At 46.0% G+C, this 71,412-nt stretch overlaps 5 protein-coding genes across 5 annotated transcripts; all 5 read left to right on the top strand.

The window, feature by feature from the left end:
• Positions 1-29,534: 29,534 nt before the first annotated feature.
• LOC147974516 (uncharacterized) lies at positions 29,535-30,468 on the top strand. Its single transcript, XM_087519491.1, has 5 exons — positions 29,535-29,615; positions 29,686-29,814; positions 29,881-30,122; positions 30,206-30,278; positions 30,355-30,468. Exons 1-5 carry the CDS (start codon positions 29,535-29,537, stop codon positions 30,466-30,468), a joined length of 639 nt encoding a protein of 212 aa, XP_087375617.1.
• A 9,235-nt stretch (positions 30,469-39,703) lies between these two features.
• Positions 39,704-41,782, top strand: LOC147974515 (uncharacterized). The gene is made up of 2 exons (XM_087520064.1): positions 39,704-40,733; positions 40,929-41,782. Exons 1-2 carry the CDS (start codon positions 39,704-39,706, stop codon positions 41,780-41,782), a joined length of 1,884 nt encoding a protein of 627 aa, XP_087376190.1.
• A 210-nt stretch (positions 41,783-41,992) lies between these two features.
• On the top strand, positions 41,993-42,923 carry LOC147974514 (uncharacterized). The gene is made up of 2 exons (XM_087520063.1): positions 41,993-42,712; positions 42,852-42,923. Exons 1-2 carry the CDS (start codon positions 42,008-42,010, stop codon positions 42,921-42,923), a joined length of 777 nt encoding a protein of 258 aa, XP_087376189.1. The 5' UTR covers positions 41,993-42,007.
• A 2,420-nt stretch (positions 42,924-45,343) lies between these two features.
• LOC147974513 (uncharacterized) lies at positions 45,344-50,386 on the top strand. Its single transcript, XM_087517550.1, has 9 exons — positions 45,344-45,887; positions 46,306-46,392; positions 46,493-46,879; positions 46,994-47,129; positions 47,262-47,424; positions 48,406-48,534; positions 49,274-49,468; positions 49,615-49,737; positions 49,839-50,386. Exons 1-9 carry the CDS (start codon positions 45,644-45,646, stop codon positions 49,938-49,940), a joined length of 1,566 nt encoding a protein of 521 aa, XP_087373676.1. The 5' UTR covers positions 45,344-45,643; the 3' UTR covers positions 49,941-50,386.
• Positions 50,387-50,541: 155 nt separating this feature from the next.
• Positions 50,542-53,398, top strand: LOC147974512 (uncharacterized). The gene is made up of 2 exons (XM_087517551.1): positions 50,542-51,713; positions 52,674-53,398. Exons 1-2 carry the CDS (start codon positions 51,694-51,696, stop codon positions 53,245-53,247), a joined length of 594 nt encoding a protein of 197 aa, XP_087373677.1. The 5' UTR covers positions 50,542-51,693; the 3' UTR covers positions 53,248-53,398.
• Positions 53,399-71,412: the final 18,014 nt, after the last annotated feature.

Here is a 71,412-nt window from a genome sequence, read left to right as displayed (position 1 = left end):
TCGTAAGATCTTCCTACCTGATCCTTATTACACTGCAGCTATTTGTCATTGTGCCTTCACTCTATTGAATACTTGACCATGGCTTGCCTAGTGTAATCTAACTTCCGCTGCATTGTAATAGGCATATCTCTACTGTTTGTCTTCATAACTTCCACGTTTTGAAGACTTTTATAAAAATCGCCTATTCACCCCCCCTCTAGTCGATATAACACACTTTCACTATCCTACATCCACGTTGATGGAGACTTCAACCCACGAAGGGTAACGGTTGCGCGAGTCCACGGAGGGCTCCACCCACGAAGGGTCCACGAAGAAGCAACCTTGTCTATCCCACCATGGCCATCGCCCACGAAGGACTTGCCTCACTAGCGGTAGATCTTCACGAAGTAGGCGATCTCCTTGCCCTTACAAACTCCTTGGTTCAACTCCACAATCTTGTCGGAGGCTCCCAAGTGACACCTAGCCAATCTAGGAGACACCACTCTCCAAGAAGTAACAAATGGTGTGTTGATGATGAACTCCTTGCTCTTGTGCTTCAAATGATAGTCTCCCCAACACTCAATTCTCTCTCACAGGATTTGGATTTGGTGGAAAGAAGATTTGAGTGGAAAGCAACTTGGGGAAGGCTAGAGATCAAGATTCATGTGGTAGGAATGGAATATCTTGGCCTCAACACATGAGTAGGTGGTTCTCTCTCAGAACATATGAGTTGGAAGTGTAGATGTGTTCTGATGGTTCTCTCCATGAGTGAAGAGGAGGTGGTGTTGGGGAACGTAGTGATTTCAAAAATTTTCCTACGCACATGCAAGATCATGGTGATGCATAGCAACGAGAGGGGAGAGTGTGATCTACGTACCCTTGTAGATCGACAACAGAAGCGTTTGGTTGATGTAGTTGTACGTCTCCACGGCCCGACCGATCAAGCACCGAAACTACGGCACCTCCGAGTTTTAGCACACTTTCAACTCGATGACGATCCCCGGACTCCGATCCAGCAAAGTGTCGAGGAAGAGTTCCGTCAGCACGATGGCGTGATGACGATCTTGATGTACTACTGTCGCAGGCCTTCGCCTAAGCACTGCTACAATATTACCGAGGACTATGGTGGCAGGGGGCGCCGCACACGGCTAAGAATATGATCACGTGGATCAACTTGTGTTCCTCTGAGGTGCCCTTGCCTCCGTATATAAAGGATCAAGGGGGGTGCGGCCGGCCTAGGAGAGGCGCGCCAGGAGGAGTCCTACTCCCTCTGGGAGTAGGATCCCCCCCCCAATCCTAGTTGGAATAGGATTCGCGGAGGGGGGGAAAGAGAGAGGAGGGCCGGCCCCCTCTCCTTGTCATATTTGGACCAAGGGAGGGGAGGGGCGCGTGGGCCATCTTGGGCTGCCCCTTCTCTTTTCCACTAAGGCCCACTAAGGCCCATATAGCTCCCGGGGGGTTCCGGTAACCTCCCGGTACTCCGGTAAAATCCCGATTTCACCCGGAACACTTCCGATATCCAAACATAGGCTTCCAATATATCAGTCTTTATGTCTCGACCATTTCGAGACTCCTCATCATGTCCGTGATAACATCTGGGACTCCGAACAACCTTCGGTACATCAAAACGTATAAACTCATAATATAACTGTCATCGAAACCTTAAGCGTGCGGACCCTACGGGTTCGAGAACAATGTAGACATGACCGAGACATGTCTCCGGTCAATAACCAATAGCGGGACCTGGATGCCCATATTGGTTCCTACATATTCTACGAAGATCTTTATCGGTCAGACCGCATAACAACATATGTTGTTCCCTTTGTCATCGGTATGTTACTTGCCCGAGATTCGATCATCGGTATCCAATACCTAGTTCAATCTCGTTACCGGCAAGTCTCTTTACTCGTTCGGTAATACATCATCTCACAACTAACTCATTAGTTACATTACTTGCAAGGCTTAAGTGATGTGCATTACCGAGAGGGCCCAGAGATACCTCTCCGACGATCGGAGTGACAAATCCTAATCTCGAAATACATCAACTCAACATGTACCTTTGGAGACACCTGTAGAGCACCTTTATAATCACCCAATTATGTTGTGACATTTGGTAGCACACAAAGTGTTCCTCCGGCACACGGGAGTTACATAATCTCATAGTCATAGGAACATGTATAAGTCATGAAGAAAGCAATAGCAACATACTAAACGATCGGGTGCTAAGCTAATGGAATGGGTCATGTCAATCAGATCATTCAACTAATGATGTGATCCCGTTTAATCAAATGACAACTCTTTGTCTATGGTTAGGAAACATAACCATCTTTGATTAACGAGCTAGTCAAGTAGAGGCATACTAGTGACACTTAGTTTGTCTATGTATTCACACATGTATTATGTTTCCGGTTAATACAATTCTAGCATGAATAATAAACTTTTATCATGATATAAGGAAATAAATAATAACTTTATTATTGCCTCTAGGGCATATTTCCTTCAGTCTCCCACTTGCACTAGAGTCAATAATCTAGATTACACAGTAGTGATTCTAACACCCATGGAGCTTTGGTGCTGATCATGTTTTGCTCGTGGAAGAGGCTTAGTCAACGGGTCTGCTATATTCAGCTCCGTATGTATCTTGCAAATCTCTATGTCTCCCACCTGGACTAGATCCCGGATGGAATTGAAGCGTCTCTTGATGTGTTTGGTCCTCTTGTGAAATCTGGATTCCTTTGCCAAGGCAATTGCACCAGTATTGTCACAAAAGATTTTCATTGGACCCGATGCACTAGCTATGACACCTAGATCGGATATGAACTCCTTCATCTAGACTCCTTCGTTTGCTGCTTCCGAAGCAGCTATGTACTCCGCTTCACATGTAGATCCCGCCATGATGCTTTGTTTAGAACTGCACCAACTAACAGCTCCACCGTTTAATGTAAACACGTATCTAGTTTGCGATTTAGAATCGTTCGGATCAGTGTCAAAGCTTGCATCAACGTAACCGTTTACGATGAGCTCTTTGTCACCTCCATATACGAGAAACATATCCTTAGTCCTTTTCAGGTATTTCAGGATGTTCTTGACCGCTGTCCAGTGATCCACTCCTGGATTACTTTGGTACCTCCCTGCTAAACTTATAGCAAGGCACACATCAGGTCTGGTACACAGCATTGCATACATGATAGAGCCTATGGCTGAAGCATAGGGTGTTGGAAATATGCCCTAGAGGCAATAATAAAAGCATTATTATTATATTTCCTTGTTCATGATAATTGTCTTTATTCATGCTATAATTGTGTTATCCAGAAATCGTAATACATGTGTGAATAATAGACACCAACATGTCCCTAGTAAGCCTCTAGTTGACTAGCTCGTTGATCAACAGATAGTCATGGTTTCCTGACTATGGACATTGGATGTCATTGATAACGAGATCACATCATTAGGAGAATGATGTGATGGACAAGACCCAATCCTAAACATAGCATAAAGATCATATAGTTCGTTTGCTAGAGTTTTTCCAATGTCAAGTATCCTTTCCTTAGACCATGAGATTGTGTAACTCCCGGATACCGGAGGAGTGCTTTGGGTGTACCAAGCGTCACAACGTAACTGGGTGACCATAAAGGTATACTACGGGTACCTCCGAAAGTGTCTGTTGGGTTGACACGGATCAAGACTGGGATTTGTCACTCCGTATGACGGAGAGGTATCACTGGGCCCACTCGGTAATGCATCATCATTATGAGCTCAAAGTGACCAAGTGTCTGGTCACGGGATCATGCATTACGGTACGAGTAAAGTGACTTGCCGGTAACGAGATTGAACAAGGTATTGGGATACCGACGATCGAATCTCGGGCAAGTAACATACCGATTGACAAAGGGAATTGTATACGGGGTTGCTTGAATCCTCGACGTCGTGGTTCATCCGATGAGATCATCGAGGAGCATGTGGGAGCCAACATGTGTATCCAGATCCCGCTGTTGGTTATTGACCGGAGAGTCGTCTCGGTCATGTCTACATGTCTCCCGAACCCGTAGGGTCTACACACTTAAGGTTCGGTGACGCTAGGGTTTTGAAGATATGTATATGTAGTAACCCGAATGTTGTTCGGAGTCCCGGATGAGATCCCGGACGTCACGAGGAGTTTCGGAATAGTCCGGAGGTAAAGAATTATATATAGGAAGTGCTGTTTCGGCCATCGGGACAAGTTTCGGGGTCACCGGTATTGTACCGGGACTACCGGAAGGGTCCCGGGGGTCCACCGGGTGGGGCCACCCATCCCGGAGGGCCCCATGGGCCAAAGTGGGGAGGGGAACCAGCCCATAGTGGTCTTGTGCGCCCCCCTAGGCCCACCCCATGCGCCTAGGGTTGAAACCCTAGGGTTGGGGGGGCGCCCCACCTTGCCTTGGGGGCCACTCCAGCCCTGGCCGCCGCCCCCCTAGGAGATCTCATCTCCTAGGGCCGGCGCCCCCCCTAGGGGAGCCTATATATATGAGGGGGGAGGGGGCAGCCGTACCTTGAGTCTTGGCGCCTCTCTCTCCCCTGCTACACCTCTTCTTCTCGTAGTATACGACGAAGCCCTGCTGCTGTGACGCCCTGCATCCACCACCACGCCGTAGTGCTGCTGGATCATCTTCAACCTCTCCTTCCCCTTGCTGGATCAAGAAGGAGGAGACGTCAAGCTGATCGTACGTGTGTTGAACGCGGAGGTGCCGTCCGTTCGGCGCTAGGATCTCCGGTGATTTGGATCACGTCGTGTACGACTACCTCATCCCCGTTCTTTGAACGCTTCCGCTCGCGATCTACAAAGGTATGTAGATGCATCCGATCACTCGTTGCTAGATGAACTCATAGATGGATCTTGGTGAAACCGTAGGAAATTTTTTGTTTTCTGCAACGTTCCCCATCAGTGGCATCATGAACTAGGTTTATGCGTAGTTCTTCTTGCGCGAGTAGAACACAATTTGTTGTGGGCGTAGATGTTGTCACTTTCTTGCCGCTACTAGTCTTATCTTGCTTCAGCGGTATTGTGGGATGAAGCGGCCCAGACCAACCTTACACGTACGCTTACATGAGACCGGTTCCACCGACTAACATGCACTAGTTGCATAAGGTGGCTGGCGGGTGTCTGTCTCTCCCACTTTAGTTGGAGCGGATTCGATGAAAAGGGTCCTTATGAAGGGTAAATAGAAGTTGACAAATCATGTTGTGGCTTTCACGTAGGTAAGAAAACGTTCTTGCTAGAACCCTATTTCAGCCACATAAAACTTGCAACAACAATTAGAGGACGTCTAACTTGTTTTTGCAGCAAGTGCTTTGTGATATGATATGGCCAAAGTTGTGATGAATGATGAATGATATATATGTGATGTATGAGATGTTCATGCTATTGTAATAGGAATCACGACTTGCATGTCGATGAGTATGACAACCGGCAGGAGCCATAGGAGTTGTCTTTATTTTTTGAATGACCTGCGTGTCATTGAGAAACGCCATGTAAATTACTTTACTTTATTGCTAAACGCGTTAGCCATAATAGTAGAAGTAATAGTTGGCGAGCAACTTCATGGAGACACGATGATGGAGATCATGGTGTCAAGCCGGTGACAAAATGATCATGGAGCCCCAAGATGGAGATCAAAGGAGCTATGTGATATTGGCCATATCATGTCACTATTATTATTTGATTGCATGTGATGTTTATCATGTTTTGCATCTTGTTTACTTAGAACGACGGTAGTAAATAAGATGATCCCTCATAATAATTTCAAGAAAGTGTTCCCCCTAACTGTGCACCGTTGCGACAGTTCGTTGTTTCGAAGCACCACGTGATGATCGGGTGTGATAGATTCTAACGTTCACATACAACGGGTGTAAGACAGATTTACACATGCAAACACTTAGGTTGACTTGACGAGCCTAGCATGTACAGACATGGCCTCGGAACACAGAAGACCGAAAGGTCGAGCATGAGTCGTATAGAAGATACGATCAACATGAAGATGTTCACCAACGTTGATTAGTCCGTCTCACGTGATGATCGGACACGGCCTAGTTGACTCGGATCATGTTATACTTAGATGACTAGAAGAGGGATGTCTATCTAAGTGGGAGTTCATTGAATAATTTGATTAGATGAACTTAATTATCATGAACTTAGTCTAAAATCTTTGCAATATGTCTTGTAGATCAAATGGCCAACGTTGTCCTCAACTTCAACGCGCTCCTAGAGAAAACCAAGCTGAAAGACGATGGCAGCAACTATACGGACTGGGTCCGGAACCTGAGGATCATCCTCATAGCTGCCAAGAAAGATTATGTCCTACTAGCACCGCTAGGTGACCCACCTGTCCCACAGAACCAAGACGTTATGAACGCTTGGCAGACACGTGCTGATGACTACTCCCTCGTTTAGTGCGGCATGCTTTACAGCTTAGAGCCGGGGCTCCAAAAGCGTTTTGAGAGACATGGAGCATATGAGATGTTCTAAGAGCTGAAAATGGTTTTCCAAGCTCATGCCCGGGTCGAGAGATATGAGGTCTCCGACAAGTTCTTCAGCTGTAAGATGGAGGAAAACAGTTCTGTCAGTGAGCACATACTCACTATGTCTGGGTTGCATAACCGCTTGACTCAGCTGGGAGTTAATCTCCCGGATGACGCGGTCATTGACAGAATCCTTCAGTCGCTTCCACCGAGCTACAAGAGCTTTGTGATGAACTTCAATATGCAGGGGATGGAAAAGACCATTCCTGAAGTATTTGCTATGCTGAAATCAGCAGAGGTAGAAGTAAAAAAGGAGCATCAAGTGTTGATGGTGAATAAAACCACTAAGTTCAAGAAAGGCAAGGGTAAGAAAACCTTCAAGAAGGACGGCAAGGGAGTTGCCGCGCCCGGCAAGCAAGCTGCCGGAAAGAAGCCAAAGAATGGACCCAAGCCCGAGACTGAGTGCTTTTATTGCAAGGGAAGTGGTCACTGGAAGCGGAACTGCCCCAAATACTTAGCGGACAAGAAGGCCGACAAAACAAAAGGTATATGTGATATACATGTAATTGATGTGTACCTTACTAGTACTCGTAGTAGCTCCTGGGTATTTGATACCAGTGCAGTTGCTCACATTTGTAACTCAAAGCATGAGCTGCGGAATAAACGGAGACTGGCGAAGGACGAGGTGACGATGCGCATCGAGAATGGTTCCAAGGTCGATGTGATCGCCGTCGGCACGCTACCTCTGCATTTACCCACGGGATTAGTTTTAAACCTCAATAATTGTTATTTAGTACCATCTTTGAGCATGAACATTGTATCGGGATCTCGTTTAATTCGAGATGGCTACTCATTTAAATCCGAGAATAATGGTTGTTCTATTTATCTGAGAGATATGTTTTATGGTCATGCTCCGATGGTGAATGGTTTATTCTTAATGAATCTCGAGCGTAATGCTACACATGTTCATAGTGTGGATACCAAAAGATGTAAGGTTGATAATGATAGTCCCACATACTTGTGGCACTGCCGCCTTGGTCACATAGGTGTCAAACGCATGAAGAAGCTCCATGCAGATGGACTTTTAGAGTCTCTTGATTATGAATCATTTGACACGTGCGAACCATGCCTCATGGGTAAAATGACCAAGACTCCGTTCTCAGGAACAATGGAGCGAGCAACCAACTTATTGGAAATCATACATACTGATGTGTGCGGTCCAATGAGTGTTGAGGCTCGCGGTGGCTATCGTTATGTTCTCACCCTCACTGATGACTTGAGTAGATATGGGTATATCTACTTAATGAAACACAAGTCTGAGACCTTTGAAAAGTTCAAGGAATTTCAGAGTGAGGTTGAAAATCAACGTGACAGAAAAATCAAGTTTTTGCGATCAGATCGTGGAGGAGAATACTTGAGTCACGAATTTGGCACACACTTAAGAAAATGTGGAATAGTTTCACAACTCACGCCGCCTGGAACACCTCAGCGTAATGGTGTGTCCGGACGTCGTAATCGCGCTCTATTAGATATGGTGCGATCTATGATGTCTCTTACCGATTTACCGCTATCTTTTTGGGGCTATGCTTTAGAGACTGCCGCATTCACTTTAAATAGGGCTCCGTCGAAATCCGTTGAGACGACACCGTATGAATTATGGTTTGGGAAGAAACCTAAGCTGTCATTTCTAAAAGTTTGGGGATGCGATGCTTATGTCAAGAAACTTCAACCTGAAAAGCTCGAATCCAAGTCGGAAAAATGCGTCTTCATAGGATACCCTAAAGAAACTATTGGGTATACCTTCTACCTCAGATCCGAAGGCAAGATCTTTGTTGCCAAGAATGGATCCTTTCTAGAGAAGGAGTTTCTCTCGAAAGAAGTAAGTGGGAGGAAAGTAGAACTTGATGAAGTGTTACCTCTTGAACCGGAAAATGGCGCAACTCAAGAAAATGTTCCTGAGGTGCCTGCACCGACTAGAGAGGAAGTTAATGATGATGATCATGAAACTTCAGATCAAGTTGCTACTGAACTTCGAAGGTCCACAAGGACACGTTCCGCACCAGAGTGGTACGCAACCCTGTCTTGGAAATCATGTTGTTAGACAACGGTGAACCTTCAAACTATGAAGAAGCAATGGCGGGCCCGGATTCCGACAAATGGCTAGAAGCCATGAAATCCGAGATAGGATCCATGTATGAAAATGAAGTATGGACTTTGACTGACTTGCCCGATGATCGGCGAGCCATAGAAAATAAATGGATCTTTAAGAAGAAGACAGACGCGGATGGTAATGCGACCATCCATAAAGCTCGGCTTGTCGCTAAGGGTTATCGACAAGTTCAAGGGGTTGACTACGATGAGACTTTCTCACCAGTAGCAAAGCTGAAGTCTGTCCGAATTATGTTAGCAGTTGCCGCAAACTATGATTATGAGATATGGCAAATGGACGTCAAAACGGCATTCCTTAATGGTTTCCTTAAGGAAGAATTGTATATGATGCAGCCAGAAGGTTTTGTCGATCCTAAGAATGCTGACAAGGTGTGCAAGCTCCAACGCTCGATTTATGGGCTGGTGCAAGCATCTCGGAGTTGGAACATTCGCTTTGATGAGATGATCAAAGCATTTGGGTTTACGCAGACTTATGGAGAAGCCTGCGTTTACAAGAAAGTGAGTGGGAGCTCTGTAGCATTTCTCATATTATATGTAGATGACATACTTTTGATGGGAAATGATATAGAACTCTTGGACAGCATTAAGGCCTACTTGAATAAGAGTTTTTCAATGAAGGACCTTGGAGAAGCTGCTTATATATTAGGCATCAAGATCTATAGAGATAGATCAAGACGCCTCATAGGTCTTTCACAAAGCACATACCTTGATAAGATATTGAAGAAGTTCAATATGGATCAGTCTAAGAAGGGGTTCTTACCTGTGTTACAAGGTGTGAAATTGAGCTCAGCTCAATGTCCGACCACGGTAGAAGATATAGAAGAGATGAGTGTCATCCCCTATGCCTCAGCCATAGGTTCTATTATGTATGCCATCCTGTGTACCAGACCTGATGTAAACCTTGCCGTAAGATTGGTAGGAAGGTACCAAAGTAATCCCGACAAGGAACACTGGACAGCGGTCAAGAATATCCTGAAGTACCTGAAAAGGACTAAGGAAATGTTTCTCGTTTATTGAGGTGACGAAGAGCTCGTCGTAAAGGGTTACGTCGACGCTAGCTTCGACACAGATCTGGATGACTCTAAGTCACAAACCGGATACGTGTATATTTTGAATGGTGGGGCAGTAAGCTGGTGCAATTGCAAGCAGAGCGTCGTGGCAGGATCTACATGTGAAGCGGAGTACATGGCAGCCTCGGAGGCAGAACATGAAGCAATTTGGGTGAAGGAGTTCATCACCGACCTAGGAGTCATACCCAATGCGTCGGGGCCAATCAGACTCTTCTGTGACAACACTGGAGCTATTGCACTTGCCAAGGAGCCCAAGTTTCACAAGAAGACAAGGCACATCAAGCGTCGCTTCAACTCCATTCGTGAAAATGTTCAAGATGGAGACATAGATATTTGTAAAGTACATACGGACCTGAATGTAGCAGATCCGTTGACTAAACCTCTCCCTAGAGCAAAACATGATCAACACCAGAATTCCATGGGTGTTCGATTTATCACAATGTAACTAGATTATTGACTCTAGTGCAAGTGGGAGACTGTTGGAAATATGCCCTAGAGGCAATAATAAAAGCATTATTATTATATTTCCTTGTTCATGATAATTGTCTTTATTCATGCTATAATTGTGTTATACGGAAATCGTAATACATGTGTGAATAATAGACACCAACATGTCCCTAGTAAGCCTCTAGTTGACTAGCTCGTTGATCAACAGATAGTCATGGTTTCCTGACTGTGGACATTGGATGTCATTGATAACGAGATCACATCATTAGGAGAATGATGTGATGGACAAGACCCAATCCTAAACATAGCATAAAGATCGTATAGTTCGTTTGCTAGAGTTTTTCCAATGTCAAGTATCCTTTCCTTAGACCATGAGATCGTGTAACTCCCGGATACCGTAGGAGTGCTTTGGGTGTACCAAACATCACAACGTAACTGGGTGACCATAAAGGTATACTACGGGTATCTCCGAAAGTGTCTGTTGGGTTGACACGGATCAAGACTGGGATTTGTCACTCCGTATGACGGAGAGGTATCACTGGGCCCACTCGGTAATGCATCATCATTATGAGCTCAAAGTGACCAAGTGTCTGGTCACGGGATCATGCATTACGGTATGAGTAAAGTGACTTGCCGCTAACGAGATTGAACAAGATATTGGGATACCGACGATCGAATCTCGGGCAAGTAACATACCGATTGACAAAGGGAATTGTATACGGGGTTGCTTGAATCCTCGACGTCGTGGTTCATCCGATGAGATCATCGAGGAGCATGTGGGAGCCAACATGGGCATCGAGATTCCACTGTTGGTTATTGACCGGAGAGTCGTCTTGGTCATGTCTACATGTCTCCCGAACCCGTAGGGTCTACACACTTAAGGTTCGGTGACGCTAGGGTTGTGAAGATATGTATATGCAGTAACCCGAATGTTGTTCGGAGTCCCGGATGAGATCCCGGACGTCACGAGGAGTTTCGGAATAGTCCGGAGGTAAAGAATTATATATAGGAAGTGCTGTTTCGGCCATCAGGACAAGTTTCGGGGTCACCGGTATTGTACCGGGACCACCGGAAGGGTCCCGGGGGTCCACCGGGTGGGGCCACCCATCCCGGAGGGCCCCATGGGCCAAAGTGGGGAGGGGAACCAGCCCATAGTGGGCTTGTGCGCCCCCCGAGGCCCACCCCATGCGCCTAGGGTTGAAACCCTAGGGTTGGGGGGGCGCCCCACCTTGCCTTGGGGGCCACTCCAGCCCTGGCCGCCGCCCCCCTAGGAGATCTCATCTCCTAGGGCCGGCGCCCCCCCTAGGGGAGCCTATATATATGAGGGGGGAGGGGGCAGCCGTACCTTGAGTCTTGGCGCCTCTCTCTCCCCTGCTACACCTCTTCCTCTCGTAGTATACGGCGAAGCCCTGCTGCTGTGACGCCCTGCATCCACCACCACGCCGTCGTGCTGCTGGATCATCTTCAACCTCTCCTTCCCCCTTGCTTGATCAAGAAGGAGGAGACGTCACGCTGACCGTACGTGTGTTGAACGCGGAGGTGCTGTCCGTTCGGCGCTAGGATCTCCGGTGATTTGGATCACGTCGTGTACAACTACCTCATCCCTGTTCTTTGAACGCTTCCGCTCGCGATCTACAAAGGTATGTAGATGCATCCGATCACTCGTTGCTAGATGAACTCATAGATGGATCTTGGTGAAACCGTAGGAAATTTTTTGTTTTCTGCAACGTTCCCCATCATAGGGAACACCTTTCATTTTCTCTCTATCTTCTGCAGTGGTCGGGCATTGAGTCTGACTCAACTTCACACCTTGTAACACAGGCAAGAACCCTTTCTTTGCTTGATCCATTTTGAACTTCTTCAAAATCTTGTCAAGGTATGTGCTTTGTGAAAGTCCAATTAAGCGTCTTGATCTATCTCTATAGATCTTTATGCCTAATATGTAAGCAGCTTCACCGAGGTCTTTCATTGAAAAACTCTTATTCAAGTATCCCTTTATGCTATCCAGAAATTCTATATCATTTTCAATCAGTAATATGTCATCCACATATAATATCAGAAATGCTACAGAGCTCCCACTCACTTTCTTGTAAATACAGGCTTCTCCAAAAGTCTGTATAAAACCAAATACTTTGATCACACTATCAAAGCGTTTATTCCAACTCCGAGAGGCTTGCACCAGTCCATAAATGGATCGCTGGAGCTTGCACACTTTGTTAGCTCCCTTTGGATCGACAAAACCTTCCGGTTGCATCATATACAACTCTTCTTCCAGAAATCCATTCAGGAATGCAGTTTTGACATCCATCTGCCAAATTTCATAATCATAAAATGCTCCAATTGCTAACATGATTCGGACAGACTTAAGCATCGCTACGGGTGAGAAGGTCTCATCGTAGTCAACCCCTTGAACTTGTCGAAAACCTTTTGCGACAAGTCGAGCTTTGTAGACAGTAATATTACCGTCAGCGTCAGTCTTCTTCTTGAAGATCCATTTATTCTCAATTGCTTGCCGATCATCGGGCAAGTCAACCAAAGTCCATACTTTGTTCTCATACATGGATCCCATCTCAGATTTCATGGCTTCAAGCCATTTTGCGGAATCTGGGCTCACCATCGCTTCTTCATAGTTCGTAGGTTCATCATGATCTAGCAGCATGATTTCCAGAACAGGATCACCGTACCACTCTGGCGCGGATCTTACTCTGGTTGATCTACGAGGTTCGGTAGTATCTTGTTCTGAAGTTTCATGATCATTATCATTAGCTTCCTCACTAATTGGTGTAGGTGTCGCAGAAACAGTTTTCTGTGATGTACTACTTTCCAATAAGGGAGCAGGTACAGTACCTCGTCAAGTTCTACTTTCCTCCCACTCACTTATTTCGAGAGAAACTCCTTCTCTAGAAAGGATCCATTCTTGGCAACGAATGTCTTGCCTTCGGATCTGTGATAGAAGGTGTACCCAATAGTCTCCTTTGGGTATCCTATGAAGACACATTTCTCCGATTTGGGTTCGAGCTTATCAGGTTGAAGCTTTTTCACATAAGCATCGCAGCCCCAAATTTTAAGAAACGACAACTTTGGTTTCTTGCCAAACCATAGTTCATAAGGCGTCGTTTCAACGGATTTTGATGGTGCCCTATTTAACGTGAATGCGGCCGTCTCTAAAGCATAACCCCAAAACGATAGCGGTAAATCAGTAAGAGACATCATAGATCGTACCATATCTAGTAAAGTACGATTACGACGTTCGGACACACCATTACGCTGTGGTGTTCCGGGTGGCGTGAGTTGCGAAACTATTCCGCATTGCTTCAAATGTACACCAAACTCGTAACTCAAATATTCTCCTCCACGATCAGATCGTAGAAACTTTATTTTCTTGTTACGATGATTTTCAACTTCACTCTGAAATTCTTTGAACTTTTCAAATGTTTCAGACTTATGTTTTATTAAGTAGATATACCCATATCTGCTTAAGTCATCTGTGAAGGTGAGAAAATAACGATATCCGCCACGAGCCTCAATATTCATCGGACCACATACATCTGTATGTATGATTTCCAACAAATCTGTTGCTCTCTCCATAGTGCCGGAGAACGGTGTTTTAGTCATCTTGCCCATGAGGCATGGTTCACAAGTACCAAGTGATTCATAATCAAGTGGTTCCAAAAGCCCATCAGTATGGAGTTTCTTCATGCGCTTTATACCGATATGACCTAAACGGCAGTGCCACAAATAAGTTGCACTATCATTATCAACTCTGCATCTTTTGGCCTCAACATTATGAATATGTGTGTTACTATTATCGAGATTCATCAAAAATAGACCACTCTTTAAAGGTGCATGACCAAAAAAGATATTACTCATATAAGTAGAACAACCATTATTCTCTGATTTAAATGAATAACCGTCTCACATTAAACAAGATCCAGATATAATGTTCATGCTCAACGCTGGCACCAAATAACAATTATTTAGGTCTAATATTAATCCCGAAGGTAGATGTAGAGGTAGCGTGCCGACCGCAATCACATCGACTTTGGAACCGTTTCCCACGCGCATCGTCACCTCGTCCTTTGCCAGTGTTCGCTTAATCCGTAGTCCCTGTTTCGAGTTGCAAATATTAGCAACAGAACCAGTATCAAATACCCAGGTGCTACTGCGAGCTCTAGTAAGGTACACATCAATAACATGTATATCACATATACCTTTGTTCACCTTGCCATCCTTCTTATCCGCCAAATACTTGGGGCAGTTCCGCTTCCAGTGACCAGTCTGCTTGCAGTAGAAGCACTCAGTTTCAGGCTTAGGTCCAGACTTGGGTTTCTTCTCTTGAGCAGCAACTTGCTTGCTGTTCTTCTTGAAGTTCCCCTTCTTCTTCCCTTTGCCCTTTTTCTTGAAACTAGTGGTCTTGTTGACCATCAACACTTGATGCTCCTTTTTGATTTCTACCTCCGCAGCTTTCAGCATTGCGAAGAGCTCGAGAATAGTCTTATTCATCCCTTGCATATTATAGTTCATCACGAAGCTCTTGTAGCTTGGTGGTAGTGATTGGAGAATTCTGTCAATGACGCAATCATCTGGAAGATTAACTCCCATCTGAATCAAGTGATTATTATACCCAGACATTTTGAGTATATGCTCACTGACAGAACTGTTCTCCTCCATCTTGCAGCTATAGAACTTATTGGAGACTTCATATCTCTCAATTCGGGCATTTGCTTGAAATATTAACTTCAACTCCTGGAACATCTCATATGCTCCATGACGTTCAAAACGTCGTTGAAGTCCCGATTCTAAGCCGTAGAGCATGGCACACTGAACTATCGAGTAGTCATCAGCTTTGCTCTGCCAGACGTTCATAACATCTAGTGTTGCTCCAGCAGCAGGCCTGGCACCCAGCGGTGCTTCCAGGACGTAATTCTTCTGTGCAGCAATGAGGATAATCCTCAAGTTACGGACCCAGTCCGTGTAATTGCTACCATCATCTTTCAACTTTGCTTTCTCAAGGAACGCATTAAAATTCAACGGAACAACAACACGGGCCATCTATCTACAATCAAACATACATAAGCAAGATACTATCAGGTACTAAGTTCATGATAAATTTAAGTTCAATTAATCATATTACTTAAGAACTCCCACTTAGATAGACATCCCTCTAATCTTCTAAGTGATCACGTGATCCAAATCAACTAAACCATAACCGATCATCACGTGAAATGGAGTAGTTTTCAATGGTGAACATCACTATGTTGATCATATCTACTATATGACTCACGCTCGATCTTTCGATCTCAGTGTTCCGAGGCCATATCTGCATATGCTAGGCTCGTCAAGTTTAACCTGAGTATTATGAGTGTGCAAAACTGGCTTGCACCCGTTGTAGATGGACGTAGAGCTTATCACACCTGATTATCACGTGGTGTCTGGGCACGACGAACTTTGGCAACGGTGCATACTCAGGGAGAACACTTTTATCTTGATAATTTAGTGAGAGATCATCTTATAATGCTACCGTCAATCAAAGCAAGATAAGATGCATAAAAGATAAACATCACATGCAATCAATATAAGTGATATGATATGGCCATCATCATCTTGTGCTTGTGATCTCCATCTCCGAAGCACCGTCATGATCACCATCGTCACCGGCGCGACACCTTGATCTCCATCGTAGCATCGTTGTCGTCTCGCCAATCTTATGCTTCCACGACTATCGCTACCGCTTAGTGATAAAGTAAAGCATTACCGCGCGATTGCATTGCATACAATAAAGCGACAACCATATGGATCCTGCCAGTTGCCGATAACTCGGTTACAAAACATGATCATCTCATACAATAAAATTTAGCATCATGTCTTGACCATATCACATCACAACATGCCCTGCAAAAACAAGTTAGACGTCCTCTACTTTGTTGTTGCAAGTTTTACGTGGCTGCTACGGGCTTAAGCAAGAACCAATCTTACCTACGCATCAAAACCACAACGATAGTTTGTCAAGTTGGTGCTGTTTTAACCTTTGCAAGGACCGGGCGTAGCCACACTCGGTTCAACTAAAGTTGGAGAAACTGTCACCCGCAAGCCACCTATGTGCAAAGCACGTCGGGAGAACCGGCCTCGCATAAGCGTACGCGTAATGTCGGTCCGGGCCTCTTCGTCCAACAATACCGCCGTACCAAAGTATGACATGCTGGTAAGCAGTATGACTTATATCGCCCACAACTCACTTGTGTTCTACTCGTGCATATGACACCAACACATAAAACCTAGGCTCGGATGCCACGCAAGATCATGGTGATGCATAGCAACGAGAGGGGAGAGTGTGATCTACGTACCCTTGTAGATCGACAACGGAAGCGTTTGGTTGATGTAGTCGTACGTCTCCACGGCCTGACTGATCAAGCACCGAAACTATGGCACCTCCGAGTTTTAGCACACGTTCAGCTCGATGACGATCCCCGGACTCCGATCCAGCAAAGTGTCGAGGAAGAGTTCCGTCAGCACGACGGCGTGGTGACGATCTTGATGTACTACTGTCGCAGGGCTTCGCCTAAGCACTGCTACAATATTATCGAGGACTATGGTGGCAGGGGGCGCCGAACACGGCTAAGAATATGATCACGTGGATCAACTTGTGTTCCCCTAGGGTGCCCTTGCCTCCGTATATAAAGGATCAAGGGGGGGTGCGGCCGGCCTAGGAGAGGCGCGCCAGGAGGAGTCCTACTCCCTCTGGGAGTAGGATTCCCCCCCCCCCCCCCCCAATCCTAGTTGGAATAGGATTCGCGGAGGGGGGAAAAGAGAGAGGGGGGCCGGCCCCCTCTCCTTGTCCTATTCGGACCAAGGGAAAGGAGGGGCGCGCGGCCCATCTTGGGCTGCCCCTTCTCTTTTCCACTAAGGCCCACTAAGGCCCATATAGCTCCCGGGGGGTTCCGGTAACCTCCCGGTACTGCGGTAAAATCCCGATTTCACCCGGAACACTTCCGATATCCAAACATAGGCTTCCAATATATCAGTCTTTATGTCTCGACCATTTCGAGACTCCTCATCATGTCCGTGATAACATCTGGGACTCCGAACAACCTTCGGTACATCAAAACGTATAAACTCATAATATAACTGTCATCGAAACCTTAAGCGTGCGGACCCTACGGGTTCGAGAACAATGTAGACATGACCGAGACATGTCTCCGGTCAATAACCAATAGCGGGACCTGGATGCCCATATTGGTTCCTACATATTCTACGAAGATCTTTATCGGCCAGACCGCATAACAACATATGTTGTTCCCTTTGTCATCGGTATGTTACTTGCCCGAGATTCGATCATCGGTATCCAATACCTAGTTCAATCTCGTTACCGGCAAGTCTCTTTACTCGTTCGGTAATACATCATCTCGCAACTAACTCATTAGTTACATTACTTGCAAGGCTTAAGTGATGTGCATTACCGAGAGGGCCCAGAGATACCTCTCCGATGATCGGAGTGAAAAATCCTAATCTCGAAATACATCAACTCAACATGTACCTTTGGAGACACCTGTAGAGCACCTTTATAATCACCCAGTTATGTTGTGACGTTTGGTAGCACACAAAGTGTTCCTCCGGCACACGGGAGTTACATAATCTCATAGTCATAGGAACATGTATAAGTCATGAAGAAAGCAATAGCAACATACTAAACGATCGGGTGCTAAGCTAATGGAATGGGTCATGTCAATCAGATCATTCAACTAATGATGTGATCCCGTTTAATCAAATGACAACTCTTTGTCTATGGTTAGGAAACATAACCATCTTTGATTAACGAGCTAGTCAAGTAGAGGCATACTAGTGACACTTAGTTTGTCTATGTATTCACACATGTATTATGTTTCCGGTTAATACAATTCTAGCATGAATAATAAACTTTTATCATGATATAAGGAAATAAATAATAACTTTATTATTGCCTCTAGGGCATATTTCCTTCAGGTGGAGGGGTCTATATAGCCTCCACACAAAATCCAACCGTTACACATAATTTACCAATCTCGGTGGGACCGAATCAACAAACTCGGTCGGACCGAAATAATAAACCTAGTGACCGTTAGAGATTTTCGGTGGGACTAACATGCAACTCGGTAGGACCGATATGGTTAGGGTTAGGGCATAACGTAATCTCGGTGAGACCGATTACACAAACTCGGTGAGACCGATTTGGTAATAAGCTAACCAGAGGGTTGGTCAGGCAAACTCGGTGGGACCGATTCGCTCTTCTCGGTGAGACCGAAATGTTACGAAAAGGAAACAGTGAGTTTACATTGCAATCTCAGTCGGACCGATCCACTCTTTCGGTGAGACCGAAAAGTTACGAAAAGGAAACAGAGAAATTGCAATCCCATCTCGGTGAGACCGAGATCCCTATCGGTAGAACCGATTTGCTTAGGGTTTGGCAATGGCTATGACAAGTGAAACTCGGTGGCGCCGGGTTGAAAGAATCGGTAGGGCCGAGTTTGGCTTTGGGTTTAGGTCAAATGTGGATATGGGAAAGTAGCTGAGGATTTTGGAGCATATCATTAAGCACATGAAGCAAGAGGCTCATTAAGCAACACCTCATCCCTCCTTGATAGTATTGGCTTTTCCTATGGACTCAATGTGATCTTGGACCACTAAAATGTAAAATGAAGAGTCTTGAGCATATGAGCTAGAGCCAATCCTTTGTCCTTAGCATTTTGAGGGTTCCACTTTCACCATCCATGCCATGCCAATCATTGAGCTTTCCTGAAATGATCATCTTGGAATAGCATTAGCTCAATGAGCTATATGTTGTTATGAATTACCAAAACCACCTAGGGATAGTTGCACTTTCAATCTCCCCTTTTTGGTAATTGATGACAACATATAGATCAAAGCTTCGACAAATAATAATAAGAATGAAATACATCGTTGCTTTGAGAAGTATGTGATAAGTAAGAGCTCCCCCTAAATTTGTGCATATTTAAAATTTGCTTTGGACTGCAAATGCACAAAGAGTTAGAGTCATGGGTTACTCTTCCATGTCACATACATCTTGGTGGAGCGCTCAAAAAGATAAGAATGAAATACATGCACTCATCACCAAAGAAAGTGAATGATCACATAAGATAGATAAGATATATCAAGCATGCATAAGTGTAGCTTATGATCAAACACATGATCATCAATGTCTCACAAGCATATCAAAGTATCTCAACCAAAAGCAAAAAAAGTTTGAAAAAACCACCAAATAAAGCAAGAGAGAATAAAGGCAACACTCTCTCTCTCTCTCGAAGCCTATGATCTATACATTTTTCTCCCCCTTTGGCAACAAGTTACCAAAAAGTTCCTAGAAAATGCATTGTGCTAGATCGACTCTCAGGCTTGATCTTCTGGTGGTGGTGGAGTCTGGATCACTCCAAGGACAAAGGCTTCTGTAGACGTGGTTGGAGCTGGAGCTGAAGTAGATGCTGGAGCTAGTTGGGCTGGTGCTGTGGCTGGAGCTGAGGTGGTGGCTCTGGTGTTAGGAACTGGCACTGCAGTCGACCTCTGAGCTCGTGGCACTCTGGCAAATGCATCAGTTGTAGTCTTCCCTCTCCTGTCCTACATGTCATCTTGAAGTTGCTCCACTGTAGACTGAATCTCTGTTACTTTGACATCCATGTCATAGAACGTTTGTTCTATGATCCTCTCTAAGCTCACCTGATTCTGAGTGAGGGTGGCCAGTCCTTTCTCAATCCTCAATGTGGAAGCAATCAAGTAACTAAGCTGCTCTTGCTTGTTTTTCAGGAAATACTCAGATGCCTCCTCTTGAGTTGGCATCTTGGCAGCTTTCTCCTTCCTTGCCTTCTCCTTCTGTGCTTGAGCATGAACTAATGATGGATCATCCTTGTTCATCACAACTTCATTATCTTCAAAATCTGGATGAATAGGCAAATGTTCCTTGTCCAATAGGTATATGCCTGTGCCCATCTTGGAGTTAATTAGCTCCTGGATCTGAGGGACATAACCACAGCTCCTCTTCTGATCTGCTGCAGTTCTTTTGATGGTCTCTACCATGAGGCTCATGGCTTTGAATTTCTGTGGCACATCAAAGATATGAAGCAAGTTGATTGCATGGCCTCTGATCATCTTGTGATCACCTGACTTGGGCAACAGGGTGTGCCTCAAAATCCAATTGATAGTTGGCAACCCTGACAGAAGATAATGTACAGACCCAAACTTGAAAGTATCAAGTGCCTTGTTTGGAATTTCCTTGTACATGTTGGACATATAGTTGTGGTCCATCTTCTTCTTGGCATATATGTCTAAGTCATCCTCATGCTCCTCTGGGGCATTGATGAGATGTGCCCATTCAGCAACTGTTGATTGGTACCTCGTACCTTCAGACATCCACACAATCCTTCCATCTGGATAGAAGTGTGATGTGGAGTAGAACTGCATGATCAGCTCTTCATTCCACTTTGTGAGCTTCTGCCCAACAAAGTCTGCTACTCCACAAGCCTTGAAGCTGTCTTGCACTCCAGGATAGTGCTCTTCATTGTCCTTGATGAACTGCCAATCTACCCATCTCATGTCACAAACAATGGGCTTCTTATCCAACAAGACTGTCTCATAGAAGTCCTGCTATTCCTTAGCGTGGAACCTATAGTCAACAGCAGTTCTTCTTCTTGTAGCATATGGATCTTCTGCTCTCCACTTTCTCAGCCCTGAGTCTCTTCTGATCTTCATGTCCTCAGCCACAGGATGAGCATCATTATGGTCTGGGATCTTGGGCTTTAGCTTCCTGAGAACTTGGCCTTCCTCTTCTTCTGCAGTGTCAGGCACTGGGGCCTTGTTCTTTTCAGCAGCTGGTATGCTCCTTGTGTTCCTCTTTGGAGCTGTCTTGGCCTTTGATGCAGCCTTGGGTGCTTCCTTGGGCTTGGATGCAGTAGCCCCTGATCTTATAGCATCACCCATCAGCTTTTGTGCCTTGGGTGTTGGTACAACAACCTCTTCTTCCTCTTCCTCTTCAGAATCTCTCATGATTGAGGATCTCCCAAGCACTCTAGCAGTGGTCTTTTTGATCCTCTCCTTCCTCTTCTTCCCATCTGTAGCAGCCTCTTTGGGTTCAGATCCCAAAGGGACTTGAGTAGATGCTCTGGCCTTAGACATTGGAATTCTCTTTGCAGGAACCTTTTGCTTCATGCCTGGCTTGGTGGCAGCAGCAGTGCTATATTCCTTCTTAACCACTTTCTTGGAAGTGGCTTCTTCTTCTGCCACATAGTCCTCATCCTCTGATTCTGAGGTTCTTTTCTTCCTTTGTCTGGTGGCAGCTTTTGGCAAGTTACTAGGAGTGCTCCTGCTGCCTTCATCTGAGGAACTGGAGGGACTAGTGCCCTCACTCATGTGCACTTGCTGCTCTGACAGGTTTTGGCTATCACTCTGATCTGACATGATGAACAAGCTGACTGCTGACCCTGTGAACAGTTTATAGATGAGGTAGAGTGGATGAGCATCACAAAATGCAAAGATTTTTGCAAAAGAATGATTCAAAATCTTAGTTTTAGTTTCCCATAGAAATCATTTCGAATCTACCGATTTTTAAACTCGGTGATACCGAAGCAGTTTTGGAACCTAAACTAGTGAACTCGGTCAGACCGAGTCACAGTTTGGTGGCACCGAGACTGCTAGGGTTTCACAAAGTTCCAAAATCGGTCACACCGATTAGTAATTCTCGGTCAGACCGAGTCTCACTTGTGCAATGTCATGAGCCAAATCGGTGGGACCGAGTTTTTCAACTCGGTTGGTCCGAGATGGTTTCGGCGGAAACCTAACCCTAAAGTTTTTGAATCAATCCTATTCTACGAACGCATTGACTGAATAGGAGTGTTTCAATCGTGGCTAGAAACAAAAAGATCACAATGTGCTAGGAATCAGATTAGGGATAGCACAAAGATCGAGTCCATACCCTAGTTCGGCGGAGACTCGCTACGGCGGCAATGGAGGGGTTGAATTCCGTTGACGGCGATGGAGACCAGCGACTGGAGGCGGCTGGCGGCGAGGAGACGATCCGGAGACCACGTTGGCAGAGCGAGCTATCGCGCGGGCGAAGGGGTTCAGAGAAATTTCCAAATTTTTGCCCGTGCCTATATATAGCCCGACCCTGTCGGTGTGACCGAGTGGAACAACTCGGTGGCACCGAGATGCAAAACTGTATACAGTTATTGCAACTCGGTGTGACCGAATGGTTCAAATCGGTTGCACCGAGATCGAAAATTCAGATCAACTTAATGATCTCGGTAGGATCGAAAGTAGGATATCGGTCAGACCGAGAATCACAAAGAGGTTTTGGAAGTTTAAGTCTATGACGAATCGGGGACTCCGAGTGCTCCTCACACGGAGTTGTTCGAATCTGACTTGATCAAATTTTGTGATGTAGCATGAATAGAGTTTGAGACGAGAAAAGCATAGATAGCTACAGGAGGTTCTTAGGCATTCTTGTCCATCCACTTGGCAAAAGGAAATAAAACCAAACAATCAAAACAACAAGTGGATGTCCTCGAATGAGTAAAATATGCAACCAACATGCTCACACAATAAAATGGCAATTGAAATATGTGACAAAGCATGCACAACCAATTCTAGCATCTATCAAGCAATTGGCGATGACTAGGTCATCTATATATGAGTATATTGACTTAGGAGTCAAGTGAGAACACTTGATCATAGGTCATACTCATCGTTTAAGCTCAAGTGGGGTTACCACTTTTACATAAAGCATTGTTGTGTTCACATCTTTAGAGTTGCTTTAGCTCAAGTCTTAGAGTAAAGCTCCCCCTAGATGTGATATCCCCCCTAAGAGGGATGAACTAACCTTGGGTTTTGTCGATGATGACTTCATGTAGATGATGACTTCATGTAGATGTTGAAGATGTGGATGCTCAATGTTGATGTAGATCACTTGGAGCTATCCATTTGAGTGAATTGCACTTTCAATACCTACATGGGTTAGTCCCACAAGGAACAAACAAGGATATCCATAGACATAGAGTGATGCACACACAAGATGATGTCCATGAAAACTTTTAGGTTACCTTGTCCCTTATCTTACCAACAAGAGGGTTTGTGACTCCTTGAACTAGTGCAAGATGTGGAAGTTGATTGCACTTGTTCTTGCCAAAATAATAAGAGTGAAGTATGTTGGCGGAGTCACCCTCAAGAACTCTCTAGTTCTTCTTCTTTTGGATCCACACCATCTTGATGGGAATCCTTGGAGTTGTAGTCGTACTTGATGAAGTGGAACTTGAAGTGGTCTTGGGAATCCACTTGACTAAGGTCTTAGGAGCTTCTTCAAATGCATCAATTTCCTCTTGAAGCTTGTCCTTGCCTTTTTGCTTGTAGTCTTGTGGTGGAAGATCATCTTGAGCTTGTGTCCCCTTGAAGGAAGTAGGATCATACTTCTCTTGTTGAGGAACAAACTTTGTCTTGGGGTATTGATCTTCTTCCCACTCAACTCCATTGGCATTGAACTTTCGTTCAAAACCAACACCTTGATTCTTTCGGTGCCTTCCTTGCTTGCGCACAATTTCCTCGAATTGCTTACTCCCGGCAAGGCTTTTGTACACTCCTTTCTCTATAATTCCCTTCAATAAGCTATTTTCTTGCTCAAGTGTAACTTGGCTAAGAGAATCATTAGTGGAATCAAGAGAACTACTAGAAGCAACAATATTGGATTTAGCATGATCATTGTTACTACTAGAGGAAGAATCTTTCTTGTTCTTGTTACTAGACTTGACTTGAGGCATGTAAGTGGATAAGAGTAAACGCTTGGCAATGTAAGAAGAACTTTTCTTGCGGAGATCATCATTGATTGCCTTTAAAAACTCATGCTCTTGCTCAAGATTGAGCTTTTCAAAGCGTAACTTCTCATGAGCTCTTAAAAGTTCTCGATGATCTTCGAAGATAGTTTCATGATCTAACTTAAGAGTGTTTAGTTCTTTAGTTAGAGCCTCAATCTTCTCCTTATCATTGTCATTCGTTTTATCTTGATTAGCATGATTAATTGACGTTTCATCATAGTATTCATCACTAGAGTTGTCAACAAGTAAATCATCATCACCTAACAAGTCATCTTCATCACTATTAAAATCAACATACGGGGGGTGTGTTACCTTAGGACCTTTGGCCATGAAGCATCTTCCAATTCCTTCATTTGGTGAGTCAAATATATTGTAGGAGTTGGTTGACACAGGTGCTAGACCGGCAACACCTTCATCTTGAGTATATTCGGAATCGGAGTGGTTGTCGGAGTCGGAGCCGGATACCCATTCACCAACATGAGCCTGATGTCTTCGTTTTGTGTAGCTCCTTGATGATTTTTCCTTCCTTTCCGAATCCTTGCTTCTCCGTGAGTGTCTTCGTTCATAACGATCATCTCTACTCCTTCTCTCTCTTGGTGGTGATTTTTCTCTTTTGCTTCTTCTTTTTGGAGAGTCTTCTCTTCTCTTGTAGGGAGCCGTACACTCATTGGAATAGTGTCCGGGTATTCCACAATTGTAGCAGTTTCGCTCTCAACTAGAAGATCTTTTGTCATTGTAGGACCTTGACTTGGAGCTTCTATCTTTGCTTCTACTCTTGTAGAACTTGTTGAAATTTTTCACCATTAAGCTCAATTCTTCATTGAAGTTTTGTTTCTCACTTGATGATGTAGGGGCTTCACATGAGGCTTTGTAGGCACCACTTGATTTGTTGTGAAGTTCCTCTTTATCCTTAAGTGACATCTCATGAGCAACAATTCTTCCAATTACCTCCGTTGGCTTGAGATCTTTGTAATTGGGCATCATTTGGATCAATGTGCACACGGTATCATATTTTACATCCAAGGCTCTTAGAATCTTCTTGATGATGAATCTATCGGTCATCTCTTCACTTCCTAAGCCGGCAATCTCATTTGTGATGAGAGCAAGCCTAGAGTACATTTCAGCGACACCTTCACCATCCTTCATTTTGAACTTGTCAAGTTGACTTTGAAGCACATCCAATTTGGATTCCTTGACGGAGTCGGTACCTTCGTGCATATCAATCAAAGTGTCCCAAATTTCCTTTGCATTCTCAAGACGGCTGATTTTGTTGAATTCTTCGGGGCACAATCCGTTGAAGAGAATATCACAAGCTTGAGCATTGTATTGCAACATCTTCAACTCATCCGCGGTAGCTTCACGGTTTGGTTCTCTCCCATCAAAGAAGTCACCTTGCAAACCAACACACACAATAGCCCAAACGGCGGGGTTATGTCCAAGAATATGCATTTTCATTTTATGCTTCCAACTAGCAAAATTAGTACCATCAAAGTAAGGACCTCTACGGTGATAATTTTCCTCGCTAGACGCCATACTCTCCTAGGTTTTGAAACCAAGGCTATGACCACCAAAAGCTATGGAAATCAAAGCAAATGGAGACCAAAGCTCTGATACCACTTGTAGGATCGAAAGTATGTCTAGAGGGGGGTGATTAAACTACTTGACCAAATAAAAACTTAACCTTTTCCCAATTTTAGTTTTTGTCAGATTTTAGCTATTTTAGGACAAGTCAAGCAATCATCACACAATTCAAGCAAGCATGCAAAGAGTATATTGGCAGCGGAAAGTAAAGCATGCAACTTGCAAGAATGTAAAGGGAAGGGTTTGGAGAATTCAAACGCAATTGGAGACACAGATGTTTTTCCCGTGGTTCGGATAGGTGGTGCTATCCTACATCCACGTTGATGGAGACTTCAACCCACGAAGGGTAACGGTTGCGCGAGTCCACGGAGGGCTCCACCCACGAAGGGTCCACGAAGAAGCAACCTTGTCTATCCCACCATGGCCATCGCCCACGAAGGACTTGCCTCACTAGCGTTAGATCGTCATGAAGTAGGCGATCTCCTTGCCCTTACAAACTCCTTGGTTCAACTCCATAATCTTGTCGGAGGCTCCCAAGTGACACCTAGCCAATCTAGGAGACACCACTCTCCAAGAAGTAACAAATGGTGTGTTGATGATGAACTCCTTGCTCTTGTGCTTCAAATGATAGTCTCCCCAACACTCAATTCTCTCTCACAGGATTTGAATTTGGTGGAAAGAAGATTTGAGTGGAAAGCAACTTGGGGAAGGCTAGAGATCAAGATTCATGTGGTAGGAATGGAATATCTTGGCCTCAACACATGAGTAGGTGGTTCTCTCTCAGAACATATGAGTTGGAAGTGTAGATGTGTTCTGATGGCTCTCTCCACGAGTGAAGAGGAGGTGGAGGGGTATATATAGCCTCCACACAAAATCCAACCGTTACACATAATTTACCAATCTCGGTGGGACCGAATCAATAAACTCGGTCGGACCGAAATAGTAAACCTAGTGACCGTTAGAGATTTTTGGTGGGACTGACATGCAACTCGGTAGGACCGATATGGTTAGGGTTAGGGCATAACGTAATCTCGGTGAGACCGATTACACAAACTCGGTGAGACCGATTTGGTAATGAGCTAGCCAGAGGGTTGGTCAGGCAAACTCGGTGGGACCGATTCGCTCTTCTCGGTGAGACCGAAATGTTACGAAAAGGAAACAGTGAGTTTACATTGCAATCTCAGTGGGACCGATCCGCTCTTTCGGTTAGACCGAAAAGTTACGAAAAGGAAACAGAGAAATTGCAATCCCATCTCGGTGAGACCGAAATCCCTGTCGGTAGAACCGATTTGCTTAGGGTTTGGCAATGGCTATGACAAGTGAAACTCGGTGGCGCCGGGTTGAAAGAATCGGTAGGGCCGAGTTTGGCTTTGGGTTTAGGTCAAATGTGGATATGGGAAAGTAGTTGAGGATTTTGGAGCATATCATTAAGCACATGAAGCAAGAGGCTCATTAAGCAACACCTCATCCCTCCTTGATAGTATTGGATTTTCCTATGGACTCAATGTGATCTTGGACCACTAAAATATAAAATGAAGAGTCTTGAGCATATGAGCTAGAGCCAATCCTTTGTCCTTAGCATTTTGAGGGTTCCACTTTCACCATCCATGCCATGCCAATCATTGAGCTTTCCTGAAATGATCATCTTGGAATAGCATTAGCTCAATGAGCTATATGTTGTTATGGATTACCAAAACCACCTAGGGATAGTTGCACTTTCAGCGCCGTCCGCCGCGCCCATGCCGTCCGCGCTCCATCCGCCAAGAAGCCCGCGCCAACCCGCCTCGACCGCCGCCGCGCCGTCCCGCCTCGACCGCCGCCACGCCGACCCGCCTCGACCGCCACCGCGCCGTCCCGCCTCGACCGCCGCCGCGCCGTCCGCCTGGTCCGCCGCGCCGTCCGCGCTCGAGGCGCCTGGACCGCTGCGCCGTCCACGCTCCATCCGCCCGGACCGCCGCGCCGCCAGGACACAGCAAATGAAGATCGTGGGGGTTGCCGATGGTGGAGCTGATGGCAGTTGCCTCCTCCCCCCTCCCCAAAAGGTGCAAACTCTCGAACGTCTCCCTCATTCCCCTCTTACCTACTCATTCGTTCTTCCATCGGCGCCACAGCAACAGTGGAGGCGGAGCGGCCCACGGGTTCCTCGCTTACCTGCCGCGCGGCGAGGCAGCCGCGGCCGGACTAGGAGCCTCGACATCTAGGATTCGCAGGCCGTGGTCGACTTATGCTCCGAACAGCACAGGTCGGTATTACTTCACACTTGGCCCCCCTCCAGAATAAAAATAAATCAATGGATCGAGCTTTTTTGGTAATTTGATAACACCACGAGCAGTAATCGTGTTTGAAAGCCAAAAACACAGAATGTGTAAACTGTTTTGATGTACTGTCAGTTTAGGAGCAAAGTAACCATTAGTAAACAGTCTAGGAAATCTGAATACATCTGCACGTCAATGTGATCTTCTGTTCATCCCTTGTACTGATTCTAACATTGATGGGTTTTTGCGGACAATGTTTTAATGCTAGCTGTTGTAAGTAGTCACTGTGGTTTCAGCATGATGCTTGCTGTATGGAGTTTGCAGTATCAGTTTGACGCATAAGCCTTTCGAAATTAGTTCAACTTTACTGAATTTTACTTTCCTCTCTTCTCTCATGCTTAAATTTCTTGCTTGTGTTTAGTATGATGCGCAAGAGAGTTGAAGCCCGCCGCGTTCCAACTCTGAGGGATGTGCATCCACACATGAAATGGAGTTTATGTCTCAGAGTATACCACAAATTCCACATTGAACGAATTGGCTTTGGTAGGAAGAGACTAAACTTGGTCGTGTTGGACACAGAGGTAAAGCTCGGGACATCTTTTTTTCCTATAATGATTAACCATTTTGTTTATTCCTTGGAATTTTAAGCTGAAAATAGTAGGAGAAGTGCCTAATATGCTATAAAGAACAGAGTGGCAAATACATTAAAAAAAAGACAGGGAGCACAAGAAAAAGTATTCACCTTTGGACATGGTCTGGATGCTTTTCTCTGCAAACAAAAAATCGTGTTTTATGTTTCCGCTCATTGATTTCAGCATGCCTGAAACCAGATGCAACTCCACCTTCCTCTGGTACAAAACTGGAAAAAGTAGGAAATAATTTTCTCAGTCTCATTTCCCTGTACTTCACAGTATTAAACACCACGTCCACCAAGAGTAACATATAATTCCACAGCCTTGATTGCAGCTTTACCAGCTTCATCCTTTTCATTAATTAAAATGCAACAAGTTTGCTACTTCTATGACAGTCTATTGACATGAAAGCCTAAAGGAATATTTCGATATTGTAGCACATCATGTGGATTGTTTATGTTAAACTGTATGGAGTATTGGACATGAGATATTTTGTCTTATCAGTTCACTCAGGTATCTCTTTTTTCTTAATAGCATATTTCATCTCAAATGGTGCTTTTTAACCAATTATTTTTAATTACTATATGCAGGAGGACATGAAAGAATTTCGACGAAAATTAGCTGTCATACTGTTGGAAACAGAACTTAATACATTAAAAGGAAGTCCAATATATTATCAGCCTGACAATGAAGAAAATGTATCTGATTCTGATGTTGAGTTTCTGGAGGATCGAAAGCGTAAGCGGCAAGATTCACCCGATGGAGCCAAAGACAAAAGCCCCCTTCCGAACCCTATCATCGCCGCGGACCCGCAAGATTTAGTTGACGAACTATGCAACCACATCATGTTAATTAATGATGCTGATTCCCTGGAGTAAGCAACATGTCTAAGAAGTATAAAAGTTTCAATGTACACTATTAGAATGTTACAATTATTAACAGTTTGTTACCTACAGGAAGGAGTGGGTGCGAAGCTCTAAACCCCATCCGATAGGATTAAGTCTCAGAAGGATTCAAGGTATACTCCACAGGGATCAGCCGTTGGACATTGATTGTTTCAACATGGCTATACGTATACTTGCATGTGACAAGGCCTTACTGTCAGTAGATCCTCCAGTGCGCTTTATGGATCTACAATTTTGTGTAAGTTACCCCAGATCACAAACTATATTAATATTGTCACCATCATGTTTATTAACAATTTTTTACCTAGACGTCCGTGATCGAGGCCGCCCTCGCTTCCGCACGAGATTTAGATTCGCGGGTACAGCCAGATATTCAGGCGCTAGCATCGTTGCTCCGTAGCTCGACTGAGATAGACAACATATCATCATGCAATTGGGTAAGTTTGGTCTATTTTATATGGTTGTCGTGATTAATGTTTGTTCTGAATGAGTGTTGCTTGCAGATATTGCTCCCTCATGCATTCCTCGGCCACTACATCTTGTTCGCAATCGACAAACATTCACGTCAAGTAACTATTTTGGACCCACTATTTCCGCCCTTATCCCCAGAGAGATATGCGTTTAAATTTCAGAGGGTTGCATTCTACCTGAATGATGCACTCGAATTAGCACAACCGGGTTGGAAGTCTGATACATTTGCCTGGCCACGTAAATCACCAATTGATGTTCCGATGAGCCTAGACCGGTCAGTTACTCTGAAAATCACTATGCATGTTTTAGATTTATTGTCATAACCTCCGAAGATAATGGTAGTGTATTCATCTACAGGAATGAATCTGGTTATTTTGTTTTCAATTATATGCTCTGGCATGGTAACAAATTTGTTCGTCCAATTTGCATGGTGAGTGTTCTATATCACACGTTCATAAAAAGTTTGAAGCAAAATTGCATCCTAACATCATGCATTGCTCATGTAGGATGGTTATGAGTTGAGAAAGAATATTTTGATACACTTACTCGAGTATGATGCGAATGAAGCTGAAGACAATATCCCATATGATGTACGAGAAATTCTCAAGTGCCTCAAGTAGGAAGTTAATAAGAGATGATAAACTGGACTTGATATCTACGCATTGGTAGTCACACTGTAGTTTTTTTTATCAAAATTTATTTTCCATCTCCATGGATTTGTTTACTGTATTTGCCATATGTTGTGGCTATTTATTTATAGACATGAATTTTGCGATGCAATATGTTTTGGAGCTGAAAAAATTAAGCTCCGGCACAACACAGATGCAGTCATTATCTTCTTTTCAATTTTATTATGCTTTCTGGGTTGGTAACAAATATGTGCAAAAGGCATGTAAAATATATAGTCTTCCGGCTATCATAAAACTCTTCGGTCGGTATCCACCGACCCATTGCTGTCAAACCCTACCTATATGAATTTGCATGCTACTTAATAATGCATGTGCAATTCATGTTGTACGGGTCTGGACAAGGAAATGGCCACAAAAATTGACGTGTTTGTCTTCTATCTCTAAATAAAAAAGGCTATATATGCAAAGGCAGGCTTGTTTGTCTTTTCTTGATTTGTAATATTTTCCGGTGCAACCAAACTATCTTTATATGCATGTTATTCTCATATATACTTGGATATTAGTCGAGACGTGCATTTGTACGTGCACGCCTACTAGTTAAGCATTAAATTGCCTTCCTCATCCTCTCCTTAATCTGTGTTCTTTCCACGATTGGTACAAGGAAACCGCCGGCTCCGTGCATGCTGCCCTGTGCTCGCCCTCGTCTCACCGTCCGTCGTCTGCGACCGCACCGCACTGCCCAGCTACAACAACACCGCACCGCTGCATCGCGCCTCTCCGCCTACAACAACGCCGCGCTCGACATCACCACGTCCTCCCGTCCGCCGCCGGCGGCTGCACCGCGCCTCATTGACTAGGGCAACACCACGCCCGGCAACGCCATGTCCGGCAGGCCTACGCCCTGCCACGGGAACGGCACGACGGACAAGCTCCGCCTGCACCAGGTATGTGTGTCGCCCAACTGTTTCCCACGGCCATGTCGGCGAGCTTCTCCATAGTCGCGCCTCCCCTGCTCGTACGTCGCCCCGACCAGCACGTCCAGCCGCCATCTAGCTACCCTTTCTTCCACCTTCCGTTGCTTTCGTTTCTGCCTCCTCTCCCTATCTAGCACGCGTTGCCCACTGCCGCTGGCTGCTCATGTCCAACCTGTGCTTGGGCTCGAGCACATACGCCCACGTACATCTCCATAGATCACGTGTGCCTACTTGCATCATGTTATTCTTACGGGAATGTCTAGGGCACATCTAGATGTGCCTTACTTATTGCACATCTAAGTGAGTGAATCAAGTATGAAGAGGAAAAGAAAAAAAAACAAGAAAAAATCCACACGAATCTCAACGTAAGATCAATAATATAGGACTTAGATGTGCAATACTTATGGCACATCTAGATATGCTTTAGCAAAACTGTATTCTTATTTCTTGCAGTTTTCTATTCTCGGATCTCGCATCACAAATAAATCTTCAGAAATTCATCGATCAATCTTTTGTTAATTTCTTCAGAAATTCATCAATCAATCTTTTGTTAATTTTGGTAATCTACTACCAACCAGTGTTTTCATGTTGAGTGCATAGTGCCCCTGGGTTAATGGATTCATGAACCTGTGCAATTTACTACTGGTATACGTGAATAAAAAAGCTACAATAATTAGCCAAATGCAGTGGCTTGCAATTTTATTGATAAACCTGCACCACTTGGGGGATTTATTGGTCTCACGATCCATATACTCTATCCGTCCCATTTAACAAGCTGGCTAAATGTATAAATGAATGCGTCGGACGTAGTACAATGAAAGCTGCCAGTTCAAACTCCTAATAGTAGATTCTGTAGGCAGTGTTGCTGGTGTTTTGGTTCTATATACTTCTAGAACCTAAAACGGCCATAAATTTTGTGTGTTTTTACGGTACCCTATACCGCTGACAGGGCAGAGAGCAGTATATTAAAATCCGACCGCTCATTTTCTGAGGGTAGGATGGATGTAGGTTTGTTGTCAGCACAGCAGATAATGGCGACCAGAAATAGATTTGTTGTCCCACGACTCCTCCACGATGTCCTTTTACCTCTTGCTCCGGTAGCTCGAGCCTGACCAGAGGCGCCCGCCGAGCGGTCGTCATCGACCACGACCTCCGCCTCGAGCTCGTCTTCTTCGTCGCGCACCCGAGGACCACCGCTGGCATCTACGTGCTCCCTTGCCTGTCTCCACTGCGTTCCCGGCCATCTCCTCGCGTCCATCGAGCCCGTGCCGATCTGCCGCTCATCCCGGCCTCCTTTCACGTAGTTTTCGTCCACCGTAGCGTCGTCTGACTCAAGCCGGCGCCCTGTATGCCATGGACGTATCCCTGGAGCTCATCCCACACGCACACACCCAGGACGCAGCCATGTGCGTGCCAGTTCCCGCTCCCTGCCCGCAGCAACAGCCGCATCACACGCGCCACAGCCCCGCAGTGACTGCTCCCGCCTCCCGCACGCGAGCAGTCCCGCAGCCTCGTGTCGCATCTCCGCTATTAGCGGTCAGCGCAACCCTAGAGGGCAGGCCGTGGCAGCCAGCCGTCATGGTCTTGCCTGCCCGGCACGGCCAGCCGCCTTCGCGGACGAGCTGCGTGCGCCGGGAGGCGTCGCCGTCGGTTCCAAGGTGCTCCACCTTGCCGGCCCATCCGTCCTTGGCTCCTTACCACGGCGGTCCAGTCCCTGTAGGGCGAGACGGCGGGCCTGAACCCTGAAGTCGGCGACGCGGCCAATGCCAATCACGGGTGAGACGGCGGTCGCTTCCGAAGGGCAGGTCGACCGAGACCGAGTAGATGAGCGCAAAGCTCAGACGCGGGGCACCTGCAGGTACGGGAGAGAGCAGCGGGGCGCCTGTGGATACGAAGACAAGGAAAGACTAGTCGCGACCTTGCAGTGGAGCAGCGGTGTCGGCGTGGCGGGTCCTCTCCAGCGCTTAGCGGCAGGAGGAAAAGGAGGGTGGAGGGACGGGAGAGAGCTGCGGGGTGTTGATGGCGAGGAAGATGGCCTGGCAAGACAAACCTCCTGATTCGCTATAAAAGGTCAGGCGCACATCGGCGGCGGCTGGAACTCGCGTGGGCGCGGTCGGGAATGGCGAGGGCTGGCCGGCGGGGTGGGCTAAATTTTTTTACTTCCCAAAATACCCTCGGGACTTGTATATTGGAGGAAAGGAGTGAAGCGATGCAAAGCTATACCGCTCGCGACTCGATTGCCAAATTGGAGCAGTATAGAGGGATCGATACCATTAGATTTTACAAATGGACGGTTAATATTTGTCCCCAGGTACCCTTAAAGAGCTCTAAATTTTGTGCTAATTCTGAAGATATTGTTCACATGCTAATACTGAAGATATTGTGTATACTGAAGTTCTACCATAGCTCCTCGCATGTGTTTTGTTACTGGAAAAAATCTCTGTACGCTTGAACTGCTGTTGCATGAGCCAGACATTGATTATGAGCTGAAATCTACTATTTGTAGTGAGACTTGAGACACGCTTATATGTTGCTAATTCACAGTAGTATCCTTCGGAAGTATTTGTGTTAGAGTACGTAATGGGTCTAATGGGCCCGTTAGTCTTAGGGTTAATTAGAGATAAGAGTCGCTTGCTTAGGGGTCAAGTAAGCCTTGCTTGGGAGTCAAGTAAACCTCTCTATATAAAGAGAGGAGATGTATATCAATCTAATCAAGCAAGAATTAAGAAGGAAATCCCTTCCATCTTGCCCAGCCGTGGGCAAAAGGCCCCCGGCCGGCCCTCTCGCGCCTTCTTTCTAGCAGCGCCATAACAATTTGGTATCAGGTAGCTCAGTTCCGATCATGTCTTCGTCGCCGCCCACCCCGTCGCTTCTGCTGCCGACCGTCACCACCGCGCCGCTGGCCATCTACACCGCGCCGCTGCCCTCCCCGTCCATGCCGCTGGTCGCATCCTCCGGCGCCGCCACCGCCCAGATGTCGGCGCCCTCCACCGCACCTCCGTCCGCCGTCTACACCCCGGAGGAGATCACCGGGGTCCTCAACGACCTTGTCACAGCCGTCCAGGGGATCCGGCTGTACCTGGCCAGCCCCTACGGGCCGCCGCCGCCCCTGCCGTTGACCGCCACTGCCGGGCCGCCGGCCCTGTCGTGGTACTCGCCGCATCCAGGGGCCTCCGCGGCATTCGCTGGGACGCTGCTGCCCCAGCTGCAGCTGTCGCCCGCCGCCGCCCCGTAGTGGCCGCAGTGGCCGGCGCCGGCTCCCGCCGCGCCTCCAGCGCCCATCGCCGCCCCCGCGCCGCCGTGGCTGCCGTGGCAGCCGCCGCACCAGGCAGGCTTCGCCGCGCTCGCCGGACCACTGCAGCAGCCACTGCAGCTTCCATCCATCGCCACCACCGCCCAGCCGTGGCTGCAGTGGCAGCCGCCGCTCCTGGCGGCCTCGCCCAGCGCTCCGCCGCAGCAGCCGCTGCCGCTGCCCGATGCGCCACCGCCGCAGCTGCTGCAGCTGCAACAGCCACCGCCGGTCAGCTCCGGCCCCGCATCGACCGCGCCGGTGGGAGTCCCGCTCCACCAAGTCCAGTCCCCGCCGTCGTCATCACCGCTTCCGTCTTGGATCGCTATCCGCCACGTATCGACGGCGGTGAGGCTGCAGGCTACTGCACGCGGCCTCCTAACGCGTCGGCGTGTGCGAGAGATGCGTGGTATGCAGCTGCCGCTCCTCCAAGTTGCCCTTCGCTACGCAAAGGACCTCGATCTCATCCGATGCGCCGGGGATCTTGGGCATGCGGTTTCCCCCACGGGCAGCGGGCATGCTGTTTTCCCCGCGGGCAACGACCTCAAAGTCTGCGACATCGGCGGTTGGGGGGCGCACCCCTCCTCGTCATTCTCCATCGCAAGCCCTCCACTCTTCCCTGTGCGGTGCAGACCAACAGCCGTCCAGCAGGAAGAAGCCATGGTGTCACCGAGAGCAGCGCACCACGTAGCACCACTGCATTCCGTCACCGACCGCCGCGAGAGCGCCTCTACTGGTCACTCTTGCGACCACTTCCAGGTGGTCCTACACGTGCACTTCTTTTGTCTAGATGGTGTCCATGGGATCCAGGTGGTTGTACACGTGCACGTCCGACGTGCGGATGGTGTCCACTTTTTGTTAAGGGGTCCAAAATAAAGTGTCCCAGTCCATTTCAGAATAATAAAACAAGCCGAGATGTAAAAGGCTTGTTTTTAGGTGTTAGGTTTGTGTTGCGTCGCGTCATGGTTATAAGTTGGTTAGGCTGCAGCTTGAGGACAAGCTGCATGTCCAGGTGGGGTGTAGTGTTAGAGTACGTAATGGGCCTAATGGGCCCGTTAGTCTTAGGGTTAATTAGAGATAAGAGTCGCTTGCTTAGGGGTCAAGTAAGCCTTGCTTGGGAGTCAAGTAAACCTCTCTATATAAAGAGAGGAGATGTATCAATCTAATCAAGCAAGAATTAAGAAGAAAATCCCTTCCATCTTGCCCGGCCGTGGGCAAAAGGCCCCCGGCCGGCCCTCTCGCGCCCTCCTTCTAGCAGCGCCATAACAATTTGTTTATTTGTTTTCTCGCATGTACGGAATTGCATGCATGCTTTTTTGCCAGAAAATGTGCTTCAGAATTATGTGTTTGCTCGGCTATGCAAAATTAGGCAGTGAACTATTTTATGTCCAGAATAGATCATTTAATTGCACATGAGTCAAACAGTTAGGGGCATCTCAGACTATGCAGAACACAACTGCACAAGAGACTGTTAGCCTAACATCCTATGAATAATCCACCTTGTCCATACAACAATTTATATTATAGCTGTTATTGTGAAGATCACTAATGGGTTGACGTCACCGCGACGATATTGTGATGAATTTTATGAAACGTACAAGAATTATTTTATTAATTTCCTCATTTATTTTCTTTGCAGATGGAGTCTCCTAAACGTTCCAGTGAACGCACTCTCTTTAAAGACCTTTCCAACTCCGTCAACGCAAGTAATATTGATTGGATTACGTGTAAATGTACCATGTGATGCACATCAACTAGCTAAATTGTGTGCTTTTTAGGTGTTGTCGACATTAGTAATGGAGGGCAACCTACAGATATGAAAGAACGCAAGAGGCAACGTGCTAGGGAGCGATATGCGCAAGTGGATAAACAGAAAAAAGATGAATTACTACGGAAGCGCCGTGAAGCCTATCAACAAAAAAGAGCTCGACCATTAGTTAGTTCTGAAGAGGCGAAAGTGGGGGCAAGTCCATCCGTGCTCTCCCAAGTGCAGATAACGACAATTGGTCAAGGTGTGCTACACCATCGAGTGGCGGCTTATTATTCGCAGTTATATCATTTGCTGGTTCTCTACTTCAGCTAAACCATCTGATAATTTGTTTAACAAGGGGACATTGCATGGACCAAGGAAAATGAGGTTCTTGATGAAGATAGTGAGTGGTTAAGAAGAAATGACACATACCAAAGAGGATCAATTGATTTGCCATCCCATGGGCAAGAAAACCTCATGACTGGTATGAAGGCCGATAATTGGTGGTTAAAATGGAAGCAACTTTGTTAATAATTCATTCTGTACTATACTAAATATGTGATTTTTTTAAAAATTTGTAGATATTATTGCCATCAACAATTGCAGTAATGATGGGCCCACATCATCGATGATTCAACCACAACCCGTATATTCCAAAGAGCGGAAGAGGCTACGGGATAGGGAACGATATGCATTGATGGATAGCAAGAAGAAAAATGAACTTCTAAAAAGACAGCGTGAAGCAAGGAAATCATCATTAGGTAAAAGTTGCCTAACACTGGACAAATATATCAGTAATATCATTTAACACAGATTGATCATCATATTTCCATGTCGACCACAACTCTTACTTTAGCGTTATCATGTGACTTCATTAGAGAATATGTCAGTAATATCATTTAACACTGATTGATCATCATATTTCCATGTCAACCATAACTCTTACTTTAGTGTTATCATGTGATTTCATTAGAGAAACTTGAATCAATAAGTGCGAAGGATAGGGCACGCTATGCCAATATGACTCCCAAGCAAAAGCACACAAAGATGGCATTGCGTGCGTCAGCGCGCAATACTCTAAGCAAGGATTCCATAGCCATGGAGAACCCATTGTATATCCCTAAGATTGTTCCTCATGGCTCCATACCCACATGTGATTGGTCTATTCCTGAAGTCAGCGGAACCCCTGTTTATATTTAGTCTGCTTCGGAGAAGATGTCGGATGGGGAGACCCATGATATGGATGTGAGTGATGTTCCACGGAGAAAGCATATAACACATGGAGAACGACATGCATTGATGAGTCGTCAAAACGAAGCATTCTATGAAAGTACTAAGAAGAATGAGACTGCACCGATGGATGAAACCTCGCCGATGAATTTGGAAGGCGTAAATGGTTCAGAACACCAAACCCAATCGATCATTGTTAATAATGGTAATGTTCTTCCTTTGTTATTATAATTATCTAATGGAATTCATTGATAGTTGTAATGACCATAATTTTATGTTGTATATTAATAGAAAACACATCTCCAACGCGCGAGACTGCCCAAAAACACCCAACACACTCACAAGGCAATGATTACGGTCAGTTTGTTAATTTTTAGAACAAAAAACATTGCACAACCTATTTGAGGCATAGCGCTCATATATAACTATACAATAGGTGGTGAAGAGGGCGTCATCTTGGAGGAAGACTCAGAAGACGAGGAAGGCTACATGTTCGCTGGGATTGGTACTTTCATAATGTTCCATGTTGTAGCGTGTACATCATCACGATTTTAGTACTCATATTGTTCACTATCATTTCAGAGGATGACAACAATGACGATGTTGAAATGGACGAGTCTGACAACGAGTCTGCCTTAGTTGCAAGTGTTCCAGATCCCTATGACATGGTGTATAGCAAGATCCCAACAGACACACACAAGTTGAAGCCAGTGGAAGACTGCAAGCATTGTTATGCAAAGAAGTTTGAGCGTGAGACCATGGGGTTTTGCTGCCGTAAGGGGAAGATCAAACTAGCGAACCCGGATACGCCACCTGAGCTCATGAAGCTATGGACGAGTGATGACCCTGTTGCTAGGCATTTTCATGACAACATTAGGTTTTTCAATAGCAATTTCTCATTCACCTCACTATATTGTCACCTTGATAGTGATACCACTAACACATTAAAGCATCCTATCTACACATTCCGTGCCCATGGCCAAATGTACCACAACATACAGTCATTTGGCAAACGAGATGGTTTGGATCGTAGTCACCTGGAGCTCTACTTCTACGATGATGATCCCAGTTTAGAGCATAGGTATCGCAGTTGTCGCAAAGAGCAGTGCCAGAAAGACAAAGAAGTAATCACACAACTGGTCGACATACTTCGTGGCAACCCATACTCTGAACACCTCCGTAGTATGGGTCATGTTGATCATGTGGATGACTATCACATAACACTTAACCTTGACCAAAGGATGGATCAGAGAAGATATAATGTGCCAACCACTTCAGAAGTAGCAGCTATGTGGGTGGAGGGCAGTGAACGTCGAAGACAGTTCGGTAACAGTGTCATCCTGCATGGGAAGAATAGAGATATATATGGCATCAAGTCCTATCATGGATGCTATGATGCGTTGTCGTACCCTCTATTCTTCCCTAGAGGCGAACTTGGGTGGCATACTGATATCCCGAAGGAAGGTGTGTCCTATGAAACTGTGATGGCAGCTCATGCAGTCCGTCTAGCTCGTGGTCATAGTAATGAGTCCTCTAATCCCGGTGATAAAGATGATGAGGATGAGGATGATAATGCAGGTTAGTGTCGCAATTAGTCATTACATGCGCAGTCCATAGTTCGCGGTATACTCTCCAGTTTACAACACCATATATTTTCAATTTTCTATGCAGGTTCCGGAGGGAGACTATGTATGTCTGTGTGGGACTACTACTGCTACAAATTCCAGATGCGTCCCGGGATATTCAACCCAATCCTCTATGGTAAGCGTCTTTTCCAACAGTTTGCGGTAGACACATACATCAAGATAGAGAACTCACGATTGGACTATATATGGGGCCATCAAGATACGATAAGGGCAGACCTGCACCAGGGCTTGGTGGATAGCTTACATGTTGTGAGGGTAGGGCAGATGCTATTGGAAAAGTGTTATCTACATTTTTATCGGTGGTCCACGGGACAAGAGGCGTCGCTACATGGATGCCATGGCCTTAGTTCGAAAGTATGGCAAAACGTACGTCTTCCTCACAATGACATGCAACCCAAACTGGGATGAGATTAGGCAGGAACTCTACCCCGGTCAGACACCTCAGGACCGTCCAGATCTCGTTGTTCATGTTTTCAGGGCAAAGTTGGAGGAACTCAAGAATAAGTTGCTTCAGAAGGACATCCTGGGCAAGGTGAGGGCTTATGTTTATGTGGTGGAATTCCAGAAGAGGGGTCTGCCTCATGCCCACTTCCTTCTCATCATGGAGGGGCGGTACAAGCTCACATGCCCCGAGCAATATGACCATCTTATCTCAGCTGAGCTCCCAAACAAGAAGAAGTACCCTGAACTATACAAGATGGTCGTGAAGCATATGATGCATGGACCTTGTGGTGCTTTGAATCGTGACTACCCATGCACAAAAGGTCGTCCTGCTTGCAAGAATCACTATCCTCGACCTTTCAACGCGGCTACGTTGCAGGGCAAGGATTCCTACCCGTTATACAGACGACGTGATGACGGTTGTAAAGCACTGGTCCGAAAGGAATGGCTGGATAATAGGTGGGTCGTCCCATACAACCCACACCTCCTACGTTACTTCAATTGTCACATCAATGTTGAGGCATGTAGAAGCATAAAGGCTGTTAAATACCTGTTCAAGTACATATACAAGGGCCATGATCGAGCATCTATTTCTCTGAGTGAGTCTGACAAGGCTAACAAAAATGGAGGTATAGATGAGATCAAACAGTATAGGGACGCTAGGTGGGTGAATCCTCCAGAAGCATTATGGAGGATATATGGCTTTGAATTGAGCAAGAACTCACCACCTGTGATGCAGTTGCAACTCCATCTGCCCAACATGCACATGGTGTCATTTAGAAAGGGGCAAGATATCGAACGAGTGGTTAACCAGGAAGGTGCAGAGAAGTCAATGCTTACAGAGTACTTTGAGGCAAATAGGTTACATGAGGAGGCTCGGTCTATCTTGTATAGGGACTTCCCTGAGTGGTATACCTGGAAGACAAGTAAGAAAAATAAATATTGGAGAAGAAGGGAATGAGATACAGGTGGACAAGTTGGAAGAACTGTGGCAGCTCATCCCGCAGAGGGTGAACGCTATTACCTACGGGTCCTCTTAAACCATGTCACTGGCGCCACATCCTATGAGGACCTAAGGACAGTTAATGGTGAGATCCTACCAACATTTCGTGAAGCTGCAGAGAGAAGGGGATTGATCGAAGGAGACAACACACTTGATAAGTCCCTCACTGAATCTACATTATACGAGATGCCATCATCTCTACGAAGGCTCTTTGCAACAATACTGATAGATATCAGGAATATGCTACAATCAATGGGCAAGGACATAGAGTCATTCCCTCTTCCTGGTATCAATGAAGAATATGATACTGCCTCCGGCATGCCAAGGGAGATCTTCGAGGAATCCACCATTGAGCTCAATGTTGAGGACACAAATCTATCAGACTCACTTAATTTGGATCAGAGGAAAGCCTACGATGAAATTATGTCTGTTGTTGACAGTGATGATGGTGGCGTATTCTTTGTGGATAGGCCTGGAGGCACCGGGAAGACTTATCTATATAGGGCACTTCTTGCGAAAGTCCATGGACAGAAAAAGATTGCAGTAGCAACAGCTACGTCCGGCGTTGCAGCTACCATAATGCCAGGAGGGAGAACAGCTCATTCACGTTTCAAGATACCACTGAGCATTGATGATGGTGGGTTTTGTAGCTTCACTAAACAGAGTGGAACTGCCAAGCTCTTACAGTCAGCTTCCCTCATTATATGGGATGAGGCTTCGATGACAAAGAGGCAGGCGGTGGAGGCGCTAAACAACAGTATGCGCGATATAATGAGCCGACCAGACCGACCATTTGGTGGAAAGACAGTTGTGTTCGGTGGAGATTTCAGGCAAGTCCTCCCTGTTGTCCGTAAGGGGTCAAGGGCTCAGATAATTGATTCTTCACTGCGTAGGTCTTACCTTTGGGATTGCATGCGCCACCTAAAGTTGGTACGCAATATGAGGGCACATAGCGACCCATGGTTTGCCTAATACTTGTTGCGCATTGGTGATGGCAAGGAGGAGACCAATAATGATGGTTGTGTCCGCCTTCCGGACGAGATATGTGTGCCCTGTACTGGGAAGGGCACTGATCTTGATACACTGATAGACAATGTTTTTCCCAGTCTCGGTGCTAATATGTCTGATCCAAACTACATCACCTCCAGAGCAATCTTATCGACATGAAATGACTGTGTGGATAGGATAAATATAAGGATGATCAATCGTTTCCACGGAGATGAGATGGTGTATCATAGCTTTGATTCAGCAGTCGATGACCCTCATAACTATTATCCATCTGAGTTCCTTAACACTTTGACCCCTAATGGGCTGCCTCCACATGTATTGAAGCTCAAGATAAACTGCCCTATTATATTGCTTAGAAATATTGACCCCGCGAATGGACTTTGCAATGGCACGAGGCTGGTGGTTCGAGGATTCCAGAGGAATGTCATCGATGCAGAAATTGTGCTAGGGCAACATGCTGGAAAGAGGATCTTCTTGCCAAGGACCCCCCTTTGTCCCAGTGATGACGAGATGTTCCCTTTCCAGTTCAAGAGGAACCAGTTTCCTATTAGGCTCAGCTTTGCCATGACGGTCAACAAGGCACAGGGGCAGACTATCCCGAACGCGGGTATATACTTGCCCGAGCCAGTGTTCTCTCATGGGCAGTTGTATGTCGCGCTATCTAGATCCACTGCTAGAAAGAACATCAAGATCCTTATCGCCCCGACTACAGACAATGAGAAAAATGTCTCAGACGATAGTAGAAGGAATAGCTCAAATTACAACAAAAACAAGAGCTCCAACAATAAGAAAAAGACCTCAGACGATAGCAGCATGAATAGCTCAAATTACTGCAAAAACAAGAGCTCCAACTGTCATGTTGGTAATTACACGAGGAACTTCGTCTATAGGGAGGTACTTACATCATAGGTGAGATATCTGTCACTTATACTTTCAGTAATTATACTTTGCATTTTTTATTATGTGTACATATATTTTTGAATTAAACTAGATATTTCTATATTTTTAATTATGAGAGATTTATTTTGTGCAGGTCACCTCCGTCATGGGGAGTCATTCATGTTTAACACAAAGCTTGGTATTGTGTGTTACTGAGAGAACCTGAACCAACTATGATTTCAAATAATTGTGCAATAATTGGTCATAGAAATTGCTTAACTTGATTGTCATACGATAATATGTTTGCTAAGTGAAGTTTGTGCTTCAATCACTAGGTGGTCGACAAAATTAAGATATAAGATAATTATTCACTGTTTGCTCATGACATTGCTTAACATAATAATTATGCATGAACATTGTATTTGAATCATCTATCGCCCGTAGCAACGCACGGGCATTTAACTAGTAAAAAAAATCTTGATAGAAAGCAAAACCGAATGTCACTCGAAATAAACTTACCACAATTGGAACACAATTTCTTCATATGGAAGCAAAACTGAATGACGTAATAAGTTTTGCTTCCTAAGCAAACTAGATGATGTGAAATCTCATCTTGCTAGAGTTATGAGCCCCCTCCTATGTTGGAAACCATATACCAGAAGGAAACACCATCTGATTGTCTTCGAACAATCTTGTTGGCCACCGAAAAAGAAGTATTCTTGTTAGGAAGCAAAACTAAGTGTTACTAAAAATAAAGCTCACCATAATTGAAAACATAATTTGTCATATGGAAGCAAAATTGAATAAGGAAACAAACTTTGCTTCGTAAGAAAGCAAAATACAAGACTTGGAACACCATCCAATGGAAGTTGCTACGCGTGCTGACCACACATGCACCAGTGTGTGTCCATGGGGAAGATGTGCTCTCTTCTGTCACGATAGAGCTATTAGTTTCACCAGTATCCAACATTAATTTGTAAATCTGAAGACCATATCTCATATCTATCTATATCTATATACCATATCATCAATATAAAAAAAATCAAAAACATATCTTATCTTTATCTATATCTATACACCATATCATCACCATCAATCATCATCAATATAAAAAAGATCGAAAGGGGCAGATCCTACTAATCTCGACCATCAAACTAGGTCAATCATACGGCCTATATTGTTTCAACGCTGAGCGCTCAACAAGTTTAGCACGCATTAATATCATACCAGATATTAACATAAATGTCAAATACATAATTAATGCGCAAGTACTAGTAATATCTTACATAATATCCACGTGAAATTAATATACGTCCTAATATCAACGTGCATTGTAGGCACACATTTACTAGTTAGTATCACAAAGAGATTGTCTCCTAGCTAAAAATAAGAAAACTATGTTTGCACTCGTTTTCCAGGATTAGGCACTAAAGTTTCCGTGCAAGGCGTGTGGATCCAAAAGTGGAGGAAGGAGAAACAAGTTTTCAACACGTAGTAAAACGGAGACCTGACGGTAGCATCGTACTACCAAATGTTGGCAAGAAATAGGATTGTGATTGGTGAAGGACCACAAGCCCCCCATGGTACGCGTGCACTGGATCCGAATGGATGCTTCGTTGAGTTGGTCACTGACTTTTTCTCCCCCACCACCCAAATCTGGTAAATCTAGTCAACGGTCAACTCGCGAAATTGCACGCACATGGCCTTCACTTTTTCCCAATGGTCAACGTACTTTTCGTGCGGCCACCGTGCAGTGTAACACTGGACAATTCAAACCTAAATTGGAGGACATCATTGTGTATCCAAAATTCCGGACGTGTTCGGGCATAAAAATGAGATAAAACCCACCCATTGCGGCCGCCGGAGACGCCCCTGCGTCGGCGGACAACCACCATGCGAGCGCATTTTTTTTCCCTTAAAAAAAAGAGGTCGTCACTCACCCGCAGAGAAAAGCCTGCCCCTAAGGCTAGCCATAGTGGAGGTAACTTAGGTAGTAACTTAACACATCCCAAAATAATTTTGCTTATGTGGCAAATATTTAATGAAGAGAGAGGTGCTTGGATTAACATAATATGTTACTGTAACATAGCGCTTCCCGAGACAAAATGGGTCTATAAGACAATAAATAAAACAAACTATGACACTACTACTAAGATACTTTGCACTATGAGGGTAGTAATTTAGACTAGTGTCATATGCTAGTATCATGCATATGATATTAGTCTATGACACTATATCTCTAATGCATAGTATCATATGTTGGTATCATAGAGGACTATATTTATTGCCATGCATGACACAAAGTAGCACATCATTTAATATGATATATGGTATTATGATATGATACTCAAGCCTCTTTTTCTTCATTTAATTCTATACCACCTCATCAAAATTGCTTAGTTGGCATGCACGATACTATCTATGATACTCCCATTACGGGCAGCCTAAGTTACTCCCCACTATGACCAGCCTAACTCCCACCAGAAAAGAAAAGCCGTGGGCCCCACCCGAACCCAGCCAGAACAAAAGGAAGCAGCAGCGGCAGAGGCAGACCACCCACCAAGGACCGCGTCCAGGAGAGCGGCGCCTCCCCTCCATAATCTCCATCTCCATCCCCCCCCCCCCCCCCCCCCCCCCACACCCCCACCCCGCAGCAGTCGTGTGGGAAGGCGAGCCGAGCCCATACACGCACGCAGCCAGCGTCCCCCTGTTCCTCCATCATCACCACCACCACCACCTCCCCCTACTACCCCTCCTCCACAGCCACAGAGTTCGCCCGCCCGCCCGCCCGCCCATAAAAACAAAAATCTCCCACGCAACCGCACCGATCTCCACCCCCTCCACCCCCACGCGGACGCGGACGAGGCCCAGCGCCGTGCCCGCCACCTTCCCCCGCGCCGGCACCGCGCCGATCTCGGCCGACGGGGGGCCCCGGCTCGGGCGGGCATGGGCACGTGCGTGTCGCGGCCGAGCGCGTGCGTGGGGAAGCCCAGCACGCCGCGCTCCGGCGAGGCGGCGCGGGCCGGGGGGGCCTCCTCGCGCAGGCGCCGCCGCCGCGGGGGCAAGGGCCGGAGGAAGGCGCCCTCCCGCGCCGCCTCCATGGAGACCATCCAGGAGGCCGAGGGGCCCCCCGACCCCTCCGCCTCGGCCTCCGGCGACTGCCGGACCTACAGCAACCCGGCCTTCCAAGGTGGGTGGGTGGGTGGGTAGGGTAGGGTGGGTGGGATGCGCTCCCCGCTGCTTTGCTTTCCGCCAATCGTCCTTTCCGCCTCTGCTTGTTCGGGGCATAGATAGATAGATTTGATCTCGGCCCGGGGGACCATGGGGGGCGTGAGATTGCGCGCGCGCGTCCGTCCTTGTTGGGGATTAAATTAAATTACTGCATCTGCGCATCGTGCGCATCTATCTAGCCACGGCCGGGGACTTTTTTTTTTTCGAATCGATCCATCGATCGATTATTGAATTTCACTCGGCGCTGTAATTGGCACTACGGTGGTTAAGTACATGCCAGTTTATTGCGGCCATCAATGGCGATTCGTGGCATTGTACTCTCGCCAGTCCGAATTCTCACCCACCTGACGCTGAATTGGGTACTTCCTTTCCTGCAGTCACCGGGAGCATGGAGGAGGCCTGGTACGACTCCTTCGCCATCAGCGAGTCAGACGGCGAGGACGATTTCCACAGCGTGCAAGATGGTAACTACTCTCCGTATTATACCTCTGCAATGTACTTGCCTGGCTATGCGCCACCATGTGTTGATTTCAAGCCTGTTGAGCTTTTCTGTTTACTCTGCAGATGCCTTTTCACTCAACGGCTTCGAGAACGAAGCCGCATTGAGTATGAGGGATGCCAATGGTGGGAGCTTCAACGGAGCTGAAGACCACCATAGGAAGCCAAGGTCCAGTGAGCTGCCAAAGGGGAATTTGGAGAACGGTGCGAGGCCCTCTGCTAGCCATGAGGATGGGGTGAGTGTTTCAGGTGGTGCTAGCCCAAATAGTGGAGGGATACTGGACAATTGCGGTCTCCTGCCAAATAACTGTTTGCCATGTATGGCCTCTGCTGTTGGTGTGAATGAGAAGAAGAGGGCGCTTTCCACAAGCCCGACTCATTCGATGAAGATGCCTTCGTTGAAGCTTTCCTTCAAGAAGAAGTCCGGGGAAGCCAACCCGTCGTCCACGCTATGTAAGCAGTTCTTCATCCATCATTTGGTCACATAGTTTTTCTCTTCTTCCTAAAAGCTCAATTACACCGGCATCATAAATAAAATTACTAAAGAAACATTTGTGTTTTGTTCAGTGTCTACAAAGGATTTCCTTGAAAGGCCTCTAGCAGGTTCTCAAGTACAGTTATGTTTGCTGGAAAAGAAAGTGCTGAATAGCTGGTCTCATATTGATCCTGGTACATTCAGAGTCCGGGGATCTAACTATCTCAGGTAAACATCATTCACTGATTGTTTTCATAGTACGTACTAGCAACCTTGTTCATTTTCACAATGCACATTTATTTGGGAAGGCTGGATTCTTTTGGGAAGTGACTGACCTTTGGTTCAATTGAAATTCTTCAGGGATAAAAAGAAAGAGCTTGCTCAAAATTGTGCGGCGTACTATCCATTTGGAGTTGATGTATACTTATCGCCGCAAAAACTCCATCATATATCTCGATTTGTCAAGCTTCCTGATATTCAAACCTCCAGCAAACTCCCACCTCTTTTGGTGGTCAATGTACAGGTGTGTTAAGACTCTGCTAAACAGTTACACATTTGTCAAAATATATTCTCAAGAGTTAACAACGTTGTTGATTTACTGATTCAGAGCTAAGGTTCTGCCTGCAGTTCCTTTCTAGTGTTTCTTAGTTTCTGTAATAATTACATGTGAAAACTCTTGTTTGTTTGGGTAGAAATATGTGAAGATGTAACTGTGTGTTTTACATCCTTTGAGCCATCTTTTTAGGTTTAGCTGTTATTATGCTTTTAATATGATGTGCAGTTTGTACATAATCAAATAGTAGCATTACAAACGATAGAAGTTATTGTATATTTGTATTTGACAAGGCTGCAACATGTTAGGTATTTGCATTTGATGGATATACCTAGGAGAAAGAGGAACCCGTTACTGATTTAATTAAGTAGTAGAATAGTACGTGGCTATGTGCCAAATTCAAGTTGAAGAGGACTTGAACCTGGTTGGTGGGCAGTGGGCTTGTACATCCACTCCCCCTCCTACCAGTTGCTTATGTGACCCCTGGATGATTAATAGCTGAGACAGTGTGTTCACGACGAATACTTTAACTTTCAAGATAAGGACACTGCTATAAAAAGTAGAGGCCAACGGGGAAAGGAGGTTCTGTGGCTCTGTCTTCAGAAAAAAAGCAACCTGATTAAGAGAGGCAATGTCTTGTTCATCCTACAAAAGAAATCAACAAGCTTTAATTTCGCCCCACATGGCTTTGAACTAGGCTCCAAAGAGTCGTTAGTGCTCCCAGTATCAGGTTCCATGATACAAACGGGCATGATAGAGCCCCTGATCAACTGTGTCTAAAGGGTGCCTGAATTCTCTTGCAGTAGTTCAGTAAATTGTCAGTTGAGTAATTAAGATTGATGAATTTGAATTTATGCTTAACTGGAGTGATTTTTTCCTACTGACATTCTTTGCCCCTGTCACATATTAATCAGTGGTTTGACAATGTCTCCTTTTGTGCATTTTTATCAGGTTCCACTATATCCTGCTTCACTCTTTCAGAATGAAACCGATGGGGAAGGCATGAGCTTTGTTTTGTATTTTAGGCTTTCCGAAGGTTACTCAAAAGAGCTTTCACCCTTATTCATAGAGAATATCAGAGTAAGATTTTTGATGGTTCTCATATATTTCACAGCTTCGCCAACTATTTACATTCTGTATATATAAGTTAGCTATATGTAATGAAGATGATAGTTCGGATGCCGTAGTGCAGATGCTATTTGTTTGGTATAATATCCTTATGTTGAGAATGGCCATTTTCTAATCAGTTTCTGAATGTGGTGAAAAATTGATACAATGCCCAGTGAGTAGCTTCTCTAGATGTTTGAAATGGATAAAATAATTAGAATGATATTGTTCAGGAAATATAGAATATTCTTAAGTTGATGAACAAACTTTTCCTGCATTTAAACCTGGGAATACCAGCTTTAGTGATAACTGAAAGGCGATTTCAGGCCTAGAGCTAAAACCTTTATATTTTACAAAGGTAAATAGGTATATACTGCATTTTCTTGTAAGTTATGGGCTGTAGGGTCAACTTTATAGGCATAAACTCTATAGTTGATCAAGATAAAAACTATAAAAGGTGTATTCTACACATTTTCATGCATTGCTGACTGATGGCTGACACTATAAAATGTGGTTTCAGTAAAGGAGGTTTATTCAGGAGTTCAATTTATAAATGATAATCTGCTAATGGCCATCTTTGGCATTTTTAGCAGAGGCACTTTTGCATTTGAAAGCACTCGTGAATTTCTATATGTAGCCAGTCCTTTTCCTGTACTAATTATTTTTAGAAGTCGACAACATTGTGACTCTTCTTGTTTGACTTTCCAAACAGAGGTTGGTTGATGATGATGTAGAAAAAATAAAAGGATTTCCTATGGAAACAAGTATATCATTTCGGGAACGGCTGAAGATACTTGGACGGGTGGCTAATCTGGAGGACCTTCCTTTAAGTGCCGCAGAGAGGAAGCTAATGCATGCATACAACGAGAAGCCTGTGCTTTCTAGACCTCAGCATCAATTTTTCCTGGTTAGTTGTGCTTTTAGTACCTTTCTAGTAGTAGCACTTAGGTAGTGCGCCACCGAGCAACAAGTGCAATGCTATAAGATACCATTAGGTCCTGTACTTTTGTTACTTGTACAAGGAGCGTGAAAGCATTTTATCTTTCTGTGCAGGGTGATAACTACTTCGAGGTTGACATTGACATGCATAGATTTGGCTACATCTCAAGGAAAGGTTTCGAGACATTTCTGGACAGGCTAAAAATATGCATGCTAGATGTTGGGCTAACCATCCAGGTATGCCACTCATACAACTGTTTCTGAGCTAATACCTCCTTTCACTTTGCTATATGCAAAGATAGTTTATTTACTGTGCTCGCTTCTTTCTCACTTTGCAGGGAAACAAACCTGAAGAACTGCCTGAGCAGGTCTTGTGCTGTGTTAGGTTGAACGGGATAGATTATGCAAAGTATCAGCCCCTGATGACAAACGGTGCCTGAACTTGGTGACTTGCAAGGACCAGCTAACCATTGTTTGTTTGGGATCTGGGAGGTGGCCTGATCATGCCAAGGCGTGGCGAGGCCCCTCGAGGTCTCCGGCCAGGAAACCGGAGGCGGACTCGTTGGTCACCGCCGTAAGAAGCGCGAGCGGCTGCATGTAAATCTGTATATCATTACATGAGCTCCGATTGCCTCTGCTGTTGTTGCTGCCCGTGATTCTGGAGTTAGTAAATATGGCTAATTTGCCCGTGGAATGGTAGGTTTAGATGCGCTGTCTCGAAACAAAAAATAGGTAGGGTCGGGCGCACCTGGAACATGAGGAGGATCTGTGGTGAACGCGAGCTGCTTGCAATGGTGTGGAATGTGAACACCGGAGGCGTTGTATAAGTGTAACCCATACCTCATGATCTCACATGAGACGAAAAATAATGGAGCATGTTCTGCAAGCCTGGAACACATGATGTTGAGTTGGTTGGTTCGGGAAGTTCCCTGAAGCCTTAACCATCTCCAGCGAGCTTTGCCTGCCCTTGTCTCCACGGGGCTGTTTGGTTCATAGCCACGCATTACCACACTCAGTCACACCTTAAGTTAGTTAGGGTAGTTTGATCAAAGTTAGGTGGTTGTTTCGTTTTAGCCACACCTAAGAGCATCTCCAACAGGCGTTCAAAAAGAGCTCCGCACACCAAAGTTTTGTTTTTTTGGCGCCGCACAGCTTCAACAGATGCTGTAGCGCTAAAAGTTTTTGGGCGCGTGCTGAAAAACGCTATCGCGCGCAGCATATTTTGGGCTCCGGATTACGCGGGCTTCACAATTTGCACTGTGTGCTTTTTGTGCGCGTGTTTTTGGACGTCTGCAAAAAGCGATGTTGGTCTCGGCGCAGTAAAAGTTCTAAAATAGCGTGCTATAACTTTTATTGGGTGCCAAATTTTTGTGCGGCCGTTGGAGATGCTCTAAAGCGATATTCGTTTTGTGAGAAATAAACCCATATGCTACACACGAAAAAGGTGTGGCAAATTCTGTTAGGCAAGTTAAAGTGTGGCTAAGAACTTAAACACCTACTGAAGACAAGTTCAACAGAAAATAGTATGGCAAAGTAATGACAAAGTTAGCCACCAACCAAATCTCTCTCTCAAGTCATCCTTTCTCTGCATCAAACGAGTGCTTCGTTGAGGTTTCGCATGAGTGAGTTGCAGATATAAAGATAGGGTTTACCGACAAAAGAAAATAATGAGTAAGTTACAGAAATAATTGAAGGGGCAAATAGAGGTGTTGTTGTAAATTTTGGAGTTCAAATCATTGGCATATGTCCCTGTTGGAGGGGCATGGATACGGTGTCTCCTCGGGGCAAAATTTCGTGTTTTGACCCTTTTAGCATATGAATTCGGGATCTGACCCCTGTTTGATTTTTTTTAGATTTGATCCTTTTTCCTACCGCCACGAGGCCCGGCGGTAGGATACCTAGCCTACCGCCAGAACCTGCGGCGGTAGGAAACTTATCCACGTCAGCAGCGTTTACGGTCTCCGTCCCCCTCCGTCTCACCCTACCGTCGCTGGTCCTAGCGGTAGCCTGTCCGATCCTACCGGTCCCTGCGGTAGGGTGTGGGAAGTTATAAGTTGCGGGCCGCCCCACCCCTCCCCCTTCTCCCCAACCAGCCGCCCCAAGAACATAGGAGTTCTTCCTCTCGCCCCCTCTCTCATCTCCTCCACTCCCCCCCCTGATCTTCGTCGTTCTTCACCGTTTTTGCGGATCGAGATGGCCCCGAAGAAAGAAAAGTAAGCTCCTTCGATCCCTCCAATTAGTATTAGTCAAATAGCTTCCGATTCGTCGCATTACTTGATTCAAATCACTCCCCTTTTTGAACTAGATTTAAATATTTTGAACCCTAGGATTGATTTAGGTTGATTCTAGATGTTATATTGTGTTAGATATGAACTCTAGTCACTAGTTGGTATGGTTATGTGAAGGTGAACCCTAGTTCATATTATTTTTGGAGGATTTTTTATATGATGGATGTTGGAGGAATTTATTGTGATATGATGATGCATGTTGATATGCTATGATTCAAGTAGTGGATGTAGTTGGAGAACAAATGTTGAACCCTCAAAATGAACCTAGTTCATAATTTTTTGTGTTAAAAAAATTTATGATATGATGAATATTGGAGATATTTGTTTTGATATAGGATGCATGTGGATGTTATATGATGCAAGTAGTGGATTTTGTTGGAGTAAAAATGGTTAACCCCTCAAGATGAACCCTAGTTCATGGTTTTTGTTTTTGAAAACAATATGATATGATGCATGTTGGATGTTGTTGGAGAAATATGATATGATATGATGCATTTGAACCTTGGTATATGTATTTTATTTATTTATTAACCTTGGTGATTGCATCTTGATATATGTAGCCTAAGAATGATTTATGTTCATGTTCATGTTAAAAATCATGATGAACCCTAGTTGATATGATGAACCTAGGTGATTGCATCTAGATAATACAAGTTAGGTGATGATCCTTCGTGATGAATCATGATGAACCCAATTGATATTTTTTACCACATGATGAACCCTAATTCATATTTCCTAGGTTTAGATTTGTTTGAAGGTGATGAACCCTATTTGATATTTCTAGATAATAAAAGTTAGGTTTATAATTTTTGACCACATGATGAATCCTAGGTTTAGATTTGTTTGAAGGTGATGAACCTTTGTGTGATGAATCTATATGTTTAGGTACGGAAGCTTGGAGAAAGCACCGCCGACTCCATCACCGCCCGCTCCTCCCACTCCTCTCCAGCACATTCCGTCAGAGATGCCGCTCCCGTACATGTATGAGACCTTCCCCGAGCTGCTGCAGCCGGTGGGATCTGTCTCAGACGAGGTCCTAGAGGCGACGAGGGCAAAGCGGTGGCACGAGAGGGCAAAGCAGATCCTCGACGATGTCATGGCTTGGTCGCAGAGCGTGAAGGAGTGGAAGAAAGTGAAGGCAGATGCAAGTATCTGTTGTGTCCGCCGGGAAGCGTGCATTGAAGTTGCGCAGAAGCACGCCAACTATCTCCTACGCAATTTGGGCCGGAGAATATACTTCGAGAGCAATGCAGAGGAGAGAGCCAGGATGCCACCCCCAAGTGCATCTGCGTTTGATATCATCAACTGGGGAAGGGCGGAGGCGAAAACTCCAGCGGGCAGGGCAAGGTGGGAGTGCTTGAACGGTCGGATGTCGACCAGCATTCCGCCTCCGCCTGAACCGGTGGATCCGCTGCCATTTCTGTCTCCACGGCCCGGGTTAACATACGAGGAGCTCTGAAGATGATGATGTCTGCCCGCTCTTCAAACTTGTCTGAAAATCATCCTATTAGTTGGTCTTGTATCTTTAAATTATGTTCTCAATGAATAATGAAACTATGTGCCTCTTGTAATGCCTTGTGCCTTTCAATTATGCTCTCAACGAATATGAAATTATGTGCTGTCAAATTCAGTTTTTTATTAGTTTGTCTGTCAAATTTAGTTTGAACATTAAGTTAACTTCATGCCATGCCAATTGTTCTTGTCAATATGAGTATACTTTCATGGTAAAAGAAATGAGTATATACTTTCATGTAAAAAAACAGCACAGTTTCTTCAACAACAAAATACAAGATGTGCAAAAAATGCACTATGATGGGACCCTACCGCCGGGGCGTGTGGCGGTAGGTTTACCCAGCCTACCGCCGGGGCGTGTGGCGGTAGGTTTACCCAGCCTACCTCCGGGTTCTAAGGCGGTAGGGTGCCTCGCCCCACGGCCATGGGTTCTGTGACCAAAAGTGGCAGTTAATGAGCAGTAGGGTTGCACACGCTACTGACAGGGTCGTTGGCGGTAGGCTTGCATTCCCTACCGCCGTTGGCTCTGGCGGTAGCATGTCTGCCAGGTCAGCGCCTGACCGTTTGTGTGACGGCAGCTGCCGTTTCCCTACCACCGAATGTTCTGGCGGTAGGCTATGCAAACCTACCGCCGTAGAGAGTGGCGGTAGCAAAAGGGTCAAATGTCGAAATTTTTCCAAACAGGGGTCAGATCCCGAATTTATATGCTAAAAGGGTCAAAACATGAAATTTTGCCTCTCCTCGGCCAGAAAAGCCTAACCATCGTATTTTTGAGTTTTGGCCACCAAGCCTGAGTCCAAACACTAAGTGTACATCTTGAGACGATCTTCCGGCTTTACAACTGGATGCTCTCGGTGGATCCCAACTGCTTAGAGCAAACACAATAAGGTATAGTCAGCAGGTTGTAAGGATTAAAATAATATTTCTATACTTAGTTGGAGGAGAGAGGATAGGAGAGAGAATGTAAGGGAGCTCACATGCAAGAGCTAGCTGTGTTAGGTGCTCCTAGGCACTATGTGAGAGTAGAAGGTGGGCCGTGTATTAATAAAGTAGCACATACTTATAGCCAATTGTTATACATGTTGGCTATGAGGTTGGCTATAGATGACATGTTACTTTCTTATAGCCAACAGTTGACTATACTATTAAGAGTAAGTATAATAAGGTATAGTCAGCAGTTTGTAAGGATTAAAATATTATATGTTTGCGGAGTTGGATGAGAGAGAAGAGGAGAGAGAAGGGAAGCGGGCTGTAGATTAAGAGCCGGCTGCAGCACGTGCTCCAAGAAACAATGTGAGATTGTAAGGTGGGCCATCCATTAGTGAAGTACTACTACTTTGTAAATAGCTATTATAAATGTTGGCTATTAGGTTGGCTATAGATGATGTGGCAACTTCATATAGCCCATTGTTGGCTATACTATTAACCATGCTCTTAGGAGTCCCCAAACTCCAAGGACTGCGATGAATGATTAGAGAAGGACTTGATGGTCTTGCCGAGGAATAACTCAAATCTTGCTTGAATCTCACTTCTGTTGGACACCCTCACTCCCAATTAGGGTTAGCTCAAATGGTGGTTTGGAGGAGGAGGAGGGGGGCTTTGGATCTCACATCTGGAAATTTTCAGATATTGCCCCTCTCTCACGGGGTAAGGAGTATAAATAGGTCTACCTTAAAATTTGCCATTGCAAAAAAACATCCAAATACTCCGGGAACCAAGTCCAAAAAATTGATCAAAGGAGAAAAAAGGGTGCAAATACAATGTTCAGAAACTTCAACACCTCCACACTACCAACATCATCGACACACTCTAGGGAAGCTGGTCTGTAGTCAATCTCAGGCACTTGTTCGTAGTTAACCTCGAACATTGGTCCGGCCTTCGGGTTCCATTCCAGATACTCCAAGCCCCTCGTCGAGAGACTCAGACTCTGGACATAGGGTCAGAGAAACCCTCAGACACTACAAAGTCCTACTGCAATATGAAGACTCCTAGTTCCACACATCCAATATAAATCCGATTATGTTGTACGTTTTGTTCTGACTTTTGTGGCGACAAAAGGATAAAGTTGAGCAATGTGCGCCTCCCTTTTCTTTCGGCATCCATTCTTATTAGTGTGGACACCCCATGACTCAAAGTGATTTCACAACACCACAAAACATATGAAAGTTCAAATAAAATTTTGGAAAGCCACCGCCTAAATTCCTTTTACTTTCCGAGGGGAGGGCGTCGATGCCCTGGAACATTCACTTGTGGCACTAAAACATGTTCATATACTTAGCGCACACACACATTAGTGACTTAATTGTTGGATGTTAATTATAAGAATCCATTTAGAGACCTAGATGTCCATTCAAGACTATAACTACAATCGCATGTGCTATAGAAAATGTGGTATTAATGAGAATTAATACATAATACCCTCCCCCAACTACAAACCACTCTTTTTTGTCCTTAAGCTATGAAAGTGACCAAATCGGTTCCTAAACTATTCGGGTGGCTCATCTTATCCTTCTGCCCATGTGGCGGTAAACGTAGCCTGCCAACTGGGTAGATGAAGGTCTTAGCACATGTTGTGGACTGAATTTCCTATTAGTTTGATCGTGATTCATTAACAAACACCTCTTATATATCAAGGGTATTCCAGTTTCGTTTTTTGCTTGTGGAAAATGTTTTGTGCACATCCCTAGTCATGAATCAGCATGCCACGTGTCTAATCATATGATCAAGTTGATGAAAATATGCCCGTCTAGGGCCTGGCTAGGCCACGACAGTGGTGTCCAGCGTTCTGCGGGAGCTTCACGCGTGGTGGTCGGGATGATTTCCTAGACTGTGGTGGCGTCATCCCTCACCCCTTCGGCGCTGTGGTGGCCACCCTATGGCAACTGGAGGATAGTTCTGCGTTGTGGGTTTGGAGTACCGCCTAGATCCGTCCTTGGCGAGCTCTAGTGAGGGCACAACGTGAGTTATGAGGTCGTGAAGGTGGGGCTCAGCGGTAAACGCTTCAGTGGTGGCGTGTGCCTTGCTCTGCCAGTGTCATCGCAGGCGTGCTTGGGCTATGGCGGTGCGGGTGGCCTCTGGGCGAGCTAGCCACTTTGTTGACGTGGTGCGATGGAGAGGCGTCGAGCAACTGGCTCCTTGTTCGGTTCACGTGGTCTTCCACTAGCATGTGTCACGTATTGGTGGTTTAGCCTTCTCCTAAGAGGATCATCGAGGTGGAGGGTCTCTGGGCTATAGGCGAAAGCTTTGGTTGAGAGGTGTGGGTACCGGCGACGAAGGCGTCCACGAGTGTCTTTTCCTTCTTGAGGACGTTGTCGAAGAGTTCATCTTGACACTAGATCATTATTGGATGGAGCTAGATTTCGTTCACTGATTGAATGGCTGGATACCCTCCCAAGGGATTCGGTGCGATGATGGAGATTGGAGCTTTGGGCCAGAGATTTTTCCCAACGGGGGTTGGTGCCGGTGACATTGGCACCCGTGGGAATCATTTACTTCTCAAAGGCATTGTCAAAGAGTTGGTTCACCCCATCACAGATCTTTTGGCCCTCATTGCTGCTACCTCTTGAGCATGTGTTGGTTTTCCCTTGAAGAGGAAAGGGTGATGCAGCAAAGTAGCGTAAGTATTTCCCTCAGTTTTTGAGAACCAAGGTATCAATCCAGTAGGAGACAACGCACAAGTCACCTAGTACCTGCACAAACAATCAAGAACGTTGCAACCAACGGGATAAAGGGGTTGTCAATCCCTTCACGGTCACTCGCAAAAGTGAGATCTGATAAAGATAGTAAAGTAAATATTTTTGGTATTTTTGTTATATAGATTGGAAAGTAAAGATTGCAAAATAGTAAACGAGATGCGATGTAAATAAAAGAGATGCAATATAATAAGAAAGAGACATGGGGGCCATAGGTTTCACTAGTGGCTTCTCTCAAGGTAGCATGTATTACGGTGGGTGAACAAATTACTGCCGAGCAATTGATAGAAAAGTGCATAGTTATGAGAATATCTAGGCAATGATTATGAATATAGGCATCACGTCCGTGTCAAGTAGATCAAAATGATTCCGCATCTACTACTATTACTCCATACAACGACCGCTATCCAGCATGCATCTAGAGTATTAAGTTCATAAGAACATAGTAACGCATTAAGCAAGATGACATGATGTAGAGGGATAAACTCAAGCAATATGATATAAACCCCATTTTTTATCCTCGATGGCAACAATACAATACGTGCCTTGCTGCCCCTACTGTCACTGGGAAAGGACACCACAAGATTGAACCCAAAGCTAAGCACTTCTCCCATTGCAAGAAAGATCAATCTAGTAGGCCAAACTAAACTGATAATTCGAAGAGACTTGCAAAGATATCAAAGCATGCATATAAGCATTCAGAGAAGAACCAAATAATATCCATAGATAATCTTGTTCATAAATCCACAATTCATCGGATCTCAGCAAACACACTGCAAAAGAGTATTACACCGAATAGATCTCTAAGAACATCGAGGAGAACTTGGTATTGAGAATCAAAGAGAGAGAGAAGAAGCCATCTAGCTAATAACTATGGACCTGAAGGTCTATGGTAAACTACTCACGCTTCATCGGAGAGGCTATGGTGTTGATGTAGAAGCCCTCCGTGATCGATTCCCCCTCCGGCAGATCACCGAAAAAGGCCCCAAGATGGGATCTCACAGGTACAGAAGGTTGCGGCGGTGGAAAAGTGGTTTCGTGGCTCTATGTAGTCGATCTAGGGTATAGGAGTATATATATAGGCGAAATAAGTACGTTGGTGGAGGTACGTGGGGCCTACAAGGGTGGGGGGCGCGCCCTCCTGCCTCGTGGCTGCCTCACGGAGTTCTAGACTTCCACTCCAAGTCTCCTGGTTTGCTTTCGGTCCAAGAAAGATCATTGCGAAGGTTTCATTCCGTTTGGATTTCGTTTGGTATTCCTTTTCTACGAAATTCTAAAATAGGCAAAAAAAGAAACTGGCACTGGGCCTCCGGTTAATAGGTTAGTCCCAAAAATAATATAAAAGAGCATATTAAAGCCCATTAAACATCCAAAACAGATAATATAGTAGCATGAAACAATAAAAAATTACAGATACGTTGGAGACGTATCATTCATCCCCAAGCATAATTCCTGCTCGTCCTCAAGTAGGTAAATGATAAAAAAAATTGATGTGGAATGCTACCTAACATAATTATCAATGTAATTTTCTTTATTGTGGCATGAATGTTCAGATCCGAAAGATACAAGACAATAGTTTAATATTGACATAAAAATAATAATACTTCAAGCATACTAACAAAGTAATCATGTCTTCTCAAAATAACATGGCCAAAGAAAGCTATCTCTACAAAATCATATAGTTTGGCTATGCTCTATCTTCATCAAAAAAATATTTAAATCATGCACAACACTGATGACAAGCCAAGCAATTGTTTCATACTTTTGACGTTCTCAAACTTTTTCAATCTTCACGTAATACATGAGAGTGAGCCATGGACATAGCACTATAGGTGGAATAGAATGGTGGTTGTGGAGAAGACAAAAAGGAGAAGATAGTCTTACATGAACTAGGAGTATCAACGGGCTATGGAGATGCCCATCAATAGATATTAATGTGAGTGAGTAGGGATTGCCATGCAATGGATGCACTAGAGCAATAAGTGTATGAAAGCTCAAAAATAAACTAAGTGGGTGTGCATCCAACTCGCTTGCTCACGAAGACCTAGGGCATTTTGAGGAAGCCCATCATTGGAATATACAAGCCAAGTTCTATAATGAAAAATTCCCACTAGTATATGAAAGTGACAAAATAGGAGACTCTCTATCATGAAGACCATGGTGCTACTTTGAAGCACAAGTGTGGAAAAAGGACAGTAGCATTGCCCCTTCTCTCTTTTTCTCTCATTTTTTATTTGGGCCTTGTCGGTGTCAAAACCGGCGGATCTCGGGTTCGGGCCCTCTTGATGGAGGTAAAACCCTACGTCCTGCTTGATTAATATTGATGATGTGGGTAGTACAAGAGTAGATCTACCACGAGATCAGAGAGGCTAAACCCTAGAAGCTAGCCTATGGTATGATAATAACTATGGACCCGAAGGTCTGTGGTAAACTACTCACACTTCATCGGAGAGGCTATGGTGTTGATGTAGAAGCCCTCCGTGATCGATTCCCCCTCCGGCAGATCGCCGGAAAAGGCCCCAAGATGGGATCTCACGGGTACAGAAGGTTGCGGCGGTGGAAAAGTGGTTTCGTGGCTCTCTGCGATCGATCTAGGGTATAAGAGTATATATAGGCAAAAGAAGTATGTCGGTGGAGCTATGTGGGGCCCATGAGGGTGGGGGGGCGCCTACCCCCCTGGGCGCGCCCTCCTGCCTCGTGGCTGCCTCACGGAGTGCCAGACTTCCACTCCAAGTCTCCTGGTTTGCTTTCGGTCCAAGAAAGATCATCGCGATGGTTTCATTCTGCTTGGATTCCGTTTGGTATTCCTTTGCATGCTTGTGCTAGTCACCACAGGGCACATAAAAATACATGGATTGCACCACTTTAAATATGGCATGAATATTCTCCTAAAACATGTAGACATGATGCTCAAAAGATGATCACACAAAATGCTATGAAAAAGAAAAATCAACAAGTTACAGCAGGTTTCAGTAGATTACATCACTTAGCACTTTTGCAACGAGTATTAAGGCATCAATATGAATAGTAACATGCATGTAAATGACACTAGCATGTAGAGCATTCAGAGATGAACAATTTGACATATCTGTAACACCCTCGATGCGACTATATCTCCCACGTGTCGAGGCACGACTTAGAGGCATAATCGCATTGAAGGCAATGTCGCAAGTGAGGTAATCTTCACACAACCCATGTAATACAATAGGGGAAAAATTACATAGTTGGCTTACAATCGCCACTTCACACAATTACATGAATAAACATTACATCAATCAAATGCACTCATGGTCCGACTACGGAACCAAAATAAAAGAAGAACCCCAAATGCGACAAAGGTCCCCGATCGACCCCAACTGGGCTCCACTACTGATCAACTAGAACAAAGCAACACAAAGGACAAGATCTTCATCGAGCTCCTCCTGAGCTTGGTAGCGTCATCTGCACGGTCTCATCGGCACCTGCAAGCTGGTTTTGGAAGTATCTGTGAGCCACATGGACTCAGCAATCTCGCACCCTCGCGATCAAGACTATTTAAGCTTATGGGTAAGGTAAAGGTATGAGGTGGAGCTGCAGCAAGCGACTAGCATATAAGGTGGCTAACATACGCAAATGAGAGCGAGAAGAGAAGGCAAAGCGCGGTCGATAAAAGTATGATCAAGAAGTGATCCTGGACTACCTACGTCAAGCATAACTCCAACAACCGTGTTCACTTCCCGGACTCCGCCGGAAAGAGACCATCACGGTTACACACGCTGTTGATTCATTTTAATTAAGGTCAAGTTTAGGTTTTCTACAACCGGACGTTAACAAATTCCCATCTGCCCATAACCGCGGGCACGGCTTTCGAAAGTTCAAATCCCTGCAGGGGTGTCCCAACTTAGCCCATCACAAGCTCTCACGGTCAACGAAGGAATAGACCTCCTCCCGAGACATTCCGATCAGACTCGGTATCCCGGTACTCCAAGACATCCTCGATAATGGTAAAACAAGTCCAGCAAAGCCGCCCGATGCGCCGACATCCTGATGGGAGCTGCGCATATCTCGTTCTCAGGGCAACACCGGATAGGTCAAGCTACGAGTAAAACCAGCCCTCAAGTTTCCCCGAGGTGGCCCCGCAGGCTGCCCATTTCGGACCAACACTTAGACAAGCACTGGCCCGGGGGGGGGGTTAAAATAAAGATGACCCTTGGGCTGGCCTAACCCAAGGGAAAAAAAAGGCTAGGTGGCGAATGGTAAAACCAAGGTTGGGCCTTGCTGGAGGAGTTTTATTCAAAGCGAACTGTCAAGGGGTTCCCATATACCCAACCGCGTAAGGGACGCAAAATCCGGGAACATAACACCGATATGACGGAAACTAGGGCGGCAAGAGTGGAACAAAACACCAGGCATAAGGCCGAGCCTTCCACCCTTTACCAAGTATATAGATGCATTAATTAAATAAGATATATAGTGATATCCCAACAAGTAAACATGTCCCAACAAGGAACAACATCTCCATGTTCCAACAAGGAACAAACTTCAATCTTCACCTGCAACTAACAACGCTATAAGAGGGGCTGAGCAAAGCGGTAACATAGCCAATCAACGGTTTGCTAGGACATTGGTGGGTTAGAGGCTGAACATGGCAATTTGGGAGGCTGACAAGCAAGTGGTAGGCATCGTAGCAATGGCATAGCAAAAGAGCGAGCAAACTAGCATAGCAAAGATAGTAGTGATTTCGAGGGTATGATCATCTTGCCTGAAATCCCGCAAGGAAGAACGAGTCCATGAAGAAGACAAACGGACGTAGTAGAACGGATTCTCACAAACTCGACGTTACCGGATCCAACCCGAAGAAGCAATCACCGGAAAGGAAGCAAACAACATAGTAAACAACCAACACATGAACTTGGCACGGTGCGCAAACAAGTATGATGCATGTCCGGTTTAAGAGGCATGGCATGGCAAAATGCACAAACAATCCTACAAATTAAGTGGAGATCAATATACAACGAGTTGCATATTGACGAAACACCACATGGTCATTTAGCTCTCTCCCGTTTATGTACCCAACAATATTAAATGTTGTTAAGCATGGCAAGAGATGAAACATAGAGGGATTATCTATCTAAACAATTTAAATGGGGCCGGATATAGCAAACAACAAATCCGGTAAATCCCCATGTGCATTAGTAAATTAATGCAAACAACAATTTAAACCATCTTAATGTTGTTAACATGATGCGGATGACATGTTCAAATTTATGCAATTTTTATAAAGAGTTGACATGAGCATTATGAAGCATTGTCACCGTGGTGGAAGGAAAAAGGGGTGTCACGGCAACGAATCCGAAAATGATGCCACGGCAACATATCGGTTCCGGTAACTCGATTGAGATCCCGGTGCAAACGGAAGTGCGGCGGGAGCGTGATAAGCGATAGAAGGTGGGGGTACTCTCGGATACCGAGTTCCCACATGTCGGTGGCAAGGCAAAAGAGGGGCGACGTTATCGAACAAGGGTGCATCTCATACAACATGCATTCATTCACGGGCATCGTTCCGGCGGTTTTACCTTCCAAGGGAGCATACTCGGAGGGGTTCGGGTTCGTAGAGGAAGTAGGCGTTCTCGCGACGGTAGAGGAAGTAGTGGTACACGTTCCGGAGAAGGACTTGACGCATTCGATGTTTTCGAAGGCGACGGTAGTGGAACTTGGTGAATCCGAGTTTGTCGTCATCGAACTTGGTCAAATACACAATGTGGGTAGACGTTCCCTCGACGTCTTCGGCGATGGTAGTTGTACACGGGTCTTCGGCCACGGAAGTAGTCGTGCACGTTTTCGTAGAGGTTCGGGGTCAACGACACGGAACTTGACGTCCACGAGGTCTTCGAGGGTCGACGGTAGTGGTACTCGGGTCATCGGCGACGGTAGTCGTTCACGTTCGTTTCAGAGAGGTACTTGATGACTCCAACGTCTTCGGGGCGACGGTAGTTGTACACGGTCCACGAGACGTTGATCGTTCGGGGTCCGATTTGCGGGTCTTGCCGACATGAAGGGGTACTTGGCGTTTTGTAGAGGTACTCTCGATCTTGCTGACGGTAGGCGAACTTGGTGGTCCTCGTCGTCATGGAACTTGACATCCTCTCGGCCTTGGCAGCGAAGAAACGAAACACCACGGTCGTGGTACTTGGCGAGGTGCAGGACGAAGCAGAGGTGGCTGGGGTCGAGCACGGGGATGCTGGATGCCGGCAGCGAGGAAGGACGGCGCGGCGCGGAGAGCTGGTGGTGGCGCTCCTGGACGCAGCGGGAGGAAGAGCATCCAGACACTGCTCGGGAGGCGCGGGGAGGGAGCCGCACGGAGAGGGAGGAGGGCGCGGGGACCGGGACCGGGTCCGGCGAGGAGCTGTGGGCGCCGAGGAGGCGGGCGACGGCCATGGGAATGGAATGGGCGCGCGGCGACTGCAGGCTCCTGGCGGAGGAGGAGAAGGGGCGCGCCGGGGAAGAGCAGCTCCGGTGGTGCGGCGCTGGAGACGGCAGGATTCGGCGAGGCTTCGCTAGCACTTGGCGAAGGCGGCGGCCAGTAGGGATGGCGAGGTTCGACGACGGCGCGCGGGGTCGCGCTGGCGTGGGGAGGCGCTGGACTTGGGCTCCGGCGGCGATGTGTGCTGGGGCTTCAACCTGCTCACTCCCCTGCTTGATGCAGGAGCCTGCGCCTGAGATCCAAGGCAGGAGAGGCGCGATGCAGGGTTTGCAAGGGAGCGGGGCCGAGCGAGGGGAAGGAGGAGCATGCGGGATCGAGAGCAAGGAGAGGGAAGGGGAGATCGAGCGGGTGGCATCGGGCACGGACGCTCCTGGCGGCGGAGGGAGAGGGAGGAGGCGATCGGCTAGGTTAGAGCTGTTAGGTGGGCCGACGTGGGAGGTTGGCCTGGGCTGGGCCGGCTTGGAGGCTTGGCACTGAGGCCCAAGTGACCAACTGGACCTCTCTCTCCCCCTCATATTTCTTTAGCAGAAAAGACAATAAGAGAGGAAAAGAAAGAGATGATTAGGAAAAGATTTTTGGACATGGGGATAATTTTCCCGGACTCACAAAAATACGCTTGTTCCGAGAAAATAGAAAAAGCCAAGATTGGAAGATGTAAATTCAAACTCAATTGAATTTAATTCAAATGGGTTTGAACTAGGGCTTGGTTAAAGAAGTGTCCAAAAATGTTGATAAATTAGGTGGAGCTCCGGAAAATGATGAAAGGACATGTGACAAAGTTAGAGGCCAAGAGAAGAAATAATAAAAGGCATTGGGATTTTTGCAAGTGTGTTCCGGTTAATTCCAAAAGAATGGAATATTTATTATAGCTCCCTAATATTGGGAGGATATATTATAAAGAGAAGTCATCCTTCCCTTGATTTAAATGGATCGAAGATCCATACGATTTATTTAGTGAGTTGAGGTGCAAAGATTAATGATATGATGGCATGATGACATGATGCAATGCAAAAATAAAAAGAGCAAGCAAAATGAAACACACGGAGAAACCCGGAAACCCTGGAAGGCAACTGAAGCTCCGGTCTTGGGGCGTTACTTGTAACGCCCTTGATGCGGCTATATCTCCCACGTGTCGAGGCACGACTTAGAGGCATAGCCGCATTGAAAGCAATGTCGCAAGTCGGGAATCATTACACAACCCATGTACATATATAATATAAAGGGGAATAATAGCATAGTTGGCTTACACTCGCCACGTCACATCAAAGTACATAAATAACATCCATCATACAATCACTCATGGCCCGACTACGGCGCCAAAATAGAAAAGACCCCCAACAAGCGACTAGGCCCTGAATCTAACCCCGAATAGGCATCCCTACTGATCATCAGGAAAAGACACATAGTAACGCTGAGAGTCCTCGTCGTACTCCCACTTCAGCTCGAGCGCGCCATCCGGAGAGGTATCATCTGTCCCTGCATCTGGTGTAATAGTAATCTGTGAGCCACAGGGACTCAGCAATCTCACACCCTCGCGATCAAGACTATTTAAGCTTAATAGGTAGGAAAGGGGTAATGTGTAAGTGGAGCTGCAGCAAGCGACTAGCATATATGGTGGCTAACTTATTCGCAAAGGAGAGCGAGAAGAGGAGGCAAGGCACGAGCGGAAAACTAGAGAGCAGCCTACGCAAACATAACTCCAACGCCGTGTCCACTTCCCGGACTCCGCCGAGAAGAGGCCATCACGGCAACACACTCAGTTGATTCATTTTAATTATTTAAGGTTCAAGTTAGCTACAATCGGACATTAACAAATTCCCATCTGCCCATAACCGCGGGCACGGCTTTCGAAAGATCAATCCCTGCAGAGGGGTCCCAACTTAGCCCATAACAAGCTCTCACGGTCAACGAAGGAATAGACCTCCACCCAAGACACACCGATCAGACTCGGTATCTCGGTACAACAAGATGATTCGACAGGTCAAAACTAGTCCAGCAACACCGCCCGAATGTGCCGACAAATCCCGATAGGAGCTGCACATATCTCTTTCTCAGGGCACGCTCGGATAGGTCAAGCTACGAGTAAAACCAACCCTCGAGTTTCCCCGAGGTGGCCCCGCAGGCTTCCTGGTTCGGACCAACACTCAAAGGAGCACTGGCCCGTGGGGGGCTAAAATAAAGATGACCCTCGGGCTCCGGAAACCCAAGGGAAAAAGAGGCTAGGTGGCAAATGGTAAAACCAATGTTGGGCATTGCTGGAAAAGATTTAATCAAGGCGAACTATCAAGGGGTTCCCATTATAGCCCAACCGCATAAGGGACGCAACAATCCGGGAACATAACACCGATATGACGGAAACTAGGGCGGCAAGAGTGGAACAAAACACTAGGCGAGAGGCCGAACCTTCCACCCTTTACCAAGTATATAGATGAATTAAGATAACATAGCAATATAATGATATCCCAACAAGTAAATAAATGTTCCAACAAGGAACGGCTCCAATCTTCACCTGCAACTAGCAACGCTATAAGAAGGGGCTGAGCAAAGCGGTAACATAGCCAATCAACGGTTTGCTAGGACAAAGGTGGGTTAGAGGCTCAATCATGGCAATTGGGAGGCTGACAAGCAAGTGGTAGGCATCGTAGCAATGGCAAAGCAAAAGAGCGAGCAAACTAGCATAGCAAAGATAGTAGCGATTTCGAGGGTATGATCATCTTGCCTGCACAGTTGTCAGAGTTGACTGGATCCTCAAAAGCAAACTCAACGGGCTCCTCGTTAGCGAACTCGTCTCCCGGCTCTACCCAACAACACAAACAAGCAACAAGGATACAATCAACCACGTGCAAGGGCAACCAATAATATGCAAAGATGATATGCCATGCGGGATGCGATGCGGGATGCAAAATGCAAGACGTGACAGGAAATGCATGAACCTGGCCTCAACTTGGAAAACCAAGTGTGCCACTGGATAGAGGGGAAGAAATCCCCTGAAAACGATATAAAGATCAAAGGAATCGGAGCTACGGTTTGGAAATGGCAAGCGTTTTACGAAACGAGCCGATCTGCGATTTACAGCAAGTAGGCTCCTAAATGCAACAAAATGAACATGCTACAGCCACCAAATATAAAAACAAATTGCATGGCAGGGATGTACACAAGAAGCTTAACAAATCACCACATGCATGTTACTATTCATATTGTTCATCTGTGAGTATCAAGACGTCTTCCCAGAAGAACTCCCAGGCATGCCTATGCCTCAGTCCTGGTGATTTGTTAAGCTTCTTGTGTACATCCCTGCCATGCAATTTGTTTTTATGTTTCGTGGCTGTAGCATGTTCATTTCGTTGCATTTAGGAGCCTACTTGCTGTAAATCGCAGATCGGCTCGTTTCGTAAAACGCTTGCCATTTCCAAACCGTAGCTCCGATTCCTTTGATCTTTATATCGTTTTCAGGGGATTTCTTCCCCTCTATCCAGTGGCACACTTGGTTTTCCAAGTTGAGGCCAGGTTCATGCATTTCCTGTCACGTCTTGCATTTTGCATCCCGCATCGCATCCCGCATGGCATATCATCTTTGCATATTATTGGTTGCCCTTGCACGTGGTTGATTGTATCCTTGTTGCTTGTTTGTGTTGTTGGGTAGAGCCGGGAGACGAGTTCGCTAACGAGGAGCCCGTTGAGTTTGCTTTTGAGGATCCAGTCAACTCTGACAACTGTGCAGGCAAGATGATCATACCCTCGAAATCGCTACTATCTTTGCTATGCTAGTTTGCTCGCTCTTTTGCTTTGCCATTGCTACGATGCCTACCACTTGCTTGTCAGCCTCCCAATTGCCATGATTGAGCCTCTAACCCACCTTTGTCCTAGCAAACCGTTGATTGGCTATGTTACCGCTTTGCTCAGCCCCTTCTTATAGCGTTGCTAGTTGCAGGTGAAGATTGGAGCCGTTCCTTGTTGGAACATTTATTTACTTGTTGGGATATCATTATATTGCTATGTTATCTTAATTCATCTATATACTTGGTAAAGGGTGGAAGGTTCGGCCTCTCGCCTAGTGTTTTGTTCCACTCTTGCCGCCCTAGTTTCCGTCATATCGGTGTTATGTTCCCGGATTGTTGCGTCCCTTATGCGGTTGGGCTATAATGGGAACCCCTTGATAGTTCGCCTTGATTAAATCTTTTCCAGCAATGCCCAACATTGGTTTTACCATTTGCCACCTAGCCTCTTTTTCCCTTGGGTTTCCGGAGCCCGAGGGTCATCTTTATTTTAGCCCCCCACGGGCCAGTGCTCCTTTGAGTGTTGGTCCGAACCAGGAAGCCTGCGGGGCCACCTCGGGGAAACTCGAGGGTTGGTTTTACTCGTAGCTTGACCTATCCGAGCGTGCCCTGAGAAAGAGATATGTGCAGCTCCTATCGGGATTTGTCGGCACATTCGGGCGGTGTTGCTGGACTAGTTTTGACCTGTCGAATCATCTTGTTGTATCGAGATACCGAGTCTGATCGGTGTGTCTTGGGTGGAGGTCTATTCCTTCGTTGACCGTGAGAGCTTGTTATGGGCTAAGTTGGGACCCCCCTGCAGGGATTGATCTTTCGAAAGCCGTGCCCGCGGTTATGGGCAGATGGGAATTTGTTAATGTCCGATTGTAGCTAACTTGAACCTTAAATAATTAAAATGAATCAACTGAGTGTGTTGCCGTGATGGCCTCTTCTCGGCGGAGTCCGGGAAGTGGACACGGCGTTGGAGTTATGTTTGCGTAGGCTGCTCTCTAGTTTTCCGCTCGTGCCTTGCCTCCTCTTCTCGCTCTCCTTTGCGAATAAGTTAGCCACCATATATGCTAGTCGCTTGCTGCAGCTCCACTTACACATTACCCCTTTCCTACCTATTAAGCTTAAATAGTCTTGATCGCGAGGGTGTGAGATTGCTGAGTCCCTGTGGCTCACAGATTACTATTACACCAGATGCAGGGACAGATGATACCTCTCCGGATGGCGCGCTCGAGCTGAAGTGGGAGTACGACGAGGACTCTCAGCGTTACTATGTGTCTTTTCCTGATGATCAGTAGGGATGCCTATTCGGGGTTAGATTCAGGGCCTAGTCGCTTGTTGGGGGTCTTTTCTATTTTGGCGCCGTAGTCGGGCCATGAGTGATTGTATGATGGATGTTATTTATGTACTTTGATGTGACGTGGCGAGTGTAAGCCAACTATGCTATTATTCCCCTTTATATTATATATGTACATGGGTTGTGTAATGATTCCCGACTTGCGACATTGCTTTCAATGCGGCTATGCCTCTAAGTCGTGCCTCGACACGTGGGAGATATAGCCGCATCAAGGGCGTTACAAGTAACGCCCCAAGACCGGAGCTTCAGTTGCCTTCCAGGGTTTCCGGGTTTCTCCGTGTGTTTCATTTTGCTTGCTCTTTTTATTTTTGCATTGCATCATGTCATCATGCCATCATATCATTAATCTTTGCACCTCAACTCACTAAATAAATCGTATGGATCTTCGATCCATTTAAATCAAGGGAAGGATGACTTCTCTTTATAATATATCCTCCCAATATTAGGGAGCTATAATAAATATTCCATTCTTTTGGAATTAACCGGAACACACTTGCAAAAATCCCAATGCCTTTTATTATTTCTTCTCTTGGCCTCTAACTTTGTCACATGTCCTTTCATCATTTTCCGGAGCTCCACCTAATTTATCAACATTTTTGGACACTTCTTTAACCAAGCCCTAGTTCAAACCCATTTGAATTAAATTCAATTGAGTTTGAATTTACATCTTCCAATCTTGGCTTTTTCTATTTTCTCGGAACAAGCGTATTTTTGTGAGTCCGGGAAAATTATCCCCATGTCCAAAAATCTTTTCCTAATCATCTCTTTCTTTTCCTCTCTTATTGTCTTTTCTGCTAAAGAAATATGAGGGGGAGAGAGAGGTCCAGTTGGTCACTTGGGCCTCAGTGCCAAGCCTCCAAGCCGGCCCAGCCCAGGCCAACCTCCCACGTCGGCCCACCTAACAGCTCTAACCTAGCCGATCGCCTCCTCCCTCTCCCTCCGCCGCCAGGAGCGTCCGTGCCCGATGCCACCCGCTCGATCTCCCCTTCCCTCTCCTTGCTCTCGATCCCGCATGCTCCTCCTTCCCCTCGCTCGGCCCCGCTCCCTTGCAAACCCTGCATCGCGCCTCTCCTGCCTTGGATCTCAGGCGCAGGCTCCTGCATCAAGCAGGGGAGTGAGCAGGTTGAAGCCCCAGCACACATCGCCGCCGGAGCCCAAGTCCAGCGCCTCCCCACGCCAGCGCGACCCCGCGCGCCGTCGTCGAACCTCGCCATCCCTACTGGCCGCCGCCTTCGCCAAGTGCTAGCGAAGCCTCGCCGAATCCTGCCGTCTCCAGCGCCGCACCACCGGAGCTGCTCTTCCCCGGCGCGCCCCTTCTCCTCCTCCGCCAGGAGCCTGCAGTCGCCGCGCGCCCATTCCATTCCCATGGCCGTCGCCCGCCTCCTCGGCGCCCACAGCTCCTCGCCGGACCCGGTCCCGGTCCCCGCGCCCTCCTCCCTCTCCGTGCGGCTCCCTCCCCGCGCCTCCCGAGCAGTGTCTGGATGCTCTTCCTCCCGCTGCGTCCAGGAGCGCCACCACCAGCTCTCCGCGCCGCGCCGTCCTTCCTCGCTGCCGGCATCCAGCATCCCCGTGCTCGACCCCAGCCACCTCTGCTTCGTCCTGCACCTCGCCAAGTACCACGACCGTGGTGTTTCGTTTCTTCGCTGCCAAGGCCGAGAGGATGTCAAGTTCCATGACGACGAGGACCACCAAGTTCGCCTACCGTCAGCAAGATCGAGAGTACCTCTACAAAACGCCAAGTACCCCTTCATGTCGGCAAGACCCGCAAATCGGACCCCGAACGATCAACGTCTCGTGGACCGTGTACAACTACCGTCGCCCCGAAGACGTTGGAGTCATCAAGTACCTCTCTGAAACGAACGTGAACGACTACCGTCGCCGATGACCCGAGTACCACTACCGTCGACCCTCGAAGACCTCGTGGACGTCAAGTTCCGTGTCGTTGACCCCGAACCTCTACGAAAACGTGCACGACTACTTCCGTGGCCGAAGACCCGTGTACAACTACCATCGCCGAAGACGTCGAGGGAACGTCTACCCACATTGTGTATTTGACCAAGTTCGATGACGACAAACTCGGATTCACCAAGTTCCACTACCGTCGCCTTCGAAAACATCGAATGCGTCAAGTCCTTCTCCGGAACGTGTACCACTACTTCCTCTACCGTCGCGAGAACGCCTACTTCCTCTACGAACCCGAACCCCTCCGAGTATGCTCCCTTGGAAGGTAAAACCGCCGGAACGATGCCCGTGAATGAATGCATGTTGTATGAGATGCACCCTTGTTCGATAACGTCGCCCCTCTTTTGCCTTGCCACCGACATGTGGGAACTCGGTATCCGAGAGTACCCCCACCTTCTATCGCTTATCACGCTCCCGCCGCACTTCCGTTTGCACCGGGATCTCAATCGAGTTACCGGAACCGATATGTTGCCGTGGCATCATTTTCGGATTCGTTGCCGTGACACCCCTTTTTCCTTCCACCACGGTGACAATGCTTCATAATGCTCATGTCAACTCTTTATAAAAATTGCATAAATTTGAACATGTCATCCGCATCATGTTAACAACATTAAGATGGTTTAAATTGTTGTTTGCATTAATTTACTAATGCACATGGGGATTTACCGGATTTGTTGTTTGCTATATCCGGCCCCATTTAAATTGTTTAGATAGATAATCCCTCTATGTTTCATCTCTTGCCATGCTTAACAACATTTAATATTGTTGGGTACATAAACGGGAGAGAGCTAAATGACCATGTGGTGTTTCGTCAATATGCAACTCGTTGTATATTGATCTCCACTTAATTTGTAGGATTGTTTGTGCATTTTGC

The sequence above is a fragment of the Triticum urartu genome, chromosome 4A (assembly GCF_056163025.1).
Source record: "Triticum urartu cultivar PI428250 chromosome 4A, HENAU_Tu73, whole genome shotgun sequence".
Lineage (NCBI taxonomy): Eukaryota > Viridiplantae > Streptophyta > Magnoliopsida > Poales > Poaceae > Triticum > Triticum urartu.
Note: the sequence above shows the minus strand (reverse complement) of the source record. Positions and strands in the feature narration are given on the sequence as shown.

What these genes read in the sequence shown, in the direction of transcription:
- LOC147974516 (XM_087519491.1), top strand. Translation starts at nt 29,535, where the DNA reads ATGGCTATACGTATACTTGCATGTGACAAGGCCTTACTGTCAGTAGAT. An exon ending in TTATGGATCTACAATTTTGT is followed by an intron (nt 29,616 to 29,685) that starts GTAAGTTACCCC and finishes TTTTTTACCTAG; the next exon opens with ACGTCCGTGATCGAGGCCGC. An exon ending in GTTCCGATGAGCCTAGACCG is followed by an intron (nt 30,123 to 30,205) that starts GTCAGTTACTCT and finishes ATTCATCTACAG; the next exon opens with GAATGAATCTGGTTATTTTG.
- LOC147974515 (XM_087520064.1), top strand. Translation starts at nt 39,704, where the DNA reads ATGGCCTTAGTTCGAAAGTATGGCAAAACGTACGTCTTCCTCACAATG. An exon ending in GTGGTATACCTGGAAGACAA is followed by an intron (nt 40,734 to 40,928) that starts GTAAGAAAAATA and finishes GTGAAGCTGCAG; the next exon opens with AGAGAAGGGGATTGATCGAA.
- LOC147974514 (XM_087520063.1), top strand. Translation starts at nt 42,008, where the DNA reads ATGATCAATCGTTTCCACGGAGATGAGATGGTGTATCATAGCTTTGAT. An exon ending in GGAACTTCGTCTATAGGGAG is followed by an intron (nt 42,713 to 42,851) that starts GTACTTACATCA and finishes TATTTTGTGCAG; the next exon opens with GTCACCTCCGTCATGGGGAG.
- LOC147974513 (XM_087517550.1), top strand. Translation starts at nt 45,644, where the DNA reads ATGGGCACGTGCGTGTCGCGGCCGAGCGCGTGCGTGGGGAAGCCCAGC. An exon ending in CGGGGATCTAACTATCTCAG is followed by an intron (nt 47,130 to 47,261) that starts GTAAACATCATT and finishes GAAATTCTTCAG; the next exon opens with GGATAAAAAGAAAGAGCTTG. An exon ending in TTTTGGTGGTCAATGTACAG is followed by an intron (nt 47,425 to 48,405) that starts GTGTGTTAAGAC and finishes CATTTTTATCAG; the next exon opens with GTTCCACTATATCCTGCTTC.
- LOC147974512 (XM_087517551.1), top strand. Translation starts at nt 51,694, where the DNA reads ATGGCCCCGAAGAAAGAAAA. An exon ending in ATGGCCCCGAAGAAAGAAAA is followed by an intron (nt 51,714 to 52,673) that starts GTAAGCTCCTTC and finishes CTATATGTTTAG; the next exon opens with GTACGGAAGCTTGGAGAAAG.